At 51.6% G+C, this 70,205-nt stretch overlaps 2 protein-coding genes across 7 annotated transcripts in view; one reads left to right on the top strand and one right to left on the bottom strand.

Annotated features, from left to right (window-relative positions):
• Positions 1-17,991: 17,991 nt before the first annotated feature.
• On the top strand, positions 17,992-62,406 carry Grip2 (glutamate receptor interacting protein 2). Of its 5 annotated transcripts, none has more exons than XM_021190769.1 (24): positions 17,992-18,115; positions 37,771-37,851; positions 38,072-38,207; positions 38,885-39,030; positions 39,674-39,760; positions 40,449-40,524; positions 41,261-41,406; positions 42,096-42,243; positions 42,328-42,497; positions 43,137-43,259; positions 43,573-43,716; positions 45,519-45,705; positions 46,057-46,202; positions 46,803-46,883; positions 47,128-47,194; positions 47,285-47,430; positions 48,510-48,654; positions 50,521-50,660; positions 51,157-51,336; positions 52,047-52,218; positions 53,308-53,413; positions 58,615-58,758; positions 59,150-59,296; positions 60,313-62,406. In XM_021190769.1, exons 1-24 carry the CDS (start codon positions 18,061-18,063, stop codon positions 60,469-60,471), a joined length of 3,132 nt encoding a protein of 1,043 aa, XP_021046428.1. In that variant the 5' UTR covers positions 17,992-18,060; the 3' UTR covers positions 60,472-62,406. The 5 variants fall into 5 exon arrangements, with proteins under 5 accessions (XP_021046428.1, XP_029391234.1, XP_029391236.1 ...); XM_029535374.1 differs by lacking the exon at positions 60,313-62,406 and adding an exon at positions 59,714-59,859 and having other exon boundaries at positions 18,005-18,115; XM_029535375.1 differs by lacking the exon at positions 17,992-18,115 and adding an exon at positions 21,271-21,346 and having other exon boundaries at positions 60,313-62,397.
• Positions 62,407-64,814: 2,408 nt separating this feature from the next.
• Positions 64,815-70,205, bottom strand: part of Slc6a6 (solute carrier family 6 member 6) — a 75,054-nt gene continuing 69,663 nt past the window's right edge. For both annotated transcript variants that reach the window (XM_021188845.1, XM_029535398.1), the window contains one exon: positions 64,815-68,962. In XM_021188845.1, coding sequence (XP_021044504.1) covers positions 68,819-68,962 — 144 coding nt within the window. In that variant the 3' untranslated portion in view covers positions 64,815-68,818. The remainder of the gene's footprint in view (positions 68,963-70,205) is intronic.

Here is a 70,205-nt window from a genome sequence, read left to right as displayed (position 1 = left end):
ACCAGCCGTCCAGTTCGGTAGAGTAGGGATTGCGAACACAAATCGGCAGTGGTGGCACTACCTAACAGAGACAGCTGGGCCTCAGCCTCAGCTTGAGTCAGCAGGAGGAAGCAGGAGGAAGGCCAGGAGAAGTTCTCTGCTGTGCCTCTCTCAGGGAAGCGAAGATCAGCAAAGATGCGAGACCCATGAGCGTTGCACAGCCAGCTCTATAAGCAGGTCCAGCTCCGTCTCTGTCACTGTTCATCGAGTCCTTTTTATACTCCCTCCAAACATCATGTGTCTTTGCCTCAGCACCTGTCTGTCTCAGCTGACACCACTCTGCCAATCAGCCTGAGTCCAAGGAAGTGGCAAGAAGCCGCCAGCACACCCCCAGAAGTTTTTTGGTGTGTATCTTTCCATGGAGTCCCGACACATATGCAGCTCAACTACACACTGTAAGGCAGACCGATACATGCATGTTTTTAGCAAAGAATCCTTTATCACTCGTCCTTTCATATGCTTGCTTTAGCAGAACATCCTTTCTCCTGTGTCTGCCTTCATGGGGTCCTTCCCAAGTCTGCCTTAGTCTTTCACCTGTGTCCACTTCAGGAAAACAGTCCTTCATGTGTTTGCCTCAGCAAAACACCATCCAACCGACTTTCCAAAGAACTCCTAAGTTTCCACTTCAGACTTGTTAGTTGTTCCACTGAGCAGCAACTCTACCAGGCACTGCCATAGGTCCTGGTGGTTTTCTGGAGAACAGGATACACCAGGACTGCCAAGTGGATCAACAAGCCGTTGTACACAAGGATGACAGGTCACAAGATGCCCACCACCAGATGAGTAGATAAAGAAAGGCTGGTTGGTATACACAGCAGAGTTGTTCAAGTGTAAAGAGTGAAAATACAGGCTGGAGAGATGGCTCGGCATTTAACAGTGTGCACTGCTCCTGTAGAGGGCCTGAGTTCAATCCCAGCACTATGCTGGGCAGTTCACAACCATCTACAACTTCAGCTCTTAAGAGATCTAGCACCAGCTTCTGGCGTCCAAGGTGTCCTAGTTAAGAGTCTCGCTATTTCTCCACAGGCCTCCCAGGGAGGCAATGACAGCTAGGTAGGATTTAGTTATGTAACAGAAACCCAGTCCCAACTGGTCACACACACACACACACACACACACACACACACACACACANAGNGGGGGGAGAGAGAGAGAGAGAGAGAGAGAGAGAGAGAGAGAGAGAGAGAGAGAGAGAGATCTTCTATGCTCACATCAGCTTCAGGAAGGGCTGTATCCAGGGACTCACAGAGCATGCATCCAAACGTTCCCTGCAGCACTGGTTCAGTTTCCAGCAGTCTATCAGACTCATCTTTCTACTTTCTGGTGGGGCGTGGGAATGCCTGGATGGCTTTAGCAAATGTTCCAGGCACATCTCCCATTGATCAATTCTGTTGTCTGTTCCTCGCTTGGAGAATGGCTTCTTCTGATTGGATGAATTTAGCTAGTAGCTTTCTTGGGAGCAAGGTCAGCCCTTTGAACTGTACATGAGCAAAGAGGAGGGACAGAGGTTGCTCCAGGACAAAATAAGGGTGGGATACCAGAAGGAGGCGGTCTGGGTGGCTTATGGACACAGAACTGCTCGTTTGAATGAGAAGGGTAGAGCTCCAATACTCTCTAGAACCCAACCAGTACATCTGCTGTCTATCCACCCACCTACCCACTCACCTGCTCTTCACCCCATGTGCACCTGTCTTTCTGTCTGTCATTTTTGGGAACTGGTTCACTTGATTGCGGAGGGCGAGCTAGGCTGAGGGTTTCTCTGGATGAGCCTTGCTCTAGTTAGACCCTTGCTCTCTGATTTAAGGCCATTATTCCCGTGCTGAGGAAAGGCAATAGGTTTTACTCAGTGTCTACTCATTCTCCCAGCTAGTGTAATGTCTGACCAACCTGCTGGCCACTGTGGCCCAGCAGTTTGGTGACGAGAGGCAGAGGCTTAAGCATGCTGCCCTCATCCTCCTGGGGCTGTGAGTAACAGTTCAGGGACAAGTAGAGGAGGCTAGAGGAGAGGAGAGGGAAGGGGCTAGAATGTTTTTCAGCTACCAGAGTAAGTATCAGAGCTCTGAGGGGAAAGCGTTCCCTAAGGGAAAGGTAGCCTGGCTGTGGAGAACCAAGTCACACCACAAAGTCACACCACCAAGTCACACCACACAACAAACCTCACACAAGAGGTTTATTGGGAGGGAAAACCCTGCTCAGGTGAGAAGCAGCAGAGGACTGGGCAGAACACAGGGTTTATCTTGGGTTTCTTGATGGGAGGAGGGGCGCTTTCCAGGGTGTAGATTCCCAGGGTGGTTTTTAAGTCCTGAGCTTGGTCGTTTCATTCTGTAAGGTAGATCTTGGCTGTCAGGGGCTGGAGAGACTGGACCATGCCATTATGGCTGTTACAGTGTTCTGTGGGTGTAGCCTGGAGGTTGGGGATCCTCAGGGGTGGGACCTGGACAGGCTTGGAGTGAGTCCATGAATTAGTTACAAGTGGATGTTGGTGATGAGTTGCTACACACACCCAGCCTGGCCCTATAGGGACCCAGGAGCAGGCCCTGTTCCAGCTGCAAGGCACATACTGAAGTCTGCAGCCCTGGGAGCATCCTGGCACAGGACAAATTAGCCATCAGCCAAAAGGCACAGTGATATGACAGTGACAAGAATCACTGTGATTAGTGACAGGGGATCACCCCTTACACATGGCAGATGAAGCTCCCTCCATCACCCTGCCTGGCAGTGAGCATGGCCCAGAGTTGCCCCCCACCTCAGCCACACACACACAAAGCAAGAGTTCCAGCTACTGCTGCCTCTGGGGAGCCAGAAGCCATAGGGAAGTGCTTGTCTCTTCAGGCTGGTGGGATTCTAAAGAACTCAACAGCCAGCAAAGGCCAGTTGCACACCTGTTATCCAGCCTACAGCTAGGCTGAGAGGAATATTCTAGAAACTGAGACTCAAGGAAAGAAGCAGATCAAGTTACTAAAGAGAAAGACTGATTGGTGGCCCAGATTGCTGGCCCGATACCAGAGCTGGCGCTGCCTCATTTTCATAGGCATTTCCACAGAACTGATGCCTTCATCTGTGGTGGTGACAGCTGTTTTCAGCACCAAACAGACACAACCACAATTCATAGAAATCACCACAGTAAACAGAAATCCTTATAGTCTAAAGAAACCACAGTCCACAGAAATTACCACAGTCCACAGAAATCAGTACATTCCACAGAAATTACCACAGTCCACAGAAATCAGCACAGTCCACAGAAATCAGTACAATTCACAGAAATTACCACAGTCCACAGAAATTACCACAGGCAACAGAAATTACCACAGTCCACAGAAATTACCACAGTCCACAAAAATAAGCACAGTCTACAGAAACCACAGCCCACAGCCATCACTTCCATCTGTAAGGTGCTTCCCCATTGGACAAATCTCGCAATTAATATCCAACAAATACTGTTGAATCACAAAATACCTGTGGCAATTATGGTTTAAAGGTTGTGGCTCATGTTGTTGTCCCTGTGCTGAGACATCAGATCATGCTAGGAACATGTGGCAAAGCTACTGACTTCACCCACCAGGAAAAGACCAGGCCCTGTAATCTCTTTAGAGTGCACACCTATGACCTAAAGACCTCCTTACTAGGCCCCACCTGTAGATGTCCATTACTGCCCAGCAGAGCCATACCAAGATGCAAGACTTTAGGGGGCACACCATCCAGATTCCAGCAGTGTCTACTGTCCTTTCTGATCAAATGGGGCTTTCTAGAATATGTCTTAAAGTTGTCTTTATTGACATGTAATTTATATGGAATCAAATGCACCCATTTCCATACACAGTCCAAAAGTGCACACAAGTGACCACAGCCCCAGTTTAAAAATGCTGAGAACTTTCCAGAGCCCTTCCTGTCTGACTCAGGGCACAATCAACCTGTGCTGTGACAGTGTACATTAGATCTCTCTTTATAAGACTCCCCGGGGGGTAGAATCACACAGTTCAGTCTTCCAGTTTGGGTCTGGTCTCCTGAAGTGGGTATGCTTCGGGGCACTGTCCTCTTACTGGTGACATTAGAAGTGGCTTCTAGCCTGGGCTGAGCAGCCATGAGTGCTATGTGGTGTTGGGGGGGGGCAGTGTTTGGCTGACTTTATGGTGAGAAACTCTAGAGGCAGAGCTACAAGGTCCCGATAGCTGGTCCCTCGCTGCAAAGCGCCCAGGCACTGAGCTCCACTGTCTCAACTCATCTGACAAGTGAGAAAGGACACAGCCCACCTCTCTATCCTTCTCAGACCCTCCCTAGGCAGGTCACTCAATCCTGCCAGCAATCCCAGGGGTAACGTTGTCCCCATCTCATGTTTACATGAGAATGTCCTCCACAGGCTGTGGTCATTGAACACTTGGTCCCCAGTAGGTGGTGATGTTCGGGGAAGTTTAGGTGGCACAGTGTGACTAGAGGAAGCACATCCTTAGGGACGGGCTTTGGCATTAAAAAAACGTGTGCCCTTTTCAGTTTTATCTCTCTGCTATGTGCTGCTTGAGGCTGAGAATGTGTGACCTCAGTTTCCGGCTTCCACACCTGCCGCTTGCTGCCAGGCCTCCCTACCATGATGGTTGCTTAGCCTCCAAGAACCACAAGCCCAAATAAACTTTTCTAGAAGGTGCCTTGGCCGTGGTGTTTTACTACAGCATCAGAAAGTAACTAAATACAATCTCCCAGTGGGATGGAGGCTGGGATCTAGGAGAGATCCTAAGCACAGATCCTCTTCATAGATCACTAGGGTAAGAATGGGACTATTGTCTTGTTGCCAATCAGCCAGGCCTGAGGGGCTGCACCATCCTTGGCTGGAAAGAGGCCTCTACTGTGTACAGCAAGTGTCTCTTACTTAGCCCCTGACCTCACATTTACCCTTCCACCTTAGTGTGGGTGAGCTGCCCGGGTCATATTTCCTGGGATAAAGACAAGGTGAGATTTTTTTTTTTTTATATTTGACCTAGTTAAAGCTGACTTCAGTAACTCCTTAAGAAACCCAGAGCTGAGTTTCAGGGCAGGACCTCCCAGGCTGGGACCACAGTATGAGCAGTTATTGGTTGTAGGAATGGCCACAAAATGCCCGGAGAGACATTGGGGCAATGGGAACACTGCCTTTACATGAGGCTATGTGGTCACGAATCTAAACCACATTTTAATATATTGCATTAGTTTGATTTCCGCCACTAAAACAAAATTCCTCAGGCTGGGTAATTTGTAAAGAAAAATAAATCTTTTACCTCAGAAGAAGGAGGCCCGAGGCCATCCGAGCCAGCCTCTACTCCACTCAGGCTCTCAGAGGGCAGCATCATAATGGAGTCAGCATGTGTATAGGAGTTTGAATGTGTGAGATAAGAAGTCAGACAGATTTGGGGTCAGGTTTGCTCTTTTCTGACAACCCACTCTTGCAGATACTAACTAGTTCTGGAGACCTACATCAGACCCTTCTCAAGGAAGATACCTGTCAACAGGTCCCACCTCTTAAAAGTCCCACCATATTTTGTTCCTTTTAGATGGAGTCTCACGGTGCAGTCCTGGATGTCCTGGAACTCACTATGTAGACCAGGCTGGCCTTGAACTCACCGAGATCTGCCTGCCTCTGCCTCGGCCCCTCTGCCCCAAGCCATGACACACCTCTCTCTGTCCCTGTCTTTCCACCTCTCCCTGTCATTTCTGTCTCCATCTTTCTCTTTGGTCTCCTTTTCTGACTCATAAACACGTTTCAATTTCTGGTGAATGAACTTGAGCCGTTTGTCGTGTGTCCGATCCATCATGCTCATTGCTGGCAGAAGCAATCAACACGAAATAAAACTGACAGCGGCTAAAACCACGCACAGAAGAAATAGCCATCGACTGGAAATCGACAAAAGCGTCAAGTCTCCATGCCAGTTTTAAAGGCTGCACAAATCTGACACGTGAGGATTGGAGCTGACAGAAATAATGGCCTGACAGGGCAACCCAGGCATGGAAGTGGCCTGCAATCAGTGGTGATTGATGAGCCAAATCTCCACTACATAATTTTAATTAGAAAAGACCTGATCTTGATGTAATTGATCTCAATAAAGCAAAAACTGAAAGAGGAAAAAAAAAAAAAAAAAAGGAGTGGGGGTGGGAGTGGGGCAGCTGAGCCACATTCTTGGGAGGATGGAGCGATGGTTTAAAGAGAACTGACCAGGCTTGAGCCTGCTGCCTTGGGCATCATGGCTAGGCAACTTTGAACTTCCTTTCCCACAGTGGGGTAACAGGGACCTCCCATCTGGAGGGAAGACACTGGTACCCAGAAGTGTTCATAAAGGCTGAAACAGTAAACAGGCATGTCAACAGCCAGTGTCATTGGGCTGTGTGGCTGGACATTGACCAGATACGCCTTTAAAATGTGTCTCTGCCAGGCATTGGTGGCACATGCCTTTTAGTGACAGCACTTGGGAAGCAGATCTCCATGAGTTCAAGACTAACCTGGTCTACCAAGTGAGTTCCAGGATAGCCAAGGCTACACACACACACACACACACACACACACACACACACCCCTGTAATGTTACATGTGTAATATATATGCATGCACTCAGAGTGCTGGGTTGTTTCTGTGTGAGTCGGCCTTGCAGGTCTGAGGACCTGAGGTCAATCTCAGAACCCATTTAAATGTCAGGCATGGTGACGTATGTTCACAGTCCCAGTGCTGGCTGGGTGAAGACAAACCAGGTTAGCCTTTCTGGTGAGCCAAGCGGAACAAGAGACAAAGGTGGACAGAGTTCCCAAGGATGCCTCCACACCTGAGTATATGTGCACACATACATTTGAATTAAGTTCGCCTGGTCCCCAGGACTAGTGAGGATGCAGCTTGTGTCTTCTAAGGCTTATCAGAGTATGGGCCTGTAGTTTCCTTGTCTTCCACCTGAATTTCTGGCTCTAGGGAGACAAAATGAACTCTGCAGATGGCTGAGCAGATGCCAGCTCCCTCCCTGGTCACAGCTTCTTAATTGTTTTCTCCTCGTCTTTGTTTATGTTTTTTTTTTTTTTTTCCTTAAAGGGCAGCCAGGCCAGTCAGAACACTGCTTGGCCCTTACACCCCTATGGGCTTGCCTCGCCACCATCCTCCACCCATAGCACCCGCACTCCTGACGTTGTGCATAGCATCCTTTTGGCTGCTTTGTAGTATGAGCCACCCTGTATGACACCCAAGGCTTGGTCTCACCTCTCCTTAACCTCCTGTACTTGCACTAACTCAACATGCAGCTTCATTACCATGTCTGATATTTATCCACGTTGTTGAACAAAGAATTATGTTTCTTTTCATCATTGTGTAGTATTGCACTTAGTGCCTGTACCACATTTTAATTTTTTTTTTTTTTTTGACTTTTTATTCTGGACCTAGATGGTTTGTAGTTCTTTACTTGGACAACCTCATGGGTGCTATTCCTCAGGAATGGTAGCTTTTTTTTTTTTTTTTTTTTTTTTTTTTTGAGACAGGAGCTTGCTGTGTGTCCCAGATGGCCTAGAACTTGATGCAATTTTCCTGCCTCAGTTTCTCAAGTGCTAGGGATCATAGGCATGCACTTTCATGCCTGACTTTTCCCATCTTGTTGTTACTTTTGGTTTTTTTCAAGAAAGGATTTCTGTGTGTAGTCCTGGCTGTCCTGGAACTCGCTCTGTAGACCAGGCTGGCCTTGAATTTAGAGATCCACCTGCCTCTGCCTCCTGAGTGCTGGAATTAAAGGCGTGTGCCACCACCTCCAGCTGCTGTGAATATTCCTAAAAATACCTCTGGTAACCTGATACACACATTTTCCTTGGGTCTATACTTTCCATAAGATAATTTAACATCTCTATTGCAGTGTATTTAAAAAAAAAAGATTTATTTATTTTATGTATGTGAGTACACTGTCGATGTCTGAAAGGGCATGGGATCCCATTACAGATGGTTGTGAGCCATTATGTAGTTGCTGGGAATTGAACTCAGGACCTCTGGAAAAACAGTGCTCTTAACCACTGGGCCATCTCTCCAGCCCCTGTTGCAGTTCATTTTAGAACATAAATATTTCAAAGTTTTGATAATTCTGCCCAGTGTCCTAACATTTAGCTGCTCCACATCACACCCACAGGAAGTGGACGAGGCTTCCGGATGGGATGCTCCACATCCTCACACCTGATACTGTCAGATCCTAAATTTTAGTTTTTGGCTTGAATTTATAAATCACGCTTCCAGGGGAATTCAGATGTGTTTGTCAGGAGGCTCAGAATCACAGAAAGAACAGCTCTGGGTCTGCTGAGCTATTCTAGGGCAAACCCTGAGTCAGAGCTGGCAGGACGGTGTGCGGACTCACAGAGCTGCACTCCTGGTGTCCCTTAGCTTCCCCATAATCATGGCAGCTTCTTGTCCGTTCACACTCTCAGTGTGACTCCTCTCCTGACTTCAGCCTCCATCCCTCAAGCCTGAGGCCTCTCTGTGGTTAGTCTCACATCTGTGTCCCAGAGCTTGGGAATTGGGGGAGAAGCCCCAGAGAGAGGGGGGGCATCAAAGGTAGCATCACCCCAGAAGGACAGTGGTACTGGTGGGAGGGGTGGGGTCTTGGTTGCCATGGCAACCATCGTGACAGTGTGCCTACCCTGTGACCAGGCCTCAAGGAAGGGAGATCCGCCAGATATTCTAAAAGTAATGATTAACAATGCCTGGTGGTGAACTCAGACGTGTACAGATCCAAAGGGTGTGAGGAAGGTGGTCGGGGGTAAAACACACACAGGCACACACACACAGACACCTGCACATACATACACACACACACACACACATCTCACCATTTAAACCAGCTCTTCTCAAATGTCCCCTGGGGTGACTATGCCCCAGGGGACATTTGATTGAAAGGCCTGGAGGCATCTGAGGTGTGTGGTGGATGAAGCCCTGGGTACAGATGCTGGCACGTCCTGTCATTGGCCAGGCCTGCGGCTCAGTGCTCTCAAGTGAGTCTCACACTCATAACCCTCCCAGCTCAAATGCTGGCAGTGCGGGGGCTGAGGACTGTCCTGTCCTGTCCTGTCCTGTCAGAGCAGAGCGCTGACTTTGCAGCTAGGTTACAGGTGAACTTGAGCTTGGGGAAGTGCCACCCTGCACTGCTTATGAGCACCTTGAGACTCGGGGAAGGCCAGTGTTTGCTATTTCCAATCCATTGAGCATTGATACATTTGAAAAAGTAAACTGGCAATTATTTTCTTAAATGGGAATGTAAAGCCACAAGAAACACAAGCCGCAAGTCGGGTGTAGATGCCTCTGCAGGATCGACTGCAGCATCAGGCTCTAGCCCACAACTCTCCAGCTGTCCCTGTCAAGGATGATAGCACAGGGACTGTGGGACTTTGCTCCAGAACATTCTAACACTCCCTCCCATGAAGTTCAGATGCCTGTCTGTAAGGTCCTGCATCCGACACAGCCTCCTCTCACCCCTGCCCAGGACAGGGGTTATTCATCTGATGGGATCAGATGGGGACACCCTCTGCAGGGATCGGTTAATTCAGGCAGGGCCGGAAGAGGCTGGTGGAGGGGAGTTATAACCCTCCTGTTCCCAGCCATTCTCTGTACCCCAATATTTTCCCAGCTCTCCTCCTCTAGCTGCACTCACTGTTACTCTCCCCATCTTCATTAGGCTGTGAGTCAAAGATTCTGGGTTCTAGTCCCAGCTCAGCTCGTATCAGGAAGGCAGCTGCCTGGAGCAGGGCAGTCACTCTGTCCCCTTTTCTGGCTATAAAATCATGGGTGAATAATAGTCCCCGAGGCAAAATGTTTGGGAGAAAGCTCGGTGAGTAAAGATATTTCGTAAAAGATGTTTCTATAGAAGCACAGAACAGGGCCTGACTCAACTCTTTGCTTTGCCACATCCCAGCCAGGTGACCTTGGGGAAGCCACCCTTCTGTGGGTCACGGTCATGCTGGCTGCTGGCAGACTGTGAGGTGAGTACCCACGAGGGGCCACCACAGAATCTGATGCTGAAGGTAATAAGGGAGGTGGAGGCAGCTCTGCCTGGATGGAGCTCACCCCCAGAATCATCACCAAATGTCCCCAGGCCTCTCCTCCAGCTCCCCTGAGTCTCCTCAGCCCATGAGGAGACACTTCTATTAAGAATGAGGTTCTTAACCTCATTGACCCTTTTGGGGGTGGAATAGCAGATAACTGACATATCAGATATTTACATTACTATCATAACAGTGGCAGAATTACAGAATTACAGTTATGAAGTAACTGTATTTTATGGGTCGTAGCTTTAGGAAGGTTGAGAACCACTGGTTTAGAGCAACAGGTGGGCCAGACACAGACTGTCCAATTGGACTCTCAGTCCCTGCGACCCTGGCCCTTTGCCTGCTCCCTGGTGCCTTGGTTACCACATTTGGGACATGAGGGTAATCACTGTCCCCACCTTATCAGGTGTCTTGGTTAGGGTTTGATGCTGTGAACAGACTCCATGACCAAGGCAACTCTTATAAGGACAGCATTTAATTGGGGCTGGCTTACGGGTTCAGAGGTTCAGTTCATTATCACCAAGGCAGGAGCATGGCAGCATCCAGGCAGGCATGGTGCAGGAGGAGCTGAGAGTTCTACATCTTCATCTGAAGGCTGCTAGGAGATGACTGGCTTCCAGACAGTTTGGACAAGGGTCTTAAAGCCCATACCCACAGTGATACACCTACTCCAACAAGGCCACACCTACTCCAACAAGGCCACACCTCCAGATAGTGCCACTCCCCGAGCCATGCACATTCAAACCACCATACCAGGTATCAGAGAAAACGTGTATACAGATCTAGAAATGACTTATATTGCCACGTCATGATATCACTTGCCTTTAGTCCCATTCTTTTCAGAGAAGATTCTGGAAGGAAATGCCTAACCATTATCTCGTTAGGTCTGGGTTAATGGAGCATTGTATTGTTCTATAGACGGGTCACACCTGTGGGGAAGGGTCTGATGCTATCGTGAGTGGCCAAGCAAGCATCAGAGGACCTGGGGCCTGAACCTCTCCCCAGGTGACAGGCTGCTCTCCCTTTATAACTTGTCAGGTGTCCCAGGGAGCTGAGGACAGGGCAGGGAGGAGCAGTGATGAAGGAGGATCCCAGCCTGGCCCAGCTTCTTCCCTTATGGCACATAGGGTCCCTAACTGCCACACTCAGGCCACCTCTCTAAGTGCCACATGCCGCAATCTGCATCTTCACTAAAATGGCACCTACCCAAGCATTTGTTCTTAATTATCGCCTGTATAGGTGATGCCAGGAATATTAACAGGCATGCCACCTGTTTCCTGGCAGGTGGCCCTGTGGGTGCACCTGTCAGCCAGCTGCCTTGGTCCCTACTGAAAACCAGTGGTGTCTTTTTCATCCTGGGCTCAGGACCCTCTGGGAGCCATTGAATGTCTGAGTCAATTCCTGGGAGGTCTCCATCCCCCTGGGGCCTGCTTTCTAGCTGTGACTGACATCCAGGGCTTTGGAGAGGGTAGAGAGCTGGGAATTCTCTTCCATCTGAATGCTGTATGGTGCTGGAGCTTTCTCTGATGGCTGGTATCTAGTCCTCACTACAGGGCAGGGAGGAGGTGGTGGCTCTACTATCCTGGACCAGGTCCCACATCAAAACCCCAGTCAGGCTTTCCCAGGGAATCCCAGGTGACATCACTTCATGGGTACTGTGGCCTGTAAGGAGAAGTCACTTCCTGGCTGTCCTTTCCTGTGAGGCAATGATATTGTGTGAGTGTTATCCCTTCTAAGGTGACATGCTCTTGTGGATGTCATTATATGTGAGGTAATGTCACCTCAGGGTGCTACTGCTTGTGAGGTGACATTACTTCCTGGGTGCCATCGCCTATGAACTGACGTCATCCCATGGAGCCATGACCTGTGGTGACTCCCAAGGCCCACAAGGCCCAGAGCTCTGCCAGTGAAAGAATTCTCTGTTGACACACAGGGCATGCTTATGGCTCTGTGCCCCATATGGCCTCCTAACTGTGAGGCTTCCTAATTGTCCTTGTTTCAGCTGCCAATCATCCAACAGAGAAGGTGGGACTTCTGACTCACAGTTTGAAAGTTCAGGACTGGCCCAAGGCTCTGGCCTGTGGTGACTTGGAGCATCATGACTGCAGGTGGCACAACTCACCTCAGGGCAGGAAGCAGGAGCCAGGAAAGGGCAGGGCTTTCTTCATCATCTGAGGATGCATCCATTTGACGTTATTTCCTCCAAGGCCCCACCTCTTAAGGCTATACAACCTCTCCAAGGACACGGCATTTGAGAAACACCGGAAGTGCACACTGTAATTACTGAGTTCTTGGCACTTTATATTGTCTAGGGGGAAACTGAGGTCCAGCCTGGACTTATGAAACTCCATGGACCCTGGTTCTGACCCAGAAAAAGGAGCTGCCAATTTGGCCACTCAGTCTTCCGAGATGCACACGCTCACCTCCCTGTTCCCCCAGTTCAGGAACCGGCTGGGGTTTTTGTTTGTTTGTTTGGTTGGTTGGTTGGTTGGGTTTGGTTTTTCCAGACAGGGTTTCTCTTTATAGCCTTGGCTGTCCTGGAACTCACTCTGTAGACCAGGCTGTTCTCAAACTCAGAAATCCGCCTGTCTCTACCTTCCAAGTGCTGGGATTAAAGGCGTGCACCACCACTGCCCAGCAAGGAACTGACTGTTAAATCACAGGGCAGCTGGCACCCCCGCTGCTCCAAACATGGCCATTGCTCCCAGCCTCCTCAGAGGACTCTGCCATGCCTCTAGCTCCCCTGCCTCTAGCACTTCTACTAGCCCTACTGCCCTTCTCGCATTCTGTGCCCAGCCTGTATTCCCCACCCCTCTTTCTTCTAGCTTTTCTTCAAACATCACTCCACCCCCAGTGAGACCTTGATGACCCTCTCCCCTTCCAATTTCCATGGTTTTAAATTTTCATTACTTCCCAGTGGCATCTATAAGGCAGGAACACCCCTGAGGCAATTTACAGGCAAGCCAGAGCTGCTTAGTTCTGGATTTTGTTCTATAAGGTTTTTTTGTTTGTTTGTTTGCTCGCTTCTGCCCATCCATATCTCTAACATATAATAGCTCCCCCGTAATGCTAATTACAATAATGACATCAACCCAAAGGAATTAACTGTAATTTTTTCCAAGACAGTTTCTTTGTGTTTCTTTGGCTGTCCTGGAACTTGCTCTGTAGACCAGGCTGGCCTTGAACTCACAGAGATCTGACTGCTTCTGCCTCTCAAGTGCAAGGATTAAAGGCATGTGCCACCACTGTCCAGGCAATTAACTATAAATTTTTCACATCATCTCAGGCTTGGTCCTTGTGAATTGTTCTGTCTCATCCTGTCCCGCCCCCACCCCTACTACCAGCCCCATGAATATACATCCTGTAGTCTTCAAACTGTCTTTACACATGGTTCATTCACGTTGGGATCCTGCCAAGACCCCTGTACCTCATTCGGCTCATCAGTCTCTTGAGAAAAATTCCTTCTTCCTCTTTTACTGGGGGGAACCAGATCATCTACTCACGAGCTGTTCTCGGGATATCTTTCACTGCATCCCCGCATGCTATGTGCATTCTGTCCACTGGTCTTCAGGACTTGAGGGCTGCCTGCCACTGACTCATATCCAGTCTGCGACTGAACCTCCTTACCTTCTTAGGACTGACAGAAGGTGATTTCACAGTGTCCTTGTTAGAGTGAAGGAGAGAGACCCAGCTCCAACTGCAACCTTCCCAAGCCTGAGGAGCACCCACAGCCAATTAGGGACCTCAACTAGGACCAAACCAGGATACTCGGCTTCTGGACTGAAAAGAATTTCAAGACTAACCAGTGTAGTGAGACAGTTGGAAATGTTATTGAAGATGTTTTAATACAGGCTCAAGCACAAGGCTTCAGACAAAGAGAGCCACTCAAGAGAAATGAAGACATACCCAAGTGAGAGTATGTGCTTTCTGAGGGAGAGAAGGGCAAGGTAAGGCACACCCCAGGGTAAGTAGGGATTTCTCAAGGGATTGAAAGCAACCCCTCATCTCAGCTTCAGCCACTTGGACCATTCTGGTGACTCCTGAGTCACATCTCAGGAAGTTGCAAACAACCCCCTTCTCTCTTCCCTCTTATAAAAGAGATGTGTGAGATGTCTCTGGAGATGCCTTGGATGGGGTTACAATGTGAAAAAAAGCAAAATCAGAAGCCATGAGGACCACACAAGGGGTCTGGAATGAGAATCATTTCCCTATAAGCTGCTGATATTCCTAGAAAACTTCAGGTTTCTGGCTGAGAAGGAAGAAAAGCCTCTAGTGGTGGTTAGCTGTGCTGGAATTCTTGCAGGCAGAGGCTTCAAATGGTTCCAGAGTGGCAGGTTTCTGGCTCCTATCACCCGTCCTCCAGATCGCTCTTGCCTTCCCATCCTGCCTTCCCATCCTACCACTCTGGTCTTTGCCACACCTGTTTGCTCAGATTCTTCCCTATGACATATCCCAAAATACATCCATCTGGGTACAGAGGTTCCTATCTCATGCTGTACTGACCCTGGTCCCAAGTGACCAGTGAGGGTTTATGGCTCTTTGTCCTTTGGAACATCATTGTGCACACAAGCATCTCACAGTTTTCCAGTCTTTCTTCTTTGATGTTCAAACTGTCCCAGGCTTGGCCAATGGATGCCTGGTGCCAGGCTCTGGTGCCCTTTCAATCTTCCCCACTCAGACTTTGTGTACTTCCTTATTCTCTGGGACTAAGGAAAGATATTTAGCATGTTCCCAGAGTCCAGCCTTAGGTCAGCCTGGGGGTCCTTTCAGCCTGCAGAAGATACAAAGAGACGACAGAAACTGTACAGGGATACCTGCCTTCTTGCTCTGTTTATTTCACCTTCTGTTCCACCATTTCCTGACTTATTACATTGTTGCTATTCTCTCTCCTCCTCTTGCCTGTTTATTTCACCTTCTGTTCCACCATTTACTGATTGATTACATTGTTGCTATTCTCTGGGCTCCTCACTAGAGCATCAACACTAGGAAACCGTGTTTTGTTCGCTGCTGGGCCTAGGAGAGGCAGCACAGAGATGAAGCCTAATAAATTAGTTGGATGAAAGAGGGGATGGGATTGATGGATAGTCCCCCATGCTTGCCCTCCCCTAGCCGGAGGGATTTGCACAGAGGGTCCCCCACCCTTTGACAACTCCCCAGCCTTGGATCTTATTTATATCAGCAGAGCTGGTGACAGAAATGTCACCACTGGGCCTGTGGGGCAGAAAAGGCCAAGAAGATTAAAGGCATCTCTGATGAGATGTTAATTTGTTTCTGGAAGCAGGTTGGGGGTGGTGGGGACTTTGTGAGGCTGAGGCAGGACTGGAGGAAGCAGAAGGGCAGACAGAGGCTGGCCTGGATCCCTTCTTTTCCCTTCTTTCTACCTGACTTTTGAGATCTGTAAAGCTTGTGTGCTGAGGGGAGTTAAGTCAGTCCTGTGTTTGAATCCTGCCCTCAGCACTGTCTGGGTCCTTACCATTTGTTGTGGTTTCTACCTGCCTCTGGCAGCTGGCAGACATCCTAAGCCCTGTTCTTTTTACCAGAGGGAATAATGGGGAGGATGGGGACATGGCCTGATCCTTGGCCAGACTTCATGCCCTGGACTCTGGTCCTGGCTGTTACCTTATAGTTTGTATAATACTGGTGAGAAACAGCCTCTTGTATCTGTAATGAACTGGCAGGACAAATGGCACACAGTAGGGCTTTTACAGAAGACACTTATTTGGCCCAGTTTTGGCAGTTTGTTGGCCTAGTTTTTTTTTGGGGGGGGGGCGGGGTTGGGGGGTTGAGGCAATGTTTCTCTGTAGCCCTGGCTGTCCTAGAACTTGCTCTATAGACCAGGCTGGCCTTGAATTCACTGAGATCTGCCTACCTCAGCCTCCCAAGTGCTGAGATCAAAGGCGTGTGCTACCACTGCCCAGCAGTTGACCTAGTGTTATGGCTAAGATCTGGGACCTTGGTCTGCCACTTGCATGCTGTGTGACCCTGGTGGAATCCTTTACCTCTCTGAGCCTCAGGTTCTTCATTTGTAAAAGGGGACCATCCTGGTTTAGTGTGAAGATTAAATGAGATATGTTGTGAGAGGAGGCAGGCTTCCAATTTTCCTGCCAATTTTCATTTTGGTTTGTACGTAGGGATGGGCTCCATGTAGAATACTCGTGCTAATAGCTGCCACTTCTTAGCTACTGGGCTCCTGTACGGCAGACTCGACTGTAGACACTGCTCCTGCAGCTCCCTTCAGGGGCAGGGAATAAGTCTTAGTCCTGTTGGTTAAACGGGAAAACAGACCCAGAGGGTACCTGGACTGATGGAGCAGGGATCCATGAGAGCTAGGTACTTAAAAGAAACTCAGTACACATGCCTCATTTCCCTTCCTATTGGCTGGGCAGGCAACACTATCCTTGGGGAGACCGAGGCACAGGATCAGCTGCTTGCTTAGGATCAGAGCTGGCATGTGGCAGAGAGGGATCCCTACCTCTCCCCTAAGGTGAGTTCATTTGAACTCAGATCTGCTCATCCCCAAAGGCTGTGTCCTCTATCTCTCCCCTTTCTGTTAGCATACCTTAGTCAGAGCCTTCTTGTCCGCAGAGGATTACAAGAGGAGTGGTGGGGGTGGGAAGAGCCAAGCAATCTTTTTTCAAGTGCCCACCTTTAGTTTCCTGAGCTTGTCCCTGCCTGGGGTTCCACAACACACACCCCAAGGATGGAAGAACAAAATCTCCCACGGAGTTGGATAAGGAACCCTGTCCCCACCCCCACCCCACATCTTGCCGGTGCTCCTGCCCCTCTTCCCTATCCCCAACAGGAATCCCCTCCCAGAGATAATCAGCTCAGAGCCTGCTTCTAGTTGAAACCTAATGTTGAAGATGCCCCAAGGAAATCTTAACAGCCAGGAAGAACCCAGACAACCCCTTAGGAGTTGGTCTCCTGAGAGACCTCTGCGACCCTTCCTCCCAGGCCTTTCATTCATCAACTGCTCTATTTTCCCCACACTGCCCTCTGCTCCATCCACTCTCTCAGCTAATGGCAAGAACGCAGAAGCACTTGGGTATACTGGGTGCAGAGGCCTGGCGGGAGGACTGCTGCAGAGTGTTAGGGTAAACCTCACGCTTCCTGGATCAAGACCACAGCACTGCTGACTGAGGCGGAGTTCTTCTGCAAGCCTGACTCCCTCTGAAACAGTTCTGCAGCCCTGACTCCCAAGCAGTCCTCTGGGCTCCTGAGAGTGTGGTCTGGGTCTAGACCCATCCTAGGGGCTTAGAGGTTTAAGAACTGAGGCAGAAGCCCAAGCAGCCACCTTAGGGGAGAGGGGAGAGAATCTCTCTGCCACATGCCTGCTTGGACCTTAAGCAAGTAGCTGATCCTGTGCCTCAGTCTCCCCAAGGGTAATACTGCCTGCCCAGCCAATAGGAAGGGAAACGGGATGTGTTTAGGAAGCTCCTTTCAAATACCTGGCCCTGGGGACTCCTGCCCCATCAATAGGGGTTACCCTCTAGGGGCTTGGGACATGATGCCAATAGTCTGTGCTGTGGCACAGCAGGCCAGCCCTTCTAGCAGCTAGCTAGCTAGGATGGGTATCCCAGGGTCAAGCAATTGGTCTCTAGAAGTTTCACAGAGCAGTTCTAGATGGAGAGACCCAACAGCTGGCAGAGGAAGAGGTGCGGAGGCTCGTGGAACTGAGCAGAAGCTGGGGTGGGCTAGGCAGCACTTTTGGCGGGAAGAGGAAATAGAGGATTGGGGTGCTGAATATAGGTTCTCCATGCCAGAACCTGGGAAGATAGATCTGCTCTGGCGCCCCGCTTGCAGTGGAGGAAGGGCCTTGCTGCCGGCTCTGGGGAGGATTATCTATTTTAGCAACTCGGGAAGGGAGGAGGCCAGGAGCGCCCAGCCTCCACCAGTCAGGCGGCTGGGGCGCAGCGCCGAGGCGCCAGCTCCCGGTTCCGAGACTGCGGGGCGGCTGCTGGGAGGTTGCAGGGCTCCGGGTCTGGGACCTGCCGGCGGGCAGTAGTGATGTTGGCGGTGTCACTCAAGTGGCGGCTGGGCGTGGTGAGGCGGAGGCCCAAAGGTACGGAGCAGAGGCTGCTGTGGGGTGGTGGAGGAGCCACTGGGGAGGCTCCCTCTCTACCCTTGGTCCCGATGTCTCCTAGTCTGCTTTTGTCTAGGTGCTCGGGGTGTTTCTGTGACATCCCTCCTGGGACTTAGAATCTGGGTCTCTTCCCTTGGCACTTGTCAGTTGCTCATGTCTCTGCATTCTTCTCTGCATCCGGCTCCCTGTGTTCTGGGTATTTTCCTCTCTCTCCGCCCCATCTCTCTTTGTCTGGTCCCCTCGGGTCTCTGTCTCTCCCTGATACTCCTCCTGCCCTAATGGCTGCCCTTGTGTCTCTCTTACACCTTTCTCCTATTCGCTCACACCTGCCCTCTCCCACCCTCAATGTCTTTATACAAGGGTCCCTTTCAGTGTCTTCCCGTGTCTTACTTTTCTGAGCTTCTTGTCAACACCCCTCAACACCCCTCATGGGACGTGTCCCTAAAAGGCTTTTCCTTCCTCCTTATTCAGACTATGGGGCTGTGTTGTAGTTGGAGCAGACTGGCGATGTGTGTGTGTGTGTGTGTGTTCTTACACACATTTACACCTCTGGTGCGGGCTGGGGGCTGAGGGCTGAAGGTGAAGCCTGGGGCCTGGCTCTCGTCCAAGCTGAATGGACTCTGAGTCGACACTGGTCCCATGCCTGGCACAGTTCCAGCCCCTGGAGAAGAAGAGGGGCCTCAGGTGTGGACAAGGTTGCAGTGTGCTGGGGAGGACAGTGTGGAGCTGGGTGTTTAGCCCCAGAGTCTGTGTGACCCTAGACATCACCTGTGATGGCCCTCTGTTCTCCACGTATATGCAGGCGATAAGAATAGTAGGGATTCATAGTCCTGTGCTTCAGGCTGAGAACTAAGAATTCCCAGACTGTTAACAACAAAGACCTTAGTTCAGTGACAGGGTGTGTCAGAGAAGGCCTTTCCTTATAGTCCCCAATAATGTTCCTCAGTGACAGTCCATTCTTGGTTATACAGCAGAAAACTGAGGTCCAGAGAAGTTAAGGAACTTGCCCAAGGCCACACAGCTGACCCACAGGTGAGCATTTGATGACCAATTTATTAGCATTTGAAGAACCTGTATAAAGTGGGGGAGCTCCTCTGGAAGGGGCCTGAGGGCCCACAGAACAGCAGAGGGCTCCAGGACCCATTCTGGCCTGTAAGCAGCTGGTCTCTGGAGGTCTCTACAGGGACAAAGGCATCAGGAACAAGGTTGCCCAGGAACTCTCCACTGTGCCCCCAGAAATACCCCTCTTCAAAGCTGTTGTTCAGATCCACGAGTCCTGAGGACCCTGTGGTGCTACGGCTGGTCACATCTTAGGGCTGCTCTCTGCGCGAGACCCTGAGAGATGGAGAAAGGCCAAGGCTGTGCTTTTTGGACACCAAGTAAGACAGACCTGGGTTCCAGTCTCACCCCTGGCTGTCACTCTCTGTGTGACTATGACAGCAGTTTCTCTACTTTAGAGGGAAGACCGAGAAAAGCCACCCACTTCAGACTGCAACTTAGAGTCTGGAGCTGGACCCTGCACATAGGAGGCTCTTGAGATGTGAGCTACATCCTCCTGTCCTCCTCCAGCCTCTCCGCACCCTGCTCCACATTACACCCCAACCCCACGGCAGCCATGCCCTTGAATGTTGAGCTCCTCCTGGAGAAGTGGCAGACAAACTATAAAAGCATGTAGCCTGGCGGGATGAGGACTTACATGAAGACGGTGTGGCCAGGTTTCTGACATAAGAGGCGCTCTCTGGGAGGTACACGGCCGCACACCACTGCATGGAACTGGTGCTTGAGGGAGGAACCCTGAGGCCTTAGTGGGAAGCAAGAGGTTCCCCTAGCTCGAAATTCAAGGTTTTATAGTTTTAAGATTTATTTATTTATTTTATGTGTTATATATGTGTACTGTGTGCAAGCAGGTGCTCACAAAGACCAGAAGGGGGCGTTGGAGTGTCCTGATTGGAGTTACAAGTGGTTATGAGTCACCTGACCTGGGTTCTGGGAACCAGACCTGGGTCCTTTGTTTCCTTCTACAGGAGCAGAACATGCGTTAACCACTGATAGTCCTTCAAGATTTTATTTTAATATATGTGGGGGGGCATATTTCCTTACCACCCGTGGTCTTGTTTTATTGCTATATGTTTTACATATCATTTAGTGTGTATGCTCACACGCACCACAGTGTATGTGGGGAGTCCAGAGTGCAGCTTCAGAAGTCAGTGTGTCCCGGGAATCTAACTCATGTCAGGCTTGTTGGCAAGGCTCTCGTCCCACTGAGTCACCTCACCAGCATCCCAACCCATGTTTTCAACAGATATTCCTGTTTCTCCTCTTTTTCAAATAAGACCTTTAAGGGCTTCATCCTTTTATGGTTTGAAAGTGGGGGGGGGGGGGTCACAGGCAATGTGACCATAGGAAACCCATACTGTATTCCTCAACTGTACAAGGGCCCAGTTACTGCGGGGAGAAGTAATCGATGGTTTTGGGATGAAGACCAGGGAGGGCTCTCAGCATAGGAATTTGCTAGACAAGTAACAGAAGGAACAGCTTATGCAAACAGGGCTGCAGGGCACACAATCGATCGACGCTGACACAGGGAATACTGCCCTGTCTCATTCAAAATGTATCAAGTACCTGGTACTGCCTTAAGTCTTAAGGGTACAGCACAGGTCAGAATAGACATCCTCATTCTCCCCTCCTAGCAGTGGCCACACATTCCTTCTTCCTCTCTCATACCCCCAGGGGGCAGGAGGCTCCCTGAGACTCTCTCCAGGACTCACCCTGGCCACCACAGCTGGCTCCTGGCATTTCTGATACAGCCCTACCTCCCATAGCAGCATGAGGCTCAGCTCTGACCCCATCTCAAGCAATGTTCCTTCCTTCCAGTGCTCATCCACTGGTCCCTCTCCTGGGCTTCTGCCCTCCTCCGGGCCTAGGGCACCAGGTGCCTTAGAGACTGCGCCAAGGGATAAATTCATCCTGGGATTGTTCCAGGATTGCAGAGTCCTGGCAGGCTGGTGTGAAGCTCTGCCTTATTCTGTGTTCTTGCGTTTTGTCAGATACCGTGCTCTGTATTTAACAAAGAACGTTCTTGTACTCCTCTTGGGCTTTGGGAGCTGTGATCTAAGTTGCCCACATTGCACCTGGGGAAACTGAGGCTCAGAGAGAAATGACTTTCAAAAACCAGATGTGCAGGAAATGACAGCGTCCAAGTCTGCCTGGGTAAGATAACTATACAACCCAAGATCTTGCCAGAGTATTTTGTTCCTCAATGGTCAGTGTGTCCTCTGTTCTGCTGGGAGACTCCACTCCTGTCCACACACATGTGCTGACATTTCTAGCATCCCTGTGGTTCTCTGCCTTCTGGAGCTCTGCCCAGGGGGGACCATGGCAGCCTTGACGGGCCCTGGAGGTTCTGCAGGTTGCTTCAGCTTACGAGTACTGCCCAGGCCTAGCCACTGCCTCTGCCACACACACTCTTGTCTGTGTCTGTTTTGTGAAGTACAGACTCAGCTGGAGCTTAGGGCCTGCAGTGCATAAGAGGCATAGAGGGGGCAGAGTTTCCCATAGCCCTCTCTCATCTAGCACACACTGAGTGAAATGTGACTCTGCCTACCTACCTTGTTCACATCCCTGCCACCAGAACCTGTGCTGATCTCGTCGGCTAATGCCCTGTGCTGTCTCCGTTTGTCAGCTTGAATGCTCAGTCCAGCAGGACCATCTGCCTGCTTTAATTGCCCAGATAATTGTGAAGGCTGCTGGCCCTGCCTCCTTCACTGTAGGTCTGACAGGGCGGAAAGAACATCCATCAGTCAGGAGGCCTGGGCAGACCCGACCCCAACTCCCTGCACGTCCTTGGGCAATCCCACTCTTTCTGGCCTCAGTTTCCCTTCTGTATCCTATTCCTGCCCTCTTAGGAATAAAAGCTCCTCTCCACGACCTCCATTGACCCACATGGTGTCCTTGGGCTAACCTTGTCTCTGCAGCCCCCACATTCCTGTTTTGGCCGAGGTATCAGTGACTCAGAGCAGATGTGGGCAGGTGGGCGGACAGGGCGGCACAGAGCCAGCCAGCTCCAATTGCTACACAACTGGGGCAGCTGGAGTTCTTAAGGGACGACCTTCAACAAGGTCCCTGTCCTTTACAGAATGGGTCTGTTTGAGCCATGGAGGCGGCTGCATGTCACTGGGGGTGGGGGATGGGCGTTAATTTGGGGATGGGATAGAGATGCAGGGATGATTGCGGCTAAGCTGAAGCCGCCCCACAGGCCACAGGTCCCCCTTCTCTCCTGGCCTACATGTGAACCCCCTTTTACATATTAGAAGGACAATTTCTACTCAAAGACATCTAGCTAGTCAGAGGTGGGGGTGTCTGGATTGAATTCAGAGCCCCTGGAAACACCCAGAATATTCTTCACCCTTTGCCACTTGCCTTGCCACCGAGCTCTTCTGAGGGTAGCTAGGTGGAGAAGAGGGTGAGCATCCAGCCATCAGGAAGACCTTAGGGGACTAGGCAAGCATCCTCGGAGACAGGACAGCAGAGCTGTGTGGAGAAAGACTTACAAGACAGAGAGTACTGGGACAGGCATGTCTGGGAGATGATGGTGCCAACTGGAAGCTAGGTTCTCTCAAAGTGTTTGTGATAGATCAGAGGGAGGCTGCGGGGGGGGAGGTCATTCAGGTTTGAACCCTTCTGTGACACTCATGGTGAGCCATTGCTGGAGTGTTGGACCCTCACCTGTCAGGCATCTAGACTGACCCAGAAACCCCAGGTTGCAATCCCTGCCTCAGACAATGGTTCTAACAAGGCTTCCACCCCCCAACTCCTTCAGGGAGATGGCTTGGCATGGGTGTGAAGGCTCGCTCCCTGATGCTCCTCTTCACACCCTTACATAGCCCCCACCAGCCGTCCTCAGCTACAGAGCTCTCTTTCAATGTTCAAGTCCACCAAGAGGACACAAAACCGGATAGGGTTATGCTAGTCCAGCGAAGCCCCTTGGGGATCCCATGCCCATCAGACTGGCTGAGTTCAAGGTCCTTCCAGGCCGATTCCCTTGTCTGTCAAATGGAGCTGTTATTCCAGTGTCGTGGAGGCAGAGAAGATACCACAGAATGTGAGGTGCAGTCTGAAATATGAAGAAACTGGCAGAAGCCAGCAGGTGTGGCCAGTGGTGCAAGCCTGTGTTTCCATTTCTCAGAGCCTCAGTTTCCCCTTGTAGGAACCACTAGGCACTGGGTATAGAGGATGTATAGAGACTGGGTATAGGTCAATGCTTTGGCTTGTTTCCTCCTCCCTGAGGATGGAGAACTTTCTAGGAAGAGGTCTCAGATTGGCAGGTGAGGGGAGACCATCTGGTCTAGCCATACACAGGGGCTAAGTCAAACCACATCCACCTCAGAGCTGTGCCTCTTACTGCCAGGCTCAGAGGCCACACTGGCCCCGAGGAATCGAGAGTGCCCCTCACCCACTAGATGTTCCAGTGCAAGACAGGATGCTCAGGGGGTGGGTATGCTCTCTGTGGATGGAATGGAAAGTCTTGAAGGACAGAGATTCTGGGATCTGGAGTCTTAATTGTTTAGATCTCAGTCACTCAGTGACACTTGTCTGGCTCTTCCTGCACATAGCCTCCGGACCTGGGGCCGTGAAGCATCTCCCACTGAGAGGGAAGGACGGGCCAGGGAGGGGAAGGAAGGCTGGAAGGGGGCAGTGAGAACCGACTGGTGCAGTCAGGGTAGGCTTCTGGGAGGAGTAGGTGGAAGCTGGAGTGAGGATAGGAATATGAAGAACATTCTAGCCAGAGGAGTGTGCCTTCAAAGAGGACCGGAGAAGGAAGCACCCAATTCTGATCCCGAGCCAACCAGGCTGTCCATGCTGGGCCACATCCCTTGCCCGTTCTGGGTCTCAGTTTCTCCTCTTGTGTAAAATGTTAGCAGCAGTAACCACCTCATGAGGTTCTTAAAAAAAAAAAATCTATGAGACACTTACTGTACATGTAGTGTGGCATATCCAGTAGGTGCTCAGTAAATGCTGGCCACTATTTAGAGCACTTGCATTTGGACGGAGGGTGATGCCCGATACAGGGGTGGGTGGGAGGCAGGATCCTGGCTGACCCTGATGCAGGTGCTTTCCCAAAGGCACCTTGTGCGTACCCTTTGCTCTCTGCAGCTAGCAGCCATGGTTGGAATGCAGATGCCCAAGTGCTATCTTGTCAAGCAACTGCACCTATCCTTCCCGGATCCCTGGAGTGGTCTCTGGAGCCTGTCTTCCTAAGTTACTCACGTAGCAATCATGGTGCCAGGAATGACACTCTCGGTGCCCTTTGTCTCTTTCCCATCTGCCTGCTCCCGACCTGAGATCCAGCCTTGCTGCTGGGGGCTTCCCTTAGATACTCGGGGACCTCTCCCACTTTGTGCTAGCCATCCTCACTGCTGGGAGTGCCCTGCCCGCCTCACCTCTGTGGGTTTACATCACCTATGATTCCCTGGATGTGGCTCCTCCTGAGAAAGATGCTGGTGCTCCAGTGTGTGGTCTGCTCTCAGCACACAGTAGGTCCCTGGTGAGCTATAATTGGACCTCAGACTTAGGTCCCTCCACTACTGCCCCAAGAGCTCTTTCGTGTTGACATAATTTTGATTTTAGTTTGGGAGGTTAGGTAGCAGAAGGTCAGGTAGAGAGGGAGGCAAAGGGCCCCACGTCCTTCTACTGGGACGGTGAACCCCCAGGGCAGGAGAACAGGGAACTTAGTGTGACAGAGGTCAGCTGAAGTCTGCACTCACTCCCCAGAGGCTCTGTCCCTTTAGTTATTGTCTCAGACCCTTAGCTGACCTCTTTCCCTCTATACTCTTGTATGGCTGCCCAGCGTCCACAGAGGAGAGCTCGTAACGCACCACTGGAGAAGGCTGTGTGTGTGTGTGTGTGTGTATGTGTGTGTGTGTGTGTGAAGGTCCCTCCATTTGAAACACATGTGCTCTAGAGGCGGCTCAGCCTCTTGTCTTATAGGGAGCTGCAGGCTGGCAGACTCCATGGCCTTGTCCGATCCCTTCAGGGCACACAGAGCTTCACTCTGCTGTGGTCAGGAGACTCCCAGAGCCAGAGTCCAGGAGGATGCAGATGTCTTACCCTTCAGGGGTCTGTCCAGGTGCTGTAGCAGAAAGTGACGTGTTATTCCTGTTAATGCTGCCTCACTGTGAATCCAGCATCACTCCTGTGTCCAACACAACGTCAAATATGTATTTTCTTGATTCCTCTCTGGTTTATTTAGTTGGGGAGCTCTGGAAGGGTGAGGTCTGTCTGCTTCCCTCACTGCAGAAACAGCAGATCTGTCCAGCTTAGTTTATGGTAGTACTGAATGCTTAGTAAATGTCCTCTGAATTAAGTACTAGGTGCTTAGTGAATGTTATGAGTGAGGTACTAGGTGCTTAGTAGATGTTATGAGTGAGGTACTAGGTGCTTAGTGAAAGTCCTAAGCGGAAGAGTAAACCACAGTGAGGTAGGACTGTGGCTGTTCAAACCCATACCAACCATCTTCATATGTCCCACATCCTGAACATCTTAACCAAACCTCACAGAAGCAGACACCTCATCCTCCATGTTTTAGAGGAGTCTGAGGTTTAGAGAAGCACTCTGCTTGGCTGTACCCTGATGTCTTCTCCCTCCAGGAGGAAGGTAATTACTGACATGAAGGGAGGCATGGAACCCATAGGAGGGGGGAAACCTATGGAAGCTGCCTCTCCCACAGCCAGGCTCCAGCTTATGACACCCAGACCCTCCCTGGTCACCAGAGACTCCTTAGGTACAGCAGGGGTGCCACTCTCTGAAGAATGTCTTCCAAGAGGACCACAGGGATTGGGAGGATGTGTGTATATATCTTGAATAGGTGTGACACAACCCAATAGACCAGAGGAATCTGGTCTCAGTTCTCTTTCCCTGTGGCAGGTGGCCTTCACTTTCCCCAGAGCCCCCACCTTCTGGAAGTGGTTATCAAGAGTGATGCACAGACCCCAGGCCAGGGTCTGCTGCCTCTGCTTGCAGAGGGAGGAGGAGAAGGCCACTAAAGCCCACAGCCATAAAAGGTTTATCTCACAGCTCTCTATTGCCATCTCTGCCTTCCTCCCCGCCAGACTTAATTTCCGCTTGTCACTTGAGGGGCCTGGCGGGTTTGGGGACACAGCTTGCTCCTGTCACAGTGGACTCAGCCCTGGATTGTGGGAGGAAGGGCATAATAGCTCGGTCCTGGAGGGGCCTCTAAGGACTCTTTTGATCTCAGGTTCCCACCATAGAGTGGGTGGTGGGCTGGTTACTGTAGTCACAGCTCCTGGGTCTCTGTGACAGGAGGAGGACCCTGGGAGTCCATCAGCATGAGGACACCAGGGAGCACCCCACCTCCAGGGTCAGGGTGCCCAGGAGAAGGAAGGAGGAGTCTGGGGGTGGGGAGCCAGCCACAGCAGGACTGTCAAAGTCTGGAAAACTCTTCCAAGGCCCCACCCTCCCCCTTGGAGTGTAACACCTGGGGGCACTCACAGTTTGTGTGTAACAAAGCTCGACCATCCTGAGGCAGAGCAGCCAGTCCACATCACAGTCTTGGTGTGAGGCACTTGGCAGGTGGGTGGTGGATGGATGCCTTCTCTGGCCATTAGTACAAGTGTCTCTGTTGTCAGCAATGGCAGGAAATCCTTGAACCAAAGGCTTGTGCAAGGGAAGGAGTCTGGTTTGGCCTCACTGTGCTAGACACTCGAGTCCAAGATAGGCAGCCGATAGGGTAGGGGTTAATGGTACAGCCTCAAGACTGAGGAAGGCATAATCCAGTCCCCAGGCTTCTGTCTCAGGACCCACACACTGCTGGCTACTGAGGTCATGCCCCCTGAGTCTCTGGGGACCCTGAGAACACCAGGGAACATCCCATCTGCAGGGCCAGGAGGCCTGTGAGGAGCCCTGCTCCAGTCTCACGCCTGGTGGTATTCCAAGAGTTTGAGATGAGCGCTTTGTGGTACCTTTCTACACCCTGGGAAGCTGAGGCCCGGAGAGGCTCGGATGAGCAAACCATCCTCTGGCATACAGCTTCCAGGCGTAGAGATGCCGAGTCTCTGACTGGTGTGCCTGCCGGCTCGGTGGTCCAGCCGCCCCCACCCGAGGCTACCCTCACTTGCTCCAGTGTGTCAGAGCCCAGATAAGTCAGATGCTATCTTTGGGAACTGCAGGAAGCCTGGCTTCCAGCCACGGTGTACACCCTACAATCTGCCTCCCATTCTTCCGCCTCCCTGAGGCTGGCAGCACTGGGCTAGAGGGGTGGTCGCTGGAGCAATTTCCAGGAGCAGCTTGGCCTGGACGTGGCTCCCAGGTAGAACTCCTCAGCCACATTCCAAGATGCCTGAGGGCCTGGCAAAGACCCCTCACGCTCTTTCCCTACAACCATCTGTGGCTCCCCATTGCCTGCAGAACGCAAGCAAACTCAGACCTCAGAAGCATTTGTTAACAGATAGGTTTGGCCTGGGAGGCCACACGTGTAGCAAGTCTCCAGTGGTGGTATGAACCAGAACACTCAGACCCTGGAGGAATGAGACCTCACAGACCTCATCTGGCTCCACCTACAGGTTCTCTCTCATCTCTCAGGAGGACTTTGCCCAGTTTCACATGGTAGCCGCTTTCTTGTTTCTACTTATCCTTCAAAATTGTGCTCAAAAGCCTCCTCCTAGTTTCTCCACATAGCTACACACTCACCTCTGCACCCCCAGACTTCTTTACTAGCCCTTGAAATCCTGATGGTCGGAGACTTCAGACTCCCCCCCACACCAGATCAGCTGGGTGACCTTGGGAGAGTTGCTTAGCCTTTCTATGTCAGAGTTCACATTTGGACCTCACTTTGTTCCAAGGTTGACCAACAGTTATTTCCTCACATACACATGGATAAAATTAAATAAAAATGTGTGGTAGGTGGTGCACGCCTTTAATCCCAGCACTCGGGAGGCAGAGGCAGGCGGATTTCTGAGTTCGAGGCCAGCCTGGTCTACAAAGTGAGTTCCAGGACAGTCAGGGCTATACAGAAAAACCCTGTCTCGAAAAACCAAAACAAAACAAAAACAAAAACAAACAACAACAACAAACAAACAAAACAAAAGAAAGCAAAACGTGTGGTAGGGTGGCTGGGCCAGGGCAGAGGCAGAGCTTGTTTTCTTTCCTATCTGGTTTTGTCTCCAACGCCCTAGTGCCCAGCACAACAGGTTCTCAAAGTAATGCTGTGCAGCCAGCTCTCCTCCTAATCCATGGAATGACCTTTCCAAGGGCTTCTCAGCCACAAAAGTAAATTCCAAAGGAACGGTGAAGAGCCGGAGAGCTCCAGCCAAGCTTCCCGCTGCCAATCAGAATGGCTCTTGAGATGCATCTGTCAAGAGAACAAATGTTTTCTTAAAGAGCAGACGTCACTCCAGAGACCTGTGTATCCTTTGCCACTGCCCACAGATGGGGGAGGCTCTGCTAGAAGACCTCTGGTGACTTCTTTCCCAGTGGTGTGGAGTTGGGGTTGCTCAGGTAGCCCTCTGTGCCCTGGTCCATGTCATAGCCAGGCCTTCCAGGCACAGGGACTTATGGAGCCTGTGTCCTCTCTCCGTTTGGTGTGACTCTTTCAGATGAGATTCAGCCTCACTACCTCTCCCATGGCTGTACAGTGCTCCTAGATCTTTGGCCTGGACCACAATGGAGCTTGCCTAGTGCCTAGACCCTACCCCCCAGCATATCCTCCACTCCTCCCTACTCAAGGTTACCTGATGAGGAAGGCCTCTTAGGGAGTGAAAGCAGGGCAGGGACTTGAGGCAGACAAGAACATGGATTCATCTGAAGCCAGTCCAGGGTAGTCTATGAGCGTAATCTGACTTCCACAATGACTGGGCTGCCGAGAACTCCCTGCGAGCAAGGACCCTGTATCTAAATCTCTGCTGCATTCATCTGGAAGGGTCCTGGGGCTACATTAGGATCTGCCTGGTTGGCCCTGAGCCCTGAGTGAAGGAGGTCTATCAGTGCGCAGGATTGAGGTCCATCTGGGGCAAGCAAGGGACAGCTTGTCAGCTGTGACTGTAGCCCATGACCAGCTGCCCCTGCCCATCAAGCTTAGATGTGGAAGATTCTTGGCCTGACATATTCATTCCCCATGTAACACTCTATATGGTAGGCTGTTAGCTTCATGGTCCTAAGTCTCAGCTTCCAGAGAAAAAAGTGAGGCGGTGAGAAGGGGGAGGGGAGGGATCAATGCCAGGGTTCTTGGGGGGGACTGTGAGCATCTGCAGAGGTGCCTCGAGGGCAATCACATGGCCAGAGAGGCCGCTGCACTTTGGGACTTATGACTGGAATCCTATGCCAGTCCTGCTGAAATCGGCTCCTTACAAGAGTGAAGTTTGGGAAGGTCTGTCCTCCTTTCCAGATGTGGAAACTGAGGTCCAGAAAAACAAGTCATTTGCCAAAGTCCTGGAGCACTTTAGGATCAAAGTCATGTGTCCAGGAGACTGGGGAGGGCCCTAGGATTCTCTTCTAAGATTCTATGGTCCTCTTCTAAAAGTCTAGTGCTGCCGTATGCCCCTGGCTGAAGGGGCCTCAGATACTCATCTTGGAGACACAGTGAAGAAAGCTTTGGCCCCTTTAAGGAGTGAGCAGGCTGCAGTGGGTGGACTATGCCCCACCAGTGGGAGGGAGCTCCTGAGCCCCTCCCCGGAGAGGGTGAGGGAGGAACCTAGCGTGTGTCTGGGAGCTGTGGGCAGTGCAGAGACAGCAGACATGCTGTGTGGGCTCAGCCGGGACAGCCCTGCCGAGGCAGGTACGTGGAACATGCAGGCACCATACCAGCTGCAGAGAGGGGCCTGCACACTAGGAATGGGGCTGCCACTCTGGAAGTCTGGTGGGAAAGAGGACATGGGATCTCTAACCAGGCAGGTGCCAAGGGCTGTGGTTCTGCTCTGGAGCTGTCCTGTTACTGGAAAGCTGCCTCCCAGGACTGACCCTGGGCATAGGCTACAGGGAGTTCAGTCAGAGACCCAGGGAGGCTGCCCTTCCTGCCTCCGTGAGGGGAGTAGAGTAGGGTTGTTGGGAGCATGGGGCTGCCCATTGGGAGTGAGCCTTCCCTGAGAGCAGGCTGGATGAAGGTTTCTGAGAGACCGGGGCTCTGGAACTCAGTAGAGGGGCGGGGCCCAGCTGCCACATTCCTAGGTGGCTGTGGTAGTATCTGGGACTGGGGAGGGACTATGGGGCAAGTATATTGTCTGTCCCTGTCTGTCTGTCTGTCTGTCTGTCTGTTTCCCTAACTTCAGCTTGCTGGGACAGCCTGACCTCCCCCAACAGTGTAGGTCACTCAGCTCTCTGTGCCTTTAAGGGTTTCCACCTTTTAATGTTCTCAATACCTTCCAAGGTCTACATACCTCTCTATAGCTTCCAGAGTAGGGACCATGCACCCCAGGTCTCCTTCAGGGACACACATGTCACATACAGTTTGACTTGGGGAGGTTGGAACTTCTGTGATTTTCTTACCCCCAGGCCTGCTGGGCCCTCGCCCCATTCTCTTCCTGGCTTTGGGGCTTCTGCCCACAGTAGAGCCTGTGTCCTGGTGTTCTGGCCTGCCTCAACCCCTGGGTTCCCGGGAGGGCGTGGCTAAACCTGAAGTCTGATCACAGCTCCTGAGCCCAGCCTCTGCTGAGTCCTCTGGTTTCTATTCTGATGCTTCCCAGAGTTCCTTCTCCACTCCAGCCCCTGAGAATGTCCTCCCTGGGTTGTAGGATCACACCTACATCAGCGTTCCTTGACTTCAATCCCGAGGCTCCTTTTTTAAAAAGTAAAGTCCCGAAATGGAGCTTCGGGAACAACGGAGTCTAGGCGTGCTGTATTCCTCATTCCCTTCCCATTCTCCATCCTGTTCCTTCTTCTCCTTGTTCTCCAAGCTTTGTGTCAGAGAGTCTGTCTCCAGTAGTTCCCTCAAAAGACTAAGGGTTCAGCATGGATTCCATGCCCTTTGCTTAAACCAACCATGGGGCCTCTCACTAGCCTCTCCTAAAGCAGGGAGAGAGAACCAACAGGCGGTCACTGCATAGGTGACCACACTGCAGGGGTGGGGTGGGGACTGAGGCCTGTGGAGCAAGCAGGCAGTCTGGCTCTCTCTGGCCTGGATGGACTCTACCCAGGTGGCTCTTTCCTCAGATCCCCTCCTGGGCCTGGCCAGGCTCTCTCCTGGGAGCCTCTAGGGTATTTGTGGGATGGAAGGTAACAGGTACAGTAGACCTGACTCCAAAGAAAGTGCCTGAGAGTGTCCCTCACTCCTGCACGCGCGCGCGCGCACACACACACACACACACACACACACACACTGCCCTCAAACTGCTGCCCAAAGGACGGGCATGTCCTCCGACTCCTGACCACAAAGATGTCTTTGTCATCAGGAGCGTCCAGGATTTCGTGAATACCAGCCACCTAGTATTCCAGACTCAGGACAACTGAGGCAGAGTGTATGCACAGTGAGAGGGTCCCTGTTGACACTCTCCTCTTCAGGGGCTTCATCGGAGCCATTTCTAGGCCTGGGCTGTGGCCATAGGGGAACCTTTAGAGGTCATCCACTTGGGGATAAGCCAGTCGCCTGGAGCCAGGGAGGGGTGGGCTCCACCCAGGCTCAACCCCTTCCTGTTCCTGGCCTCTGGCCACTCATTATGCTTCTTTGATGGCCATTCTCCTTTTCTACAGATGGGGATGGAGTTCAAAAGCTAGGTGCCTATAGAATGCTGGAGAGCCCTGTTCCCTCCACTCTTACGTAGAGTGAAGTCTTTCTGATAATGTTGAATGCAAAGGAACAAATGGGAAGAGACTTCAAGACTTCGGGAAGTGTTGGGGTGAGTCTGTGCAACAGACTCGTGGGCATGGCCTCCCTGACTAGGGGACATTTCATCAGGTTACTGCCAAGAGGTGAGAGAAGGGATTTGTGGGTATCTGGGAGGCCTTCCAGGCAGAGGAAGGAGTGACGCTAATCACGGCTCTAAGGAGTCTTACCCTACCTAGGTTGTGGTTCCTTCATCCTCGCTTGGGCCCTTTTGTGCTCTTGTTAGGTGTAGGGAACAGAGCTAGGCATGAAGGATGTGTCCCTCATGGGTCAGGGTCACCTAGTTCCATGACGACCTGCAGGGTGCCAGGTGTCACCCCATCACAGAGACCCCTATGAGACTGCTTCCCTTCCTTCTCAGTAAACAGCGGCTTGTGTGGATGCTTGCAGCAGACTGGCGGAGCACAAGCCCAGCAGGGTTGCGGATTCTCATTCTCTCTAGCCACCTTGACATTGCACGGTGAGGCTTTCTGTTTGATGTGTGAGTGCTCTGCTCATACCATTGAAAATGTGCTGCGGCTCTCTTGTCTATCATCCCATGCCTCTGCCCATGGAAAGCTGGCTTCCTGGAGGCCTTTTGGCTATGGAGACCAAAGCCCACATCCATAGGTCGGTCCTGTGCTGACCCAGCCCTGCAGAGAACAGGGTTGTCACTGTGGAAGAACGTCTCTGAACAGACAGGCCCAGGGATTGAGGTGTCATGCCCAGAGGGAGGGGTCATAGAGGGCTGGCCTAGATGCCCTGGGAACCAGGTTCTTGGGCTTGAAAGCATCCAGGACTGAGTGTCCTTATTGTGGTTCCCTTAACTTCCGTGTGCCTTGGTTTCTCCATCTATCCCATGATGGTGACAGTAGCGCTTCTGACTCAGGCTTGTTGTGAAGACAGTGTGGTAATGACTTTGAAGTTCTTAGAACCAGGCCTGGGGCAAAGCCCATTCCATCTTTCACCATGAGGCAATACTTAAACCCCTCTCTGTGCCTCCGTTTCTCCAGCTGTATATATCAGCATGTCAAGCTGACCCGACTCCAAAGTTCATCCTTTCCTCTGCATAGCAACAGTGCCTTCTGTAGGCTGGTGGATCAAATCAAGGTTGGGCAGGGATATAATGCTAAGCAGCGGCCGCTCTCCAGGAATTGTCAGTGAATCTGGCCTGGGAGTGGGGACCTTAATCCAGCTGTCATGGGAACACAGGGGTCCCACTAAGGAAGGCTTCATCTCCAGCTTGTCCAAGTGCCTCCGATGCAGATGACAGGCCTGAGCTGAGTTTGCAGCACCCCTCGGGCCTGTGCCCTTTCCTGGCACTCTATTTAGGCGGCACCCTGGCAAAGCAGATTGGCAGGGGACACACTTCCTTTCCCTTTTGTGAGCTCAGTAGCTCCCTGGGGCTGCAGAGGAAGAAGATGTAGGGTGGATCAGCAAGATTTGCCTGAGAAGAAAAAGCAGAAGGACCCCCCCCTCACACCTCTGCCCGCCTGGTTGTGGCAGCCAGGACCAGGTGTCCAGGCCTGTGCCCTGGCTCCCCATGGGCCCTGGAAGTGAATTTCCCTCGGAAGCAATTTCTACAGCACCGACCGACTGAAGTAGTGCTCATAATTGGCCATTGCTGGAAGGAGACTAGAAAAATGTAGATAAAAATATCCCTGTTTTTTATGCACATTTCCAGCTGAAATTGGTGGGAAAGATTTTTTTTTTTTTGAAAAGCCTTCATCTCTAAGCATGTAATTACCAGGTCCGAGAATATTCCCCACCTCTAAAATAAAAAAATAAAATAAAAATAAAAATAAAAAAACCAAGAGGACAGGAGAATGTGAGCGTGTTCCCTGAGGGGGCTCTGGGGGCCAAAGCACGTGGAGGCATCTATAATAGAGTGGTCCCCTAATTGCTCACTGCTCTCAGTGAGGGAGGCACCCCCACTTTATAGGTAGAGATTAGAAGCTCGGGGCATGCAGCCAGTTGACAACTCTGATCATGCTTTGATTCTTGGTTTGAATGTGTCTCAGTCTCTCCCATCACAAGGTTGTTCTTGGAGGCGGGGCTGGTGTCCCTCCCTGAAAAAGCATCAGTTCATATCACCCATTCACTGTGGGTTACTCTGAATATGATTTGGGGGAAGGGCTGTTAGATAGAAAAGCCTCCAATCCAGTAGCTCTCCTAGCCAGTACGACCTCCTGACCTCCTGACCTCCAACAGAGGCCTCTGGGATCCACTTGAAATGTCAAACCTTATTCAGGTCTCTGCTTACTGCTAGCTGTCTCTCTCTCTCTCTCTCTCTCTCTCTCTCTCTCTCTCTCTCTCTCTNTGTGTGTGTGTGTGTGTGTGTGTGTGTGTGTGTGTGTGTGTGTGTGTATGTATGTATGCCTGTGCACAGGCCTGGCTTTTTGTGTGGGTTCTGGGGGGATCTGAACTCAGGTCCTCCTGCTTGTGTGGCAAGCACGTTATCCACTGAGCCATTTCCCCAGTCCCTGATTATGGATGCTGTACACAATGCCATTACCTTAGCTTGCAACCTCATCTCAACCTGGAACTACACAGCTGGCAGCCAGATAAATTTGGTTCTGGATAAACTTGGTCCTCAGCTTCCTTCAAACACAGGCTCCCATACCCTTCCCCACAGACACATAAACCTTGAAGCTCATCTCCCATCCCCCTGGGACAGCCCAAGAAGGAGGGAGCCTAGGTGACAGCATCTGATTTGCCTGGGATGAGACACATTTCAATTTCACAATTGTCCTGGTGAAACACTCGAGACGTCTGCCCACATCGCTGGTGGAAGGAAGCCGTTCTAATTTTATTAGCTTAGAAGCGTCTTGTTGGAGGTAATGAAGGACGTACGAGGGAGCAGTAACGGCAGGCATTATACTAAATGGTGTGTTGCCTGAATCGGTGACGGCTGTGAGCATGGGTCTGGGAAGGAGCGTGAACACAGAGCTGCTGGGGACCCCACTCCAGGAGCACTAAAATGCTATTCACCGTAGCTGCTGTTTGGCTACTTACCAGCTATTTTTTTTTTTTTTTTTTTTTTTGTTCTATTTCATTATAATTTTTTTTTTTTTTTTTTTTGGCAAGCAGAGGGGGCCTGGCCACTTTGCAGAGTTAATGGAGAACCCAGACAGTTTCTCATGGGTTAGACTAAAGAGAACGAAGGTTTCCAAGGGTCTCAGTTGAGCTGTGGCCCTGACCCTAGCCAAGCCTTGCCTCTAGCTAGGCTGAGCACAGCCCTGTTCATAGAACAGTGGTCCTCAGTGGAGGCTGATGTGGCACCCCCATGGAACACTTGACAATTCCTGGAATCATCTCTGGCTGCTCCAGGGTCAGTTAATGCCTGGAAATGGAGACCAGTGTGCTGTGAACCTTCATGCAATACAGAGCCCTCCCCCCCACCCCCGAAAAACCGTTAGAGCTGGGGTTGATAAACTCACTGAGCCCTGACAGTAGTCCAAGTCCTGTCTTGAACCAGGCTGATCCTTTGTATAGAAAGACCTAGCTGGGATGAGGCATGTGGCCTTTGTCACCTGCAGAGGGACCATGGCTTCTGTCTGACCCTAGCCCAGAGGCTTGAGGGAGAAGAAGATGCCACCCCACGCCTGTTGAATGACAGGCACAGTCCACTTAGAAGGGTGGACCTTTCTGCTCTGAGCTGGTCTTCCTTAAGGGGATGATGGAGGCATGTGCAGTATCAACTCCCGAGGGCTGGGGGAGGGGTAGGAAGCTGCAGGTGCCCCTGGTACCTGGGGAGGAGGCTCCCTCCTCAGACAGCACAGGGAGCCTGTCGGCTTAATGACTGTCATCCCGGGGCTGAGGACAGTGAGACTGGGAGGAGCCTGGCACACAGCCTGGTCAAGAGGTACGGGGCTGTGGGTCTGGGATGGACGCACAGAGTCTGCCTTGGAACTGCCAGTCTGAGCCTCAGCTTCTTTATCTGTCAAATGGACGTGAAGGACTCCCCCACCCCCACCCAAGTTCACTGTGAGCATCTAATGAGGCTACAGCCTCGAAAACAGTAAAGCCCAGAGAAGGAATGGCATAAAGCAAGGGACCTGCAGGGAGGGAGGGGCAGTGGCTTCCCCACAGAGCAGGTGACGTGAACACCCTGGCAACTTCAGGCCGTTCAGAAACACAGGTGTGGGTGGACCTGGGAATGGATAGAGGAGGCCATCAGACAGCAGACAGGGAAAGGCACAGCTCGCCCAGGCCAGTACAGACCACTGAGCCGTTCGACCTTCTAGATTAAGCAGGTTCTGCTGGGCTGGGATTATCCCCAGGTGTTGAAGGGGAACTGCTTCCTTGGCCTGCAAATAGCAAAAGCCACAGAGCTCAGATCAGGTTTTTAAGCAGTGTCAGTTTTGCATGTCACCTGTGTGTGTTCCAGGAACCGTCAGTTTTCTGTACTGCTTGTCCTGCTTCTGTGGGTCAATCAACCACACATCAAAAATATCAGGAAAAGAGTTTGTCTGTATAAGCATACTCGAGTCTTCTTTTGGTCGTCATCTTACTTAGCGTGTAACTCAGTCATCTGGCTCTAGCTGGAAGGTTGTAGCTATGTTAATAACATACACAGTTATTTTATGGATGTGAGTGGAGAATCTGCAAACCTGGGGTCCTTTAGGGGTCCCAGTGAATACCGAGGGACAGCTAAGGTACCTCATCTCTAGAGGTTTTGAAAATGCCCAGCACAATGTCTGTGTTTGTCAGAGCTGCTTTCCTGTGTTGCTTAGGGATTCATGGAAGGGGGTGGGGCGAGGGGAGCCTGGGCATATTCAGTATAGGAACAATTGTTTTCCAAACTTTTATTTTTAATGGTTGAATCTGCAGGTGTGGAAAGAGAGGGCCGACTGTATTCTCTTTATAGTTAAAATATCTGGGGGTCATCTCTTTGGTTTTTGGTTTTTTTGTTTAGTTGGTTTGGGTATTATTATTATTATTATTATTATTATTGTCTCATAGGATAGGCTGGCCTTGAAGTCACTGGAGGGTTGAGGATGACCTTGAGATCCTAACCTTTTTCTGCCCCTGGAGTGCTGGGGTTACAACCTGTGCCACCACACTGTGCTCTAATAACTCTTTTAAAAAAAATCCCTCAAAGCCAAATGTCTGTGCAGATGAGACACGTCCCAGGAAGGCAAGAAGACAGGGAATGAGAGAGGGGTGGTGAGGATCTGAGAAGAGAGTGGCAGGTCCCGGTCCATCTGCTAAGATTCTTGAGAGGGAGAGGCTGGGAAATACTACTCCACAATGCAATGGAAGAGATTTTCCACCTAGTAAAGCTAAGGTTCGCCGGCTTACACATAAGCAGAATTTATAATGTGTAAAGCATTAACACAGACACACACACACACACACATGCATGCACTCATGTGTGCGCGCACATGGATACACTACTGGCCAGGTCTGGTCATGAAAACCATGGTAAGTGCTGGCCTTTCCAAGTATGCATCTAGATCCTGAGACAGGGGCTAACAGGCCTGGGTTTCTAAGCTAGATCATAAACCCCTCAGCTGTGTGACCCTGAACTCAGTTCTCCCTCTCTGAGCCTCAGCTTCCTTTCTGGATAGTTTGGGTAATATTACCCATGATCACAATGACATGGGCATGGCAGACATCCAACCTTAAATTGGCTGAGAAGATGCCCACATGGGGATCCTTATCCATGCCTTCTTCAGCCCTAGGAGAGCCCTGGGACACCGTGGCAGAGAGCTGGGTATAACTGTTACACATAGCATGAGGTAGAAATGTTCCCCCAGAGGAACAAAGATGAAAGTGGGACCTGGTCTGGTTTCTGATTCCAGTTTCTACCTTTCTCCCACAGATGATGGGCCTTACTCAAAAGGGGGAAAGGACACAGCGGGGGCCGACGGGGCTCTGGTGTGCCGCCGCCAGAGCATTCCAGGTATGGTGGATCGTGCTTGGCCTTGATCTCTGCCCTGAGAGTTCTGATGACTCGTGACATATCGGCACTGCCGTGGACTGTGTCCTCAGTGTGGCCACTCCTGGTGGAGGGTGATGCCACCCAGCATAAAGTGGCGGAGTGCCGACCTTCCTGCCCTAGCCTCCCCGGGCTTGGCCTCAGAATGGACGCTTACCTGCTCATCCTGTCTGTCTGCCCACAGAGGAGTTCCGGGGCATCACCATGGTGGAGCTGATCAAACGTGAGGGCAGCACTCTGGGCCTGACCATCTCCGGTGGGACTGACAAGGACGGGAAGCCCAGAGTCTCCAACTTGAGGCCTGGGGGCCTGGCAGCCAGGTAAGACGTGTGGGGTAGTAGATGGGCATTGGAGGGGACAGATAAGTGTGGGGAGCTTGATGTCCGCCACAGGGCATCCTCTAACAGATGCTGATTCAAGGCCCAGCCTCTTTTCCTTCTCCTCCCCTGTGGCCACAGCACCCCACCCAGGCAAGGCCACGTACCCTTCCATGTCATTCCCTCTGTCCCCAGGGCATCCTCCTGGCAGACTCTCTATTCATCCCTCCACATGCAACACAGAAGCCACTGCTTCCAGGAAGCCCTCCAGGGCTTTCCAACTAAGGTAGTGGTCTGTACACACTGTCCTGGATGCTCCCCCTAGACAACAAGGGCTGGAAGTTGGTCTAAGTGTCCAGATGAATTGATCAGAAGGGCTTCAGAGGGAAGAACCCAAGAGAAGAGCAATGAGCAGGCCACCACTGGGTTTGTGCAGGATAGTCAGTGATGTCACCATGATGCTGTCACCAGGCCAGCACAGTGGGACAGGCTGGAGAGTTCTGGATGTCATACTCAGGCTTGGTTGGACAGGTGCCATCTTATCCCTTGCTGTGTGGCCTTGCACAAGGGAAGGACCGCTCTGAGTCTCAGCTCTCAGAGTGTCCTGGGAGAGGGTAGTGTGAATGTTGGTACCAGAGGCCAGCGCTGACCCAACTTGGGCTCTGGGTCTCTTGCTTTAGGAGTGATCTACTGAATGTGGGCGACTACATCCGCTCAGTGAACGGGATCCATCTGACCCGCCTCCGACATGACGAGATCATCACACTGCTGAAGAATGTGGGCGAGCGCGTGGTGCTGGAGGTGGAGTATGAGCTGCCCCCGCCCGGTGGGTGCCCTTGGACGGGGAACTCTGACCACTGCCTCAGGCGTGGGGGGACAGAGATGCCTCCCTGCCCGGGGCCTGGGCTGGGGTTGGGGAATCACCTAGACAGGGTGGGTGATATCTGGAGGCTGGCCACATATGGTAGAGCATGGTAGACATAGTATGTTGTCAACAGGTAGTGGTGGGACCCTGTTTATAACCTGTCATCTTGCGTAGCTGGATAGAAAAGGGTATAGAGACACAGGCTGAGTAACTTGTTTCCTTACCCATTGCTCCCAACCCCACTGCCCTGCACTGAGCACAGCGGCCTAGGATTTCTCCCAGTTCTGAATTTTCAAAGTCGGTCTAAAGACTTAATTGGAGTGGCTGGAAGCAAGCCTGGTCTAGCCCTGAGTCTCTCTATCCCGTGCTCTGCTGTGGCCCTCGTGAGCCTATCAGGCCCTCTCCCCTGTCTGTGGTGGTCTAGGTTGGGTAGAGATGAGGACCTTCCAGTGCCCCCGCCTCCTCTGCCTATAAAGTAGAGAGAGGTCAGCCGTCGCCGTGACTCTGACTGGTCACTTGGTTCTCCTGGAGTGAGCCTTGGGCACATCTACCAGCAGCACAGAGATGTGGCAGAGACTCAAAGGAGGCCTCGATTTCCCTACAGCTCCCGAAAACAACCCGAGGATCATTTCCAAGACGGTGGACGTCTCCCTCTACAAGGAAGGCAACAGCTTTGGCTTTGTCCTCAGAGGTCAGTGTGACAGCTTTCCTTGGACTTGAGGTGACCAGAATGAGGTCCCTGAGGATCCATGTGTGTTCTGCGTCACATTGGTGAACGTGACCTACATTTTGATTAGGGCTTTCTCAGTTTCTTTATTCATCTTCCTGTCTCTCTGTGTGCTCATACATGCGCATGCATGCATATTGCGACATGGTGTGTGTGTGTGTGTGTGTGTGTGTGTGTGTGTGTGTGTGTCAAAGGACAATGGGTAGGAGTCGGTTCTCTCATTTCACTGGGTGGGTTCTGTGTAACGAACTCAGGCCATGAGGCTGGGCAGCAAGCCTGCTGAACTGTATCTCACCAGCCCTTGCTTAGCCCTTTAAAGAACACAGCACCACTTAGTCAAATATCACATGGACAGTTGTGAGGAGCAACAAGGCACGCATGGCTGATGAGGGAACACACAGAGATGATGGAAAGCTACCGCAGATGCATGACAAAGTTTGAGTTACCTAGTCACCAGGGCAAAAAGGAAAAGAAGATGAGAGCTCAGGAGGAGAGGCTGGCTGTGTGATGTGACCAAGAGAGGATTCGCATTGTGTTTTCTGTCCCTCGTCCCACCTGTGGGGAAGGAGGCTGCCTGGGCTAGTGTTAAGGCCTTGGCTTGCCAGGAGAACCATGGATAAGTGACCTCTGCTCCCTGTTGAATTCTATCCAGGAGGTGCCCATGAGGACCTGCACAAATCCCGCCCATTGGTCCTGACTTACGTGAGACCTGGTGGTCCAGCGGACAGGTGAGTCTGCCTGAGACAGAAGCATCTTTGTCCCTGGCCACTTGACAAGTAACCTCAGAGAATGGATGGAAGTGGCTAGGAGAGGCCTCAGCTTGACTCTTCCCAGCATCTTCCTGACTTAGCCTGGAGCAAAGCACTCTGGGCTCTGTGACTGACCATCTCTGGCTGTCCCAGCTGGGCCAGGAGGACAGGGTGTGGGAGAGGAATATGTCCAGGCCCTGCTTCTGTCTCCTGACCCCTCACCCTTGTTCTTTGAGCAGGAGACTCACTCCTAACCATTTTAAGAGAAGCCTGGACCAGGCTTGTTGTAGATCTAAATTTGGTCTTGGTCTGGGGCCCTGCATGAGTCGCTATTCATAGAACCTCCTGGAATAGCTTCGGCACCTGTCAGGGGTGACATTCCAGGGCAGGGGTTGGACCCAAACTGGAGCACTGCTGAGTTCTTTCCCAAGCTCATCTGTCACTAGGCCAGAGTCACTGTTGGAAAATTGGAGTGGGGACAATGGGAGGGATTCTACAAAGAGCAGACCGCCCCTTCTCTGATGCTGTGTGTCCCCAGCCAGGCCGACACCTTATCTGGGCTGTGATGTGAGTGGCCTTGAAGAACACACCCAGCTCAGATATGCTGTGGGTAGAGGGCATCAGAGCTGGCCCGAGACCTTTTACTTGCACTCTGTTCACCCCTGACTCATTCTGTGTGTCTCATCCCTGATTGGGGCTTTCATCTTGCTTACAGGGAGGGTTCCTTAAAGGTGGGCGACAGGCTGCTCAGCATAGATGGGATCCCACTGCATGGGGCCAGCCATGCTACCGCAATAGCCACCCTGCAACAGTGTAGCCATGAGGCCCTTTTCCAAGTGGAGTATGACGTGGCCACCCCAGGTACGTTCAGGTCTGAGGGTAAGGACTGGGGCAAGAAGAGGTCCCAGATCCTCAGTACTATAAAGACTGTGTGGTCTTGGGCCAGTGCTTTAGCCTCTCTGGGCCTCTTGACAGTATCAGGCATCTCCTGATATCACTGGGGGCCAGGCAGGGACAATACAGGTGAAGTGTCTAGTTGTAGAGGGGGAATGTCAATTAGCACACTCCTGTACACACACACACACACACACACACACACACACACACACGCACACACACGGGTATGGGTTCTACCTAGAGTATGAAGTGGAGTGGCAAAGCTTTAGCCAGGATGATCTGTAAGTGCAAATGCCCTGGGGCAGGAGATTTTGGCTCAAGAGTGAGGGGCAGCCTGACTGCTGCAGGTGGCTGAGTAGGACGGGGCCAGGACAGAAGGGGTGAAGGTAGAAGCCAGGGGCTGAGGAAGTGACTAACTGCCTCAGGGAGAGCTGATGTGAAACCAGGGTGCTTGGGGTGAAGGTAAGGGATGTTTCTGCAGTACAATGGAGGCCTGGCCTGACTTGCTGATGGCTGTATAGACCTCCTACCCTCCATGCTGCCATCCCCTTCCTCAGCAGTAAGGGCTAAAGGACAGCAGAGTTAGGCCAGGCAGGACAGCAAGCACCTTTACTTTCCACGAATCTTTATATTTTCCCTCCCCATCATTCCAGACACCGTGGCCAATGCTTCAGGCCCTTTGGTGGTAGAAATAGCCAAGACCCCAGGATCTGCCCTGGGGATCTCTCTCACCACTGGCTCCCACCGGAACAAGCCAGCTATCACTATCGACCGTATCAAGCCAGCTAGCGTGGTGGACAGGTGAGGCGAAGCAGGGCTATGCAGGGCAGAGGCAACCTGTGGCTCTGTCCTCTGGACCAGCCTCTCTGTGCCCCTGTCCCCCAGGAGTGGTGCGCTGCATGCTGGAGACCACATCCTCGCCATCGATGGCACCAGCACAGAACACTGCTCACTGGTGGAGGCCACTAAGCTCCTGGCCAGTGTGACTGAGAAAGTTCGACTGGAGATCTTGCCTGCGCCCCAGAGTTGTCGGCCCCTGAAGCCCCCAGAGGCAGGTAGGCACCTCGGCAAGTCTCACGACCCAAACCTGGGATGGAACGGGCTCCAGGACAAAGCCTTAAGCAGGCACACTTGGCAGGTAAACTGAGACTGCAGAGGCTGTGGGAGCCAGATGCTGGGATTTGTTCATTTAGTCTCTGCTAAGGGCCTGGCCCTGCTGGCAGCCTTTGGGATTCTTTCTCAACCTCCCTACAACCCGAGGAGGCAGCCACTCTCCAGGGCCCATTTAACAGAACCAACAATAGAGCCCAGAGCCAGGAATGGGGGCAGCCAATCACTAGGGCCCCATGTGGTTCCATGCTGCCACAGAAGTTTAGGGGCCTCGTGGGCACCATCTACCTGCCTGCTGTGCTCCTGAAGTTTTTACAGGGGGCTTTTGTGGGTAGCACTCAGCCGGGAACCTCTGGAGTCCGGAGCCAGCCCTGAGGGGATTGGCCTTCCTGGCTGTCAGGGCAGCTGGGACCTGGTCACAGGGCTTGGCACAGGGTGGGTAGCAGTGCCCATGAGCAGAGTGTTCTGTGCCTTGCTGGCTTGGACAGTGCAAGGATCTTGGGTCTCACCATTGGCTTGTGAGGACTATAGCCGCCCGGACAGCCCCAGACACCCAGGCCACTTTCTTCTTCTTGCTGCCACAGTGAGAATACAGAGGAGCGAGCAGCTGCACCGCTGGGACCCCTGTGCCCCTTCTTGTCACAGCCCAAGGCCAAGCCACTGCAGGGCACCCACCTGGGCAGCTGGAGGCCAGGACCAGAGCCGATGTAATGTATCTGCTGCTGCAGCAATGCTGCCGTCCTTAAACCCCTTCCTGGTGGGCGGTGTCGGTACACGGGGTGGAAACCAACACAGGAGCAAGAGGGGATACCCTGCATCACTTAGCCCATCCCTAGAGATCTGTGGAAATCTTGGTCAGTGAGGCTCAGGGGGTGGGGGTGGAGGCAGTAAGGGACTTAGGTGAAGGGGAGACGGCATGCCTGTCTGTGTCCCTGTGAATATGTGGTTCTCCTCCCCAACCCCTATGCAAGTGATTAGGGCCCTGCTGGGGCTCATGGGGCTGTGCTCTGGTCTCCCCAGCCGTGTCCTCGACTCCCTTCTCCTCACCAACTATGAACCCCGCCTTTCCCTGTGCCAACGCCAGCACCCTGCCCAGAGGACCCATGAGCCCCAGGACAACAGCAGGGAGGAGAAGACAGCGAAGGAAAGAACACAGGAGCTCTTGTAAGCAGGAGACCATCTCCGTGGGGCATCAGCGAGGCAGAGGATGGGGCTGGGGGTGAGGCTTGGGTAGTGTGGCCACCTGGATACGGTGCACCCTGGGGAGTCCCAGCTGTTACAGAAAGGAGCCTCTGAAGCCAGTGTGTTCAGTGTCTGATGCCTGTCACTAAGGACCACATAAGATCATTTCTGTGATGTGTCCAGGGAAACCCACAGGGACAGAAATAGGTTGAGGACAGATTGCCTGGGGCAAAATGCAGGCTCTGGGGCAATGGGTGAGGAGACAGCGATCCCTTTATTCTTTTTTTGGTTGTGAGACAAAGTCTCGTTATGTGGCCCAGTCTGGCCTAGAATTCAGTCTTTCTGCCTCAGTCTCCCGGCTATGAGGATGGCAATGCTTTAAAGCCATCAAACTACACACTAAGCAGGTGACCACTATTGTTGGGGACCTTCCTATCAAATCAAGCTGCTCCCAGGACCCTCGGTGGTTAAGAGCATTTGCTGCCCTTGCAAAGAATCCAAATTCAATTCCTAACACCCATGACAGGCAGAACACAACACCCTGCAACTGCATTTCCAGGGGGAGCTGACACCCTCTTCTGGCCTCTGCAGATACCTGCACTCACATACATACTCCCCCCCCCCCACACACACACAGAGACATATACACAGGCACATAATTAAACACAATAAAATAAATCTTAAAAAGAATAAAGCTATTACCAAAGCAAAGAGACATGTAGAGTATAGAGCACAGAATACAGCGCTGTGCAATCCAGTTTTGCTCTCCAGTTACCCACATTCAACCGCAATGTGAAAATATTAAGTAGACAAATCCTAGCATATGGAAGTAGACCGCATGCTTTAAATTGCACAGTGTCCTGAGTAGTGTGGGAAAGGCTTACATCTGCCCCATTTGGTCCATCCTGGGATGTGAGCAGCGTGCTTGCCCAGTGTATCCATCCTGTACACAGTGCTCAACTGTTAGTCATTCTCCATCATCTCTCTCTTGGTCAGACTGGCTAGACTCTGCTGCCCAGGTGACCTAGATTTCACTGAACAATGTCCGGAGCAATGGTCATGGGGCTGGAGATGTTGCTCAGACAGGAGATTGCTCCTCCAGCGTATATGAAATCCCGAGTTTTACCCTTAGCACCAAATAAATGAGCAAAGTGATACCTGCCTGCAATGCGGCATCCAATGACCCTGTAATAGGGAGGATGGAAGGTCAGAAGTTCAAGGTCATGCTCAGCTGCACAGAAAGATCAAGGCCAGTCTAGGCTGTATGAGAACCTGTTTCAAAACTAAACAAAGGTGCTACAATAGTGATTCTGGTGATTTTATGAGGACACACCGGTATAATAGTTACATTTCACCATCAAGCTACAGTTAATGTCTCTCTTCCCAAGGGTTGTCTGTAGATGAAACCTCATCATAGGGCTGTATGACTAGGGTATCTGTAGGCTTTGGTACGATCTGTGGTTTCAGGCATTTCTTGGGGTCTGGAAATGCACGCCCTATGGATGGAGGCGGGGGGTCTGTAATATAATAAATAACACAGGCACCTAGAATCTCTTGTCTTACAAAATAACAGTCCCCAATGCTGTCTCTCTTAGCCACTGCTTGTGCAGGGTAGATGCCATAATGGCCCTGTACAGACAAAGAAACTCAGGCCCATCCTAGGTGGTCCTGGGACTCCTGCTCACCTGCCCCTCTGTCCCCCAGACCTCATGAGGACTCTCAGTGGGCACCCCTGGAAAGCCTCACCAAGGTTCATCTGAGCATGAAACCCTCCTGTCCCACAGTGTCACTGGCCTCCAGCACGGTAGGGCCCGGCGGGCAGATTGTTCATACAGAGACCACGGAAGTTGTGCTCTGTGGAGACCCCCTCAGTGGCTTCGGCCTCCAGCTGCAGGGAGGCATCTTTGCTACCGAGACCCTGTCCTCTCCACCTTTGGTACGATTTATTGAACCTGACAGCCCCGCTGAGAGGTGAGCCTACTGCTTCTGCGGGCCTACAATCTTTGGAGCTCTAGTCCGGTGGGAACACTGAACCACAACTACGGGTCCCAGCTTCATAAATATACCTTACTTAATCAGCATATTAGCCCCATCATCAGCCCCAGAATTACACAGTCTGAAAACCCTGTCTGCCTGTACTCAGGACTGTGTGTCTTGTCCTCACAATGGTACCATCCCCAGTGATTAGAGAGAAACTGAGAGCCAGCCAGGTCAAACCCTTAGCTGGGGGCAGGGCTGAATTCAGAGACCAGGAGCTGAAAGTGGGCCCCACCTGAGGTTCTAGTCACCGGCTTCTTTTCTCCACTGGGCTCTGGGGGTTAGGTGTGGTCTGCTGCAGGTGGGGGACCGCGTCTTAGCCATCAATGGCATTGCCACTGAGGACGGGACCATGGAGGAAGCCAACCAGCTGTTGCGGGATGCTGCGCTGGCCCGCAAAGTTGTTTTGGAGATCGAGTTTGATGTGGCAGGTGAGTGGGCCACCCAAGCTGCACACACTCTGGGACCCTGCCCCTCCCTGCTTGGTGCTCCCTGAGACCATGCACATGCCTAAGCCCTGCGTGGGGATGAGGGAGTACCACACAGGAATCAGGAATCGGGAGGACTTAAAGCGGATTGCATGCAGCAGGGACTCCAGGCAGCTGAAGTCAGGGCTCCCATAAAAGAATGTCTGGATAGGAAACAGCCTCCCTCTGCCCTCTGTTTGCCCATCTGTCAAACAGTAGAAAACAGAGGTGTGATATGAATTAGAGACAAGTTGTGAAAATGCCTGGATCCAAGTGGGTCACATTTTGCTACAGGCCCCCCCGACACTGGCCAGCAGGCTCCAGCTCTGGTCTCCACCCTGTCTCTGTTCCGAAGACAGCACTCGGCTGTTTAGAGCCAATTGGTCAGCCTTCTGGGCCTCAGCCTTCCTCCTCCATGGGGTGGAAGCAGCTGGGTGGGGTGGTTTGGATCATTACTTTCTGAGATTCCCTCCCTCCCAACCCAAGAGAAGCCGCGGCGGGTGCTAGATGCAGCTCTCCAAGCTCTCCTGGAGCCTTGAGTCACCCGGGGCTGTTGGTTTACAGAGTCTGTCATCCCAAGCAGTGGGACCTTCCACGTGAAGTTACCCAAAAGGCGCGGTGTGGAGCTGGGCATCACCATTAGCTGTAAGTCCCCCTCGTTGCTCTACCTGCTTCTTCTCATTACATCTCCACAATGGGACGCAGACCCATTTTATAGAAGGAAAACTGATGCACATAGAGGTGAGCTGATTTGCTCATAATGCCCCCTCCACCCCCAAGTCAGGAAGAAATGGGACCAGGAGCCAGTAGTGTCTGCCCTCTCCTGACCCCACCTTAAGCGGGGCCCTTGAAAATTATCTTCACAGCCTGTCTCCCCTGCCCCCCACAGCGGCCAGCAGAAAGCGAGGGGAACCCCTGATCATCTCCGACATCAAGAAAGGCAGCGTGGCACACAGGTGGGGTGCCACACGGGCAGGGGTGTGGCCATAGGGGTGGGGCAGTGTTCATCTGCACGTAGCTCCTCCATCCCCACCCCACTCATGCAGGACTGGCACCCTCGAGCCAGGCGACAAGCTGCTGGCCATTGACAATATCCGCCTGGACCACTGTCCCATGGAGGATGCCGTGCAGATCCTGCGTCAGTGTGAGGACCTGGTGAAGCTGAAGATCCGGAAAGATGAGGACAACTCAGGTATGTGCTTACGAGACCGTGCCCAGTGGCCAGCTGCTGGGGGAGGCTGGAGGACATGTGCAGAAATCCCTGCTTCCCACATCCCCACCCCCACCCCACTCCGATTCAGGGTCCTTGAGAGCCACTACAAGACTCCCCAGAGTGTGCGATGTTAGCAGGATATCTGATATCTGAGCAGCTGGTGGGTACCCCTCTTACAAGCTGCAGGGCTGGCCCTGGCACAACAGAGGCAGGCCTGAACTGGTGAGCTGGGAAGGAGAGAAGAAAGAGTCAGAGGGGGTGGCAAGAGGCATAGTAGTAAGCGGAGTGTGAACCCCATAGTCAGAGAGTCTGTAGCCCTCCCTCTGGAGGAGAAGCCACTGGAGGCCAGCTGCCTTCATTCCTCCCTTCCCCTTCCCCCTTGTCTCCTGTCCTTTTTTCATTGTCCTTTCTTTCCTGATTTAAAATTTTTGTTTAATTTATTTGGCTTTCATGTGTATGGGTATTTTGCCTGCATGTATGTCATTGTATCGCGTGCATGCCAGGTGCCCAGGGAGACCAGAAGAAGGAGTCAGATCCCCTGGAAGTGGAGTTACAGATGGTTGTAAGCAGACATGTGAATACTGGGAATTGAACCCTGGTCCTCTGGAAGAGCAGCCAGTGCTCTTAACTCCTAAGCCATCTCTCCAGCCCCTCCTTTCATTTCCTCCTCCTCTCCTCCTCTCTCCTTTTTTAGCCTTCACTTTTCCTTCCTCCCTTCTTCCTCCCTCCCTTCTCTCTCGCTTCTCTTTGCTGTAAATCTTGAGTTGCCGTGGGTGGCATGTGAAATCTGTTTTCAAATCTTGGTTCCATATTCCTGTGATTGTTGTTTGTTTGTGTGTGTTTGTTTGTTTGTGTTTTGTTGTGTTTTTCCTTCCCTTCATGGCATCTGGGCAACGGGCTGGGAGCCTGAGGTGGCCTCCGGGTCCCCAGGTTGTACCCCAGAAGACCTGAGCAGGTGTGTTTGAGGGTTCGAAGAGGTCACTGGTGTGTGAAGAGTGCTGAGGCTGGGGAGTGCTGCAGCTCACCCCCTCACCCTCAGGCCGCCTGTCCACTTGCAGATGAGCAGGAGAGCTCCGGCGCGGTCAGCTACACAGTGGAACTGAAGCGCTATGGCGGACCACTGGGCATCACCATCTCCGGTACAGAGGAACCTTTTGACCCCATCATTATCTCTGGCCTCACCAAGCGGGGTCTGGCCGAAAGGTAAATCAGGACTCACTGGGGACACAGGGAAGGCCTGGGGACCCTCAGGGAGCAGAAGGTGGACCATGGGACCACACAATCTAAATTTTTTTTTAACTTCTCCAGCATTGAACAACTCAAGGATGATCACTTTCTCTCTGAATACCCACTCCCCATCCTTAACATGAATGAATTTTGGTCCAGCCCAGCAGCCAGGGTAGAGAAAATGAGGGCACTGGGGGGGGGGGGGCGGAGGTTTGGGGGGAAGGGACCACAGCTAAAGGATCCAGCCAGGGCAAGGCAGCTCACCTTCAGCTTCCTCCCAGAGTGGCTGCCCTTAACAGTTACCGCTGTGAGGACTCTGTGTGTCTGAATATCAGGGGTAGTGTCCCATTGCTTGAACCCCACACTGAAGCTTATCCTGGACCCTGAGGCTGCTGGACTGCCACCTACTCAGAGTGTCTCTGGGGCTGTCCCAGGGAAGGAGCCCTGAGAGGAAGGCATCCTGACTGCCCCTAGGTTGTGTGGACCAAGGTGGGTGAGTCCCAGCTTCTGTATCAGCAGTGCAAGGAGTCAGGAGTACCAGAAGGTACTGCACTGCAGGGCAAGGCTTGAGCACCCAGCATGGATGCCTAGCCAGGGTCCAGACTCAGGCTGGGCTGCTCCTGGAGCACCCTCTGCTGGACTCTAGAGAGAATGCAGGGGTCTGGTGGGCCATGCCGGCTCCAGAGAGCTGGCGCCATGGGTGGTTCTTCACAGCCCTTCCCGTTAGCAGGGCAGCATAGCCCAGAACAACTGCAGTGTGGTCGGACTCGCACTCCAAACTGGCTTTCTAGCGGCCACATTCAAAAAGTTAACTGAGAATAAACGACTCTTAGATGCATATGCATTCTAACATGTAATCAGTATGCATGTTCTAAAGTTAACATGCAAAGCAATGGGTTTTGTCATGATATTTTCATATGTATATGCCACCGTTACACTTGGTTCCTACTCCTCTCCCGACTCCACAGCCACCCCCTGTCCCTCGGCCCCCCTTTTTCTGACTCCCTTTCCTTCCCTTAAATATCCCCACTCTTGTTCAGGTCTCAAGTATCCATCCATTAGCCTATATTTTTCTGTTTCCCTGTTCCCTTAAATCTGATCTTTATCTTATCATCTTTGCAACCCCTCCCTATACATAATATTAAATCTAGCTTCCACATAAGAGAGAGAGAGATTTGTCTGATTCTGGCTTATTTTGTTCAACTTGATTACTTCCATCTATTTTCCTCCAAATTTCTCTTTTCTTTTTGGGTACATGACAAAGAGTGGTTGTCCTAACACCCCCTAGGTAGACCAGGCTGAGCTTAAACTCATAGAAATCTGCCTGCCTCTGCCACCCAAGTGCTGGGATTCAAGGTGCATGCCACCATGTTAAGCATCTATTTTCAGTTTTTGGAGAGGCCTCAACAGTGACTATCTTAGAGAGCTCCAGCCCAGCCTGTGCTACATAGCAAGACCTGTCTCAGAACAAACAAGGGGGAAGAGAGTGACCCTGAGTTGAATCAGCAGAGGTATAAAGCCTAGAGTCCCGAGGAGACTTGCCCCATTGAAGTTCTGAGGCTGGCATGGATCCCTCACCCCTCTTTCTCTCTCCTCCCTCCCTTACTCCTTCTCTTCCCGCCCCTCTGAGACAGGACCTTATGATCTGCCGTCCCCCGGTCTCTGGAACACTGGGAATACCAGAGCGAACCCACTATGCCTGACTTTGCTTTCTTCTACTGCACAGCTGGGGCCAGCCAGGCCCATGCCTTGGGGCCTCTGCGGGGTATTTAAAGGCAAGACCCACACCCTCTGCGGCCCTGAGCATCTGGGTCTCATTTGTGCTCTCTGTCCACTCCTCAGGACTGGTGCCATCCATGTCGGGGACCGAATACTGGCCATCAACAGCGTGAGCCTCAAGGGCCGGCCCCTGAGTGAGGCCATCCACCTTCTGCAGGTGGCCGGGGAGACTGTCACACTGAAGATCAAGAAGCAGCTGGACCGTAAGCCTTGCCCCTTCCTGGGGACTTCTGACCTACGGGGGAAGGGCAGTCATGGGTCAGGTTGTGTGCTACCAATCCAGAGAGGGGATGGGGGGGTCCCTGGAGCAGCTGAGGAGGACGCTTAGAGAGAGGAGAGTTGTACCTTGGTGGCACAGGGCAGGATCGGGTACATTCTGGCTCCAAACCATGTTCCTCATCAGTCCCTGTCTCTTCGGGTTCCCACATATTCCTGTGTCCTGTAGGTGCTACCGTTTACCTGAATCTTGGGGGTCTTGTTTTCATCTGGGCTTCATTGCTGTTCACAAGATGACCTATTGCTAACCCTCACAAGCCTCAGTTTCCCCATCTGTGGGATTTACTTACTTACTAGCATGCCCTACCCATATGGCAGCGGCCAGATTGTCAAGCACCTGGATGTTCACAGAAATGGGGGAAGATGGGGCTCTCAGGAACTCTGTGTCTCTGAGGTCACAGGCGATACCCCTTCTCTTTCCAGGTCCCCTTCTCCCCCGCCAGTCAGGCAGCCTCAGTGAGGCCAGTGATGTGGATGAGGATCCCCCTGAGGCCCTCCAGGGAGGCTTGCTGACAACCCGCTTCTCACCCGCTCTACCCAGCGTGGACAGTGCTGTGGAGTCCTGGGGCAGCTCTGCCACAGACAGTGGCTTTGGGGGCACAGGTAACAAAGCAGGGGCCTTGGGCAAGCTACTGCCTGCTCTTCCTCAGACCTCCTCTCCCTGTCAGCCTTTTCCTTCTGAGAGGGTTCCTGAGGGCATCCTGACTAACTCCATCCTTCACCTGCCCCTCAGTCCTGTCTTTCCTCTCGCGAGCTGGGGACAGAGCTGCTCTTCCTTCTGCTGTCTCTCTCCTTATCCCCATGCCTTGCACACAGTGGGTCTTAAGACATGTGTTGCACCTAGATGACGACTGCCTTGCTCATGTGGCTAAGGCCCACACTGGTGCTGCCCTCTGGCTTGTGGTTGAGGCTCAGGGAATTAGCTTAGAAGCCTCTATGGGTTCTTGGTGGATTGGCACTCCGGTTCTCAGTTAGGGCCTTTGACTCTCTCTCCATGTGGGTCCGTACCCCAAGCTCTAGGCAGTATCTCCTGGCTCGTCCTGGGGCTCCTCAGGTAGATCTGGGTCCAATCAGAAACTCCCTCCCTTTTAAAGAGGCCCTTTACCAGGCCTGCCTGTGGAACTGACCGTGGTCCTGGAACCTCACGTTGCCTGATGGAGATGTTCCTAGGGCTTGCTAGGGACTCCTGGGACTCAGTGGTCACTTTGGCCCGAGAAAAACACAGATATGCCCACTGGCATCCAGTTGCTGGGAATGAGGGAGGGCAAGACAAGGACAGAGAGAAGACCCACGTCCCTCTCTCCACCCGCCAGGGTCCTACACTCCACAGGTGGCAGTCCGGAGTGTGACTCCCCATGAGTGGCGTCCCAGCAGACCGAAGAGTAGCCCCCCACCCCTTGAGCCCCGGAAGACGAGCTACATACCGGGTCCCTCTGATGAAAGCTTCCCAGAGGAGGAAGAGGGGGACTGGGAGCCACCAATAAGGTCTGTGGTGGGAACACTTGTGGGGCTGGCCGGGGTGGGAGGGGTAGCCAGAAGGTCGAGACACCAGGACTGCAGGAGTTAGGAGGACAAAAGAGCCTTCCTGGCCTGAGGAACGGATCTGGGCCAAGTGTATCTGAAAAGAATGCACTGTGGAAAGATAGCAGCAGATGTGTTCTAGTTGGGCAGCCACCTGACTTGTTCATCCTGGCTTTGTGAATAGCTGTCTTCAGAAATACAACACCAGACTCAGAAATTGAACCCAGACCCCCCTCCTCAGACCGGGTTACGTGAAGCATGACTCCCAGTTCACAACTGCCAGCCCGGGGTTATGCATGTTGCATGGATGTAACTGGGCCCATACAGCAGCCAGCTCCCACAGAGTGGGGTCCCCACAAGAAACACCTGCACCTCCTCTGCCCTGGACTTACCCCTCTACTCTGTGCTGCGCTCTTCTCCTTAAATGCATAGCTAGGCCTTTGAGAAGTGAAGACTTGCAAAGCACAGCATGACTAAGGATTCTGAGAGCTAGCAGAGCGGCACAAAGACTGTTGCTGTGCATCCTGTAAGCTTGGTGTTGGCTACTGGTGGGCCACACAGTGTGGACTAGCCAGATGGGTACTGCCCACCCCTCCCCAGCACAAATATCCCATCTTCTCCATCCATCTGTGTCCTGGCTGGTTCTGGCTCTGTCCTGTCACTGTCCTGTGGTACCATGTGTCTGGGTGGGAACAGGGACTGTCTTCTGGGGCTATCCCATGGATCTTTCTGTCTGTGTCTTTCTTCTATCTGTCCGTCTGTCTTTCTTCCCAGGCATCCTGTGTCACCGCTCTCCACCCCGTCTCATCTGCCCCTGTTCTAATTGGCCACCAACAGTCTCGGTCGCCCCTAACTGCGTCTCCCCCACCCCATTCTGTGTCACCAACCACTGCCCTGGGGCCCCAGCACTGCCACCGAGGACACCCGCCTGCCTGCCTGCCTGTCCTATGGCCCCCGGAGCCCAGCACTGGGCCCTGGGCAACGAAGACTCCTCAGGCCCAGCCTACCCACCCTCCCACCTGCCAGGAGTTGACGCTGTGGTTCCTGTTGCAGCCCAGCCCCCGGCCCCGCCCGAGAGGAGGGTTTCTGGAGAGTGCTTGGAGAGGCCCTTGAAGACCTGGAGTCCTGTGGTCAGTCTGAACTGCTAAGGCAGCTGGAGGTACTGTCACCCGGCCAAGGGGGCTCTGGGGACATCCTGTCTAGACACACTGGAGGGCTGGGGAAGGCCAGCATCGATGGGTTCATGCTCGTGTGTCACCTGCGGATGTGTAGTACCTATATGTCTTGTTGCTGTGACAAATTACCTGACAAAAGTCACTTTACAAAGGAAGGGTTGGGGCTGGAGATGACACAGTGGTTAAAGCACTTATTTGGGTCCTGAGAAACCAGGGTGAGCATGGCACCTGCCTGCAAATTCTGGCCTAGCCATTATGGATGAGCTCTGGGGTTGATTGATTGAGGGAGAGACCCTTCAATAAATGAGATGGAAGAGCAGTCGGGGGTAAGTCTGGACAGCAACCTTGGGCTCCACGTGCACTCAGACATACATGCCTGTGCACCCCCATACATGCACACACCCCCATACAAATATGCAGGTCATGGCCAGGAAGTCACAGCAGCGGGAGTTTGGGCTTGCTGGTCGCTGCACCTGCAGTGAGGAAGCAGAGACCCGAAGGCTGTGCTTACCTCTTGTCTTAGTTCGGGCTTTACTGCTGTGAACAGACACCATGACCAAGGCAAGTCTTATAAAAACAACATTTAATTGGGACTGGCTTACAGGTTCAGAGGTTCAGTCCATTATCATCAAGGTGGGAGCATGGCAGTGTCTAGGCAGGCATGGCACAGGCAGAGCTGAGAGTTCTATGTCTTCATCCAAAGGCTCCTAGTGGAAGACTGATTTCCAGGCAACTAGGGTGAGGATCTTATGCACAAACCCACAGTGACACACCTACTCTAATCAGGTCACACCTATTCCAACAAGGCCACACCTCCAAATGGTGCCACTCCCTGGTCCAAGAATATACAAACCATCTCACCTCTATTTTTGCTTTGATTCATTCCAGATCTCCAGCCTGTGGGTCGATGCCACCCACATTCAGAGTGTGTCTTCCCGCCTCACGTAACCCACTTTAATGCACAGGTCCACAAGTGTTTCTCTGGCTGGCTCTGAACCCTGGCAGGTTACCTTAGATCAGCACTAATGATTCCAGAGTATGTAAAGCCGTCTTTACACACAGATGGGTGTAAAGGACATGCACACACAAACAGAGTGTCTTCAGGAAGTCTGAGTGTGTGCATGGAGGTGCCCTGAGGCCATCCTGCTGTTTTTGTGAATGTGCTCATGTGACAAGGGTGAAAAGGAGCCACAGACCAGCTGTGGATGAGGCTGCCATTACTCACATGTGGGGCAGGGGTGTGGACAAGTCCATTCTGAGTTCAGTTTGGGGAGCAATGGAAAGCTCTGCTTCATCTGTACTACCATTCCACTCCTACCCCTACCCCTACCCCTACCCCATTTTTTCTACCATTGTGGATTGGTACCATATCTCCTTTCATCAGCTTTGCCAATTACCACCAGGCTAACAAACAAACAAACAAATCTGTTTTAATTTTTCCATCTCTTCCAATTGTTTTGTCTTGCTCATTTTGACATTCATTTTCTTAGACCTCCCCCCTCTCTCTCTCGTGTGTGTGTGTGTGTGTGTGTGTGTGTGTGTGTGTGTGTGTGTGTGTAAAGATGCCTGCCCTGGTTTCTTTGCTGTTTAATCTCTAATCTTCTTTCTTCATACAATACATTTTTAAAGCTATGAGTTGACCTGCAGGCGCTGATTTGACTGCACCCTACCAGTTTTGTTTGTGGGAGTTTTGTCTACTTGGTATCTAATATTTTAATGTTTTCCACTGTCATGTTGATTTAAACCCTTGAAATCTACACAAACGAAGGCTGGGGTTGTGCTAGTCACGGTTTCTGTTGCTGTGATAAACACCATGACCAAAAGCAACTCGAAGGTGGGGGTTTCTTTCATCTGACTCTTCCACATCACATATAGTACACTGTCCAGGGGAGTCAGGGCAGGAACCCAGGGCAGGAGCCTGGAGGCAGGAGCTGATGGAGAGGCCATGGAGGAGCTCTGCTTGTTCCTCATGGCTTGCCTAGCTGGCTTTGTTACAGCCCAGGACCATCTACCCAAGGATGGCACCTTCCATGGTGAGCTGGGACCTCTCATAACAATCACCATCAAGAAAATGTCCGTAGGCTTGTCCACTGCCCAGTCAGATGGGGACATTTTCTCAACCAAAGCGCCATCTTCTCACATGACTCAAACTTGTGGCAGTACAGGGGTTTTAACTAGTTGCTTTCTTTAATCTATCTTCCACTGCACCAAGCCTCTCCTTGGCTGTATTTATTCCAATATTTAATTTACTTCCTAGAAATTATGTTTCAATTTCTACATCTTTTATTTTCCTAACACCTCCCTCAGCTTTTCACATCTCCAGGTTTTTCTTTCTTAACATCTTTTGACTTTTTAGCTTCTTACTTTTTTGTATTTTTTAGATAGAGTTAAAGTTTCTCTGGCATTTTCCAGTGGTTCCATCCCCGAGGGTGCAAGTTCTCCTATCTGTTGTGTTAACGGTTAGTGTGGGCTCACCTATCTGTTATCTCTACCGCCATGGTTCAGGTTCACCTATCTGCTGGGTCTATGCTCAAGTTGGCAATTCAACTTCATTGTTGAAGCTACTTTAGCTACAGTTGCCCAAGGACTCTGTGCTCTGTGGTACTGGAGAGTCTCTGAGCTATCAAGGCTTTGAACTTCACGAGTTTCAAAGGTTTGGAACATTACGTTCTCAGCTCGATGTTTCTTCAATACTGAGGAAGGTTTAGCTCCACATTCATGAAGAGGTAAAGTCATCACAAGTCTCCCCCGCCCCCCAAGCCCAGCCGTGGTGCTGCATGTGCTGGCAAACAGACCCTTTTTTTTGGTCCTACCCAGCAGTGAGATGACACATCAATTTCCTGCTTTGAGTCATCAATTTTTCCCTGGGCGATACCCAGCTGCTAACATACATTTTAGATCTATTATCTTCCTCTTCCTCGGGTTTCTGAATTCCATAAATAAACGGAAATAAATAAATAAATCCCTTTTACTCATACCTGTCTTCAAACAAATGTTTAAGTTCATCTAAGTTTCTCTGTGGCTGGATGGAAATGGGAGTTAACCTCTATTGGCTCAGTCTGTGTATTACCTGGATGTTCTAAGGATCCAAGAACTAGGGTGTGTGTGTGTGGGGGGGTGTGGTGTGGTGTGGTGTGTGTGTGCACGTGTGTATTGTGTGTGTATGTGTGCATGCTCGTGTGGTATTGTGTGTGTACATGTGTGTATTGTGTGTGTGCATGTGTGTGTGTTCATGTGCATGTATGTGTGCATGTGTGTCTCTGTGTGTGTGTGTCTGTGTCTAAGTGTGTGAGGGGGTAGAGGATAAGCCCTTGCATTCGTTGCCAGAAGTTGGGAAACTTCATCAATTGCTCTCCACCTTGTTTTTTCTTAAATATTTGTTTACTTGCCAGGCATGGGGGTGCATACCTTTAATCCTGGCACTTGGAAGGCAGAGGCAGGCTGATCCCTGAGTTTGAGGCCAACCTGATCTACAGAATGAGTTCCAAGAGAGCCAGGGCTACACAGAGAAACCCTGTCTCAAAAACTCACAAAAACAAACAAACAAGATTTGTTTATTTTTATGTGTATGAGTGTTTTACCTGTGTGTGTGTGTGTGTGTGTGTGTGTGTGTGTGTGTGTGTGTACCTGCACATGCTTGCATGCCCTGCATGTATGTAGCTCCCACAGAGGCCAGAAAAACGCATCAGAATCTCTGTAACTGAAGTTGCATAGGTTGTGAATGCCCTGGGGATGCTGGGAACTGAATCCAGGTCTTCAAGAACAGTCAGTACTCTTAACCACTGAGCCATCTCTCCAACCCTACCACCTTCTAGTTAGAGGTAGGGTCTCTTACTGAACCTGGGGCTTACAATTTTGGTTAGACTATCTGGCCAGTGAGCCCCAGGGGTCAGCATTCCCATCTCCCTTGTAGCTGTAGAATTATAGGGCTTTATCTTTACACAGGTTCTTGGGGCCTTGGGTTCTTGGTTCCTCAGGCTTGTGCAAACACTTTCCCCATTGAGCTACCTCTAAGGACTTGTGTCCCAAGGTGTCAAGTCCTGGCCTTTCCTAGTGGACCCTAGCTCTCCAGGAGGTGAGAACTAGTAAGAGATGTTCGAAAGGCACCTGCATCCACTCCACCCAGGTTCTCCCCCTGGGACCTCCCTCCTCCTCTCCTTCCTGACAGTTCTGCTGGCCCTAAGACAGTTGCTTTCTTAGTCTCCCTTGCTCTTGGAATATCATCAGTGCCAGGCAGAGCTATACACCAGAGTGGAAACTCAGATGCCATGATGGGCATGGAGAGAAATGTCTAGACTAGGGAGGAGGTACCTGTGTGCCCAGGAAGCTGAGGATCACAATGGAAGAGGCTCACCCTCCTACTTTGGCACCTCTGTATCCCCTATGCATGTGATCTGTGGATGTCCCTTTCTGAATGTGATGTTTTTAGCTCACACTCACATACTGGGCCCTTCTGACTCCACCCAATGCCCCAGCCCATCCCACAACCCTATTCCTTTCTCATCTCCATCTTTGTCCAGATGACCCTTCCTTTGACTTTTGCTCGGCAACTCCATGCCCCCACCATGTCCTTCCTGGCCACCATTCCTACCTAAATACACACATCTGTTCCTGTTACCTTCAATTGTTTGCTCCAGAGTTACCCTGTTGTCACCGTGGGATAAAAAGTTACATACTTACTATAAGCTGTAAGGCCCTTACCCTCCAGGCTTTCCCATGGTTTATCTTTGCCGTGTCCCCTCTGCCAGGGGCACTCTTGACTTCCCTTCCTGTTCTTTGAGATATTGGCTTTGGAGGCATCACTGACTTTTCTCTCTGTCCTAGACTCTCACTTCCCGTGTGCCTTGCTGATATGAGCTGAGGCACAGAACCCTCACTGTGGAGTCAGCCTGAGTTCAGATTCTCTCACTAAACCTATTTGTCTTTAAAAACAGAAGTGGCTCAACACTACAGAACAGGAGAACACTTAAACTTGTAATTGCTGAGAACTGAGCCTAACACAGAGCAGATGCTAATCTGTCACTGACCCCGCAGGGGCTCTCATTCTGATCCTGTGATTGGTCAAGGACCCTGAGGACAGGGACCTCATTCCCACCCACTGGGCTCACCCTGTGACTGAGCACCTACCTGACAGAGCCAGATGGAGGAAGTATACCGCATCTGACTGACAACCATGTCCCCACAGGCTTCCATCATGACAGGCACTGTACAGTCCGTGGCTGTGGATGGCGGGCCTGGCTCTCGACCCTGGCGCCGGAGCCGGGAGGTCCGAACATCCCCTGAAGACCTGAAGGAGCTGCTGCTGCCGACACCCCTGGAGATGCACAGGGTTGGTGTTGGGGGCTGCAAGAAGGCATGACGTATGGGCACTGGGGGCCTGGTATCAAGAGAGCACTTAGCATACTGTAGGCAGATGACAGATATCTCCTTCCCGCACTACTTGCATCTCTTGCTCCCATGTGTAACCAAGACATCAGGGTACATACCAAGTCCAGGGTTTTGCCCACGGTAATGAAAACACAGTGATCTCTTGCTCCTCATTCTAAGAGACCCCTTAGGTCTGGGATCTGCAAGCTGCACATGGCAAGGTGAATGTCATAAGGCACAGGAGGCTCAACAGCCTGCTGAGAGCAGCTTGGAGAATGGCCAGTCAGTAGACTGGCCCTTAATCCAAGGGACATAATGGGGTTTGGAGCAAAGGTCACCCCTCCTCCCCCCAGGTGACCCTGCACAAAGACCCGGTGAGGAACGACTTTGGTTTCAGCGTCTCAGATGGCCTCCTGGAGAAGGGTGTCTATGTCCACACTGTGCGCATTGACGGACCCGCTCAGCTTGGAGGCCTGCAGCCCTTTGACCGTCTCCTGCAGGTAACTCAGAGGACCCCCAAGGCCAGTGCCCTCTTCTGTAAGTGTGCATGGAAAGGCCAGTGGGATGAGTCAGGTGCAGCTGTTCACATCAGAGCTGAGAGCCCATTGGCTGTTGACTCCTCGGGTGATGGAGGGCTTAGTTAACTGTCCCTCTGAGACACATGGCCTCCTTGGGCTCCATGACATAGGAAATCACCTTGCTTTTCTGCTGTCACTCCAAAACATTATATGACAGGTCCCTTCCCAACCATTGGCCAGAACCAGTCATATGATCTAACAGAAAGGAATGCTGGGAAAGAAATATTTGGCTAACTTTGCCTCCCTAGACTTCCCTTGCTGGAGCTATTTTTGTTCCTTTATTGTATTTGTTCTAAATGCACCTAAATTTTGTTTTTTCCTATTTCTGGGTGGGTACAGGACTTCATTTCAGGAAAATCACAGTTTTGATGTTTCAATGACGAGAGAGTCCACGCTTGAGCCATTAGTGCTTGAAATCAATACATTTAAAAAAAATATTGGTGGATATATCAGGTAGGCTGGTTACAGCAAATTAGAAATATATGTTTTAGGCCCCAGATACCATCTGATGCCATCCTTAGTTTTGAGGGGTTGGTGGAAGCTAGTGGTCACTTGATCATTGAAAGGATGTGGAGCTGGAGAGATGGCTCAGCGGTTAAGAGCACCGAGTGCTCTTCCAGAGGTCCTGAGTTCAATTCCCAACAACCACATAGTGGCTTACAACCATCCGTTCTGAAGCCCTCTTCTGGTGCGTCAGAAGACAGTGACAGTGTACTCACATATATAAAATAAATAAATCTTAAAAAATAAAAAAAAGGATGTTAGGTCAAGCATAGGTGGACAAGGAATGACTTATTCAGTGGGAGCTCAAGATAAACTTCAAGCTTTGATCCTGGAATATTCCAGTCTCTCTCCAGCTCTAGCAAGTCTTATAGGTGCAGCTTTTCTCCAGAACTTTCATTCACGGGGACTCTGTCCCTCGGTTGTGCACTGTGTAGGTCAACCATGTTCGCACTCGGGACTTCGACTGCTGTCTGGCGGTACCACTCCTGGCAGAGGCTGGGGACATCCTGGAGCTGGTGGTCAGCCGTAACCCACTGGCACAGAACCGCAGGACACCAGGAGCACCAGGCCCCAGTAATCCCCAGATGCTCTGAGGTCATCATGAAGCTCGGCTGGAGGAGTGGCCCCCAGTCATCCACTTACGGTCTGCAGATTCCACATCTGTAGAGTGGCATCTTCAAGTTGGATCTCAGAGAACCCCACGAGAAAGGTGTCATCCCTGCTGCTCAGCCAGGAGAGCCCAGCTCCCTGCACAGTCATCTCAGAGCAGCAAGAGGCGTGGGGACAGCCCAGCTCAGTGTGGGAACGCTACTGAGCTGCCAGTGTTTCCCATCCTGGGAAGTGAATAAGCAGGAGGTGAACAATCCTGGTCTGTGGCAGGAGGCATTCAGCAACCCAGCTGTATAGATGGCATCCGGTGCACAGGCACCCTGTCACCAGGAAAGATATGGCACAAGAACAGTGTCCTCCCTTCTCCCAAATGGTGGTGAGAGCCTCCAGCATCCAGCGACCACACTGAGGAACCCCAATTAGGAACATCTTGGGTGCCAGAGAATGATTGCCCTTTCCTTCAAGTTGGCCGTTCAATCATTTCTGTTTCGTGGGTGATTCTGAACCCCAGAGCAGAGCTGTAGCCATCATTACCCTCCTGCGCCAAAATTAGCCCAAGGACCCATCCAGAGAAGGGCACTACTCGGGTCAAAAGGTCCAGGAGCATCCACTCACCTGCCATTCCAACAGGTACCATGGAAAATAAGGCTGAGCCACGGCTGTGCCCCTGATCCCATCCGTGGAAGAGAAGAAGAAGAAAAAGCTGAGATGGAGGGAGGTTAGCTGAAGGACGAGACAGTAGCAAGAGGGAGCAGTGTCCAGGGAGGCTACTCAAGGAAGTCCCCAGCATCCCTTAACTCCGGGTTCCCCCATCTCTGCCAAGCAGAACCCTTCCAGCTTCAAGCAAGACTCAAGACACTTTCCAGTGTTCTGGGCTGGTCTGATGATTGGCTCCGTTTGCCCAGCTCAAGGTCCCAAGGACCCAGGGGCCTCCAACCCAGGGGCCTCCAACCCTACCCCGTCACCCCTCTCTGCCCTTGAAGCTCATTGCCCAAAAGAACTCCATGTTGAAGAGGACAGACAGGGCTCTAAGAAGCCATTCTTTTCCCTGGTTCCCTTCTTGGCTGAGTAACCTTGAGTGAATCTGACAGACACAGGGCGAACTCCAGCTGCCCACTCAGACCCTTCAGCTCTCTGCGTTTCCTCAGCTTCCCCCATACCCTGCCCTTTATGATGGCCTCTCCAGGGACCCTTATGACTGGGTCCAAGTGATCCAGTGTCTCTACTTTCATGGGCACCAAATGAACTAAGACCTTCAGCTTCCAGGGCAGGCGAATGGCACAGCAGAGAGGCAACTCCTGGCCACCAGCACACCCGATGCTGTGTGTCCTTGGGCAGATGGCTCAGCCTCTCTGGATTTCTGGTGTGTGGCATGACTGACTGTACCCTGAAAGCCTCTTAGCTTGGGAAATCTGTATCCCACTTAAAGACTCCAGGTTCCGAAAATGCAACCACTCGACCACTGCCCTCCCCTCGGGCTGAGGCTCCCCCGTCCTCCCAGATGTATGCAACTAGGCCAAGCGGTGGACCTCCTGGCCGTGGCCTGAGGCCTTCTCATATGCAATATCCCCCCTGGCTTCTCACAGGGGTGTTTGCCCCACACAACATACCTAGCCCCCTCCCCAGTGAGCATCCTGCCTGCCTATGCATTTTGGGTACCTCCCCTGTGACACCCACCCCCAGAGCTGTATTTTTCTCTGGCTAAGATTAGAACATATTCCTTGTAAAGTATTTTTCTATGCGGGTTTTCTTAGGGCTCCCAGGGAGCGCCCAACACACCCATGGCACCACTGCACAGGCTGTTCCTAGTCTGTCTGGGGCCCATGTATAAATCTTTGTCCCACCAGGCATCGCAGTGACTGGGGGGAGGTTGAGTGCTATTGGGGTGATTTTGTAATAAAATTGGTTAAATGCACAAAGTAGGTAGTTTGCTTTATAAAAAATAACAGGCTGGCAAGGTTCAGCTTGTGTGTAAATCTTGTAGCCTCTCAACTTCTTTTCATTCACTCATTCATTCATTCATAAAGTGGTCCTTGGAGTTGAAGAGATGGCTCAGTGGTTAAGAACTCTTGGTTCTCTCAAAGAGGACCTGGTTCCCAGAACCCACGTGGTGCCTCACAACCATCTGTGACTCCATTCCCAGGGGACCTGATACCCTCTTTGACCCCTGTAGGCATGAGACACACATGTAATGCATAGGTACTGGCCCATTTTGGGGGCTGGAGAGATGGTTTGGTGCTCAAGGATTTACTCCTGCTCTACCAGAGAACCTGGGTTCAGTTCCCAGCACCCATATTAGGCATAAAGATCAGTTGAAGACATCACCTACTGGAACAGAGATTGGCCAAGCTGAGGAGAGCTGCAGCCCAAACAGGGCTTCTCTGAAGGGGTGATAGATAATTAGGACAGAAGGAAGCCTGCACAGACCTAGAAGAAGTGTCCCAGGCAGGGGGGCGGAGCCTCAAGTGCAAAGCACCCATGGTATAAATGAGTCTGGCAGGTCCTAGGGCACAGAGGGGTGGAGGCACTGGAAACTAGGCTGTGGGTTGGGGTGCGTCTTAGCTTGTGCAGCCAGGGGCTCTTTGGCCTTGATGATGGGAGGTGCCAAGTGGGTAGCCTGGAAGTCTACCTGGAAGTGGCTGTTGCTCCCAAGTCGCAAAGACCCAGGGCAAAGTAGGTTCACAGGTTCTGGGGTCCAGAGAAGCAGGGCCAGGCCTGTGGAATGGAGGAAAGTTGCAGATCTAAGGGCATATAGAAGCTGTTCCCTCTGGAGGTCGGTGCAGAGGAGTGAGGACCAGCACCATCCACACAGCCTTTATACTAAGCACAGCTTTGAGCACTTTGTAAGAACTGGTGGGATCCTTCTAGCTGCAGGGGAGGACTCCGTATACATTACAGAGGAGGAACCCAGGTATTAGAAGGTTAAGTGATTTGCCTGAAGGTGTACAGGTAGTGTAGGGTGGATCTAGGGTCCAAACATAAGCCAAATGGCTGAGACACACAAAGGGAGGGAGGCAGACACAGGCTGTCAGAAAGGCACTGGGAATATGACACTGTCTATGAAACCAGCCAGAGCAGATACAATAGACTTGACCCACCCCAGATCTGGGTGTGAAGTCTATGTACCCTGGAACAAACCCCTCGTCTGGGAACTTCCCGTCAGCAGCTCGCATCTCGGTGGATGCAAGGAACATCCCGTATATGAAAACCTGAAATCCAAAATGCCCCACAATCGGAAACTGAGAGCATCGACAACCGCAACACAGTGGATAATTCACACCTGAAATCACGTAAACCCAGCCAAGACAAAGGAGCTGTTAGACCTGACAAAAAACCAATCCCATGACTGTCTGCTTAGAGCAGGCTCTATCAGACCTGGCCAGCCAGCTGCTGCTCCAAAAGTCAGGGTTTCAGAGGGCACCACCTCACTGACTTTTGAGGGAAGGGTTAAGATTGACAAAAACAAAACAAAACAAAACAAAATGGCTGCCAAGATAATTTCTTGTTAGCACCTGGACAGAAGGGCTCAAGGCTGCCTGTGAGAAGTGCAAGCAAGCATCATGTGTAAGGGGAGGCATCAATGTATGTGAGAAGACACATTTTCATTGGGCAATCCTATGTCATAGGTTCAGTTTAGCAAGGCAAAGGAGTGGGTATATATCATGGGGTCACTAGTTCAATATAGGTTGAAAAACATGGTCTTCAGGATACATTAGGCTTAGGAAACGGAAACGGAAATGTAACCATGTGAGCTATGAAGACTTAGTAAGAATGTCTAACAGTGTAGCTCCTGGACAACAGTATGGCTCCTGCTTTGTTTCACAGCACCAGGCTGTGGGTGGCGGTGGCCCAGTCCGGGTGATATGCTTGGCTTATAAGTACCAAGTTTGACCAAAACCCATGTTTAAGTGTCAGGCGGGGCCTAGGGAACACTGTAGTGGTTGGAAGCTCTTGCCGCTTTCCCAGGAGATCGGGTTTGGTTTCCAGCACCCCCAGAGGCAGCTCACAACTACCTGTTACCTCTGTCTTCCAGGCTCTGATGCTCTCTTTCAGTCTCTGTGGGCACTGCACAGACCAATACCAAAGGCCAGGTGCAACAGTTCTTGCAATCTCATAGCTGGGGAGAAGAGAGTGAATCCCTGGGACTCCCAGACCAGCCTGTTCTAATTAGCCAGCCCCAAGCTAGTGTCTGACAAAAAATCAAGGTCAGCAAATGCTCTTAACGGCTGAGCCAGCTCTCCACCCCCAGTGAAATCCCTTTATAAACTGTAAAGGGCTTGCCAAAATGTAGAGGTGAACCGGCCACTCCAAAACACACCAGACGTTCTTGGATTTTAAAAAGGAAATGTTTATTGTTGTGTTACAAGGTGATTATAAACTCCTCTAAAAAAAGCAAAGATGGATTTAAAATATCAATATACATATTCATCTAAAAAGCAAAAGAGGAAAAAAAAAACCGAAACCCTGCAAAATGCGGGGTTGTTGTAATTAAACATACACAGAGCTTGTATACTGCAAGACAGGTCACACACCAAGGATCCTTCAAACACAAACGCTCCTCCCCTTCTTGGTTGGTTTCAGGTTTTTTTTCTTTTTGTGTGTATGTGTGTGTTTGTGTGTGTGCGTTTGTTTTTCTTTTTTTTTCTTTTTTGGTTTTTGTTTTTTACAAAAGTTTAAAATATCTTAAAAATATTTTGAAGTTTTTAAAAAATGTCCTGATGAACCAGACATATTTCTGAAGGAGGCAAAACCCACGTTCTCAGCTTTTCTCTTGTGCTAAATACAGTCACAGTTGTTAGGGATTGGAAAGATTAATTGTTTTAAAAAAAGAAAATGGAACTACCATCTCGTTTTGAAGCCAAATATATAACAAGATGCTCTGTCCTTCGGGGAACATGCCAGAACATGCCTGCAATGACAATGACACCACTCCTCCCTCCCAGAGAGCATGGACAGCCAGTTTCCTGGGAAGGCCTGACTCCTAGGAAATCAGATGGAGGAGGGGAGGGAGCACTGCTCTGGCTTCCGGGATGCCCCTCTCTCCATCTTGGAGTATCTGGGTTTTGTTGTGTGTGTGGTTTGGGGCTTGATGAAGGAGGGGGTGTGCACACAGAGGTATTTACAGTGTCCATAGGGACCGGGGTCTCAGGTTTGAGTGGGACTGTGAGGGGCCTTCTCTAAGGTGCCTTCCTGGCTTATGTCTGCATCTTGGAGAGAGGAACTGGGCTGGCACCTGTTAGACTGGTTGCTAGAGCATTGCCCCGTCCTGAGGGGCAGGGCTGGAATGCTGTCGGCCATGACGGTGACACCCTGTGATAGAGAAAGCCCCTTCCTGTGCAGGGGAGGGGGGGGCGCATGCTACTTTCTCCTCGTGCGTTTGCCACGGTCTGCGTGGCTTTCCACAGTAGGGTATGGAGCTGAGGTGAGGACTGGAGGCCAGAGGCAGAGAGGGAAAAGAAATCCTCTCAAGTACTTCCTGCATAGCCTTGGGCTACATGGAGGTCAAAGGCCTGCCCATACACCTAGCTAAGGCTCTTCACACTAGCGATGTCTTTGGCCCTCAGTTTCCTGTGGTACAATTTGAGAGGAAGGTGTATCAATTCCTAGTTCCCAAAGGCTTTGGAGGAGAAAGGAAGAAAGGGTGGCACAGGGCCTGGGTGAGCAGGACGGCGAGGACGGGCACATGGGGTATTGCTCTGTGCGCCATGAATATGGGGCAAGGGTCCTCATCAGCTCTGGCCTTTGGTTGACAGGGAAGGCTTGACAGTTTACTTAGACAATGCCCTGGTCCTGCCTTCCCTCTACTAAGTCTTGGAGAGCCTGAAGCTACAAATGACTCAAATGTCCAGTTCCACTTAGCTCACAGTGTAAGTCCCCATGCTAGGCCTATTCTCCTGATTACATAAGTGCCTTGGATGGGGCCCTCTGGGGCTGCCCACAGTGTCCAGCAAGGACCCTCCACTTAGGAGGTCACATCATTCTTAGGACCAAATAACATCTCCCAGGGTCTCCTGGGCCCACCTAATGTCCTCATCTAAACCAGGCAATGTCCCTTGCTTCCTGTCTCCATCTGACAGGCAGGCCAGGATTTGGCCTGTTCCAGGCAAGGGCTGGTTAGTGAACAGCTTAGCCCTCTCTCCAGGAGGCAGGTGGACCAGAGTCACGAGCTCTACTTCAAAATGTTACTTACATGCAGACGTGAAAAGACAAGCATCACAATAAGGGTCATCAGGGTGGGGGCAGGGTGAGAGTGGGGGCCACTGAAGACAGGTGAGGGGACACTGCTGGGGAGTGGGCTCGGGAGGCGGCTGGCCTGCCAAATCCAGGCAGGGCCTGGGGACTTGGCCCGCTGTGTCTTTGGTCTAGAATTCGATCTGGGAATGATTAAAAAAAGCCTTTCTCAGGCCATTTCCAGAATGGTGCCATTTGTCTGCCAACCCAAAATACTGAAGGCTCGCCAGAGGGGCGTGCCTGGTGGGGGTTGGGGGTAGGGTAGACGGGCATGACCACAGACGTTGCCACAGCTGGACGAGCCCCCCCTCTCCCTTACACTTCACCTGTCTTTCAGTCACCCACAGTGGTTACTTTTAAGGTTCCGTTGAACGAAAGAAAACCAGGGTACATTACAGGTTGGTAAAATTGGGGAAGGAGAACTCCAGACACTCAAAATAACACAAGAGCAACCAGAAATACACAGGACAACAGGAACACAGTACAATCATGGTGGCTGAGTCAACAGCCACTGGAAGAGGATTAGAGGGTCACTTGGCAGAGTACATTGCTTTGGAGACAGAAAAAAAATGTGTGTACATTTGTCAAAGAAGTTCGGGATGGCACAGTTGGGCCCAGTGGAGGCTGGGGTGAAGGTGTAGCGCCCTCTCCTGGTTCAGAAGCTGCCTTGCCTGACATCGAGCAGCTCTGGAGTACTGACCTCATCTCTATGGAGATGGCTTCAACAGACAAAAAAAAAAAACAACCCGTCCCCTTGTCTTCCCTCTGCTGTCCCCTGGGGGCAAACGCCTGTCCAACAGCCAATGCAGTGGCTTGGAAATCATCTGAGGTCACTACCAAGTTGGGTCTGTACTTGAACTCAGATCCTTTAAGATCCAGGGTCTACAGCCACTTGGAGCACTCCTTGCTGGGAGCTGGATGGTTCCGGGGTGGCATCTTTAACAAGAGTTTGTCAAGAGGCCAGGAAGAAAAGTACCCTCCTGGGGTACACTTGCAAGCCTGGGGTACACTCACCCTCCTGAGCTGCTAATATCATTTGGTCCACTGGCCTCCCCCACCCCCAGCCCTCACCAAAATACATTCTTCTTGGGGGATACTCTGGTCACCACCCACCATAACTCCACTCAAATATCGAAGACACTTCCTGAGTGTGACCCCACTCTGAAGCCCCAGCAGCTCCTGTGGACTGGCTTTGGGCAGCCATACTGAGTGTTCAAGAAAGGACAGCGATTCTGCCTACGCCTGCAGAGGCTCCCAGACCCCAGCCACATCCTCACCAGACATTCAGACGGTCCCATCCCTGCCTCTCACACCCACGGTGGTTCAGACAGTCCCACCATGTCTTCCAAGTATGAGGGCAGGCGTTTGGCCCTGGTGCAACCGCTTCAGCTGCTCTGAGATCTATCATTCAGGCTGAGGGTGGGCCAGTAGTTTGGCATCTTTCTTGTTGGCCGAGAAAGAGTGAGGCTCTCTCCACAGCCCTGCCCCTCAGGTCTGTTCAGCTAGTTGGGGGGGGGGGGCTCCCTCTCCTCAGCTGTGTTCTTCCTCCTGAACCAGCTCAGAAGGGACTACACCATTCTTGAAGATGTATCCACCATCATAGGAAAATTCCACCCAGCATTTCGTTTTTTTTTTCTTTCTCTTTTTTTCATTTGTTTTTGGGCAGAACTTTCTGCCAGCTGTATAAGCACCGAAGAATTGCTTTTGAAAAACGAGATCCATTGCTGGCAAGACCAATTCAAGTGGCAAAGTGTATGACAGACTCTAAGTATATATAGTTATATGTTAAAAAAAAAATACAAGAAAAGTTTACCAAGTTCCCATAAAATACATCGAAATCAATATGAAAGTCCATCCTCTCCCTAGGACATAGGCCTATGGGTTTTCTCTTTGTACAAAATATCCCCCAAACAAAACAAAATACACATATACAGACACAGACACACACGGTACACATACACACACACATAGAGTAACATTTTCTGTGACAATTAAAAAAAAAAAATCCTAGTACAAATATAAAGCTCTGTAAACCTGGTCCTATGAGAATCTAACGTTAGTAAACAGCAGGAAAGCGGCGCCTGTCACATGGCCCGGACCTCACATCATGGTCTCCACAATGACGTGACTGGGTTTCATGAGTGCGCCGTTCATGAGGGTAGCTCGGGAGTGAAAGGGTGTGGCCCCTTCACGCTCCACAGCCCAGCGGTTGGGCTCCCTGGGGGTTATCAGGTATTTGATTCTCTGCAGAAGAAAGAGGAGGAGATCAGGAACGGATTAGGGAGGGTCCTTCCCACCCACCTCCAGACCCTCCCAGGCATCTGCCACCCTTTCTGGCCCTTTTGTGGATCTTTTCACAAGGGAGTGATTTTTCCCAGCCAACCCCTGTATTCTCCCTGGTTTCTCTGACTTTCTGCTTCTACAGTAGGCCTTAAGAGTTGGAAAACTGACATAACCTTTCCTCTCCTCCAGGCCCCGCCCCCAAGAAGAAATTTGTACTCCTTGGTCTCCCGGAACCTTCCTGAGACAGTTCCTCCCAGGGAGTTCCTTCTCCTGGAGGGTTGGGCCTGGGAGCCCACTGCAGGGTGGAATCTGCCCTTTCAGATAGGAGACTACAGGGAAATTCTCAGACACTCTAGCCATAGAGCCTAGGCCTCTCTCTCAGTGTGGTGACTGATCCTGGAACTGAGGAGGGAAGAGCCCTGTGCTAGGAAGTCCCTAGCAGAGTGGGAGTGGAACTTGGCTCCCACCTCTGCCTCCTGCCCACTTCCTGTTGGGTGTCTGCTCAGACTGAAACGGGCCAGCAGTTTAAAAAAAGACAAGAAGGGAACAAAAGGCCCTTCTAGGTATTTACATCCAACCATGGCAAATTACAACTGGGAGAGCTGCTTCAAGCCTGCATGTGCCAGGCCTGGTGTTCTCCCTGGCACTGTCAAAGGCCCTGGGAGAAGCGGCTGATTTAAAAAGACATCATCTCACTGGAGAATCCACATTTCCACATTCTTGGGGGGGGGGGGGAGACAAACACAAGACCAGGTAACTCCAGGTCATGCCCCTCCCACAAACATCTGTGCTGCTTTGAGCAGGTAGACTCCTCCCCATCGACCTAGCATGCAGGCCGGCCCCCCTTGCATTGGAACTCTGCTCTCCATATGCAAAGTGGGACATCTTACCCACACTGGCAGCCACCATGCTGTCTTTTGGGAGGCACAGCCTGGTCTGGAACCCTGGTTGGGTTGGAGATGCTGATATGCCCCTTGCTACCTCACGATTCAGAGGGTACCAGGATAGCTTGTGCTGCCAGCAGGGCTGGGGCTCTTTCTAGCTGTGGGGAAACATCCTTCCCAGCTGCTCCTGCCTCCCCCAGCAGCTCACTCTGAACAAATCTGTGCACACAGGCCAAACCAACCTCTTAAAATGGGGCTTTAAGCCAGGCAGTGGGGCTTCTACCCAGAACCCCAGCACTGGGGAGGCTTGAGGCCAACTT

Source organism: Mus pahari, chromosome 2, assembly GCF_900095145.1.
Source record: "Mus pahari chromosome 2, PAHARI_EIJ_v1.1, whole genome shotgun sequence".
NCBI lineage: Eukaryota > Metazoa > Chordata > Mammalia > Rodentia > Muridae > Mus > Mus pahari.
Note: the sequence above shows the minus strand (reverse complement) of the source record. Positions and strands in the feature narration are given on the sequence as shown.

Coding starts and splice junctions, on each gene's coding strand:
- Grip2 (XM_021190769.1), top strand. CDS start 18,061: ATGTTGGCGGTGTCACTCAAGTGGCGGCTGGGCGTGGTGAGGCGGAGG. Junction 45,706..46,056: donor CCTGACAGCCCCGCTGAGAG/GTGAGCCTACTG, acceptor TCTGGGGGTTAG/GTGTGGTCTGCTGCAGGTGG. Junction 58,759..59,149: donor CACCCCTGGAGATGCACAGG/GTTGGTGTTGGG, acceptor TCCTCCCCCCAG/GTGACCCTGCACAAAGACCC.